This window comes from Humulus lupulus, chromosome 3, assembly GCF_963169125.1.
Source record: "Humulus lupulus chromosome 3, drHumLupu1.1, whole genome shotgun sequence".
Lineage (NCBI taxonomy): Eukaryota > Viridiplantae > Streptophyta > Magnoliopsida > Rosales > Cannabaceae > Humulus > Humulus lupulus.
In genome coordinates, this window is record NC_084795.1 from 64,952,148 (window position 1) to 65,024,236 (window position 72,089).

A 72,089-nucleotide genomic window follows, 5' to 3' on the forward strand; every position below is an offset into this window, starting at 1 on the left:
GTTGTCAAGCTCCTTGAGATGTCGAGCTCCGACCTCTAGCGGACGAAGCTGCTATGCTCCAGGGAATGGAAACCATGACATCAGGCTGAGGTATGCGGCATGGAGCCAGGAGCACATGAAGGCAGGAGCGCTACTGCCTTTGAAGTCTTTCTTCAAGGACTTCACGGACTTTGTTGGGTTGGCTCCATTCCAGCTCAACACCAATTCTTACAGGGTTCTATCTGCCCTGAGGTCGCTATACCACGAGCTAAAGTGGGAAGGACCCTCACCACAAGAGATTCTATACCTCTTCTGTTTGAAAAGCAACCCCTCCCGAGCTCGGGGAGGAGACGGCTTTTACTATCTTTCGAGCTACCCCAAAGAGAAAAAGGTGTTTGAGGATCTTCCTAATCATCCACCTGACTTTAAGAAAGCCTTCTTCTGGACAGATGGCTTGTCCCCGTCTCGATGCTACTCATTCAGACGGATTCGTAAGTACTCCAACTTTATTTATCTCTATGCTTGGGATTTTGTTTATAGGATTGTACTTAGTTGAAATGTGTCTTATTTTCCAGCCAATTTTCACCGTCCTACTCCCGATGACGCAATGAAGGATCATAGAGAGACTCTGCTCCAACTCCCTTACGGCAGGAGGTCTCTCTCATACCTTTTACATGAGAGTAAGCTCCGAGCCTGCGGGCTTTTGGGAGATGGCCAATCCACCTCGGACTGGTCCAATAAAAAGTACGACCGCTGGGAGCATGTGCCTTTACCCACAGGTATTCTCCCTCCAAGGAGAGAGGTGAGGCCCCCGCCTCCAGCTCGCGGAAGAAGCCCGCCATCGGGGAACGAGGCTAACAATGAAGCCTCGAGCTCGGACTCGGATGATCAAGGTAAAGTCCTCCTTAGATCGAAAATTTGGCCCCCCACCTTATTAAAACACAAACCCGATAGGTTAGTTTTATGCCCTGATGATAGAGACCACTTCTATATATGGACTTGGGTAGATGACCGAGTTCATAGGTTTGATAGTTGGCTTGGGAAGTACGACATTATGTACAGTCTGAACGAGGTGTGGGACGGGATAGGCATCCAATATGGGACCAATGACTATAGGGACCTTTCGAGGTTGACGTCCACCTATAGGGATGGTACTCCCCCCGCCTCTTCTGAAGATGGGGGAATTTCGTGGTCTCCGAGCTCAAGCTCGGGGGAGAGTTCCAGTTAGGTCCTCCTTTACTTGGTTTTTATTATTATTATTTTTTTCAAGTTTATTAGAATTATCTTTAACCTCGATTGATACTGTGCAGGCGCTATGGATCCCGACCTTGACGCTGTGCTTTTTAGTGATGAGGGAGCTGGAGCTCAGAAGAGTAAGCGCCCGAGAACCTCACGGAGGTCTGATCGACCATCCAAGGTCCTTAGGCGCTCTGAGAAGACCCCAACGGCTCAGGCTACAGCGAGCACAGCTGACGAGTTGAGTGTCCAGGTTGATGCACCTGTTTCAACCGCGCCCATCTCGCTTCCTCTAGCCGACACTCAAATAACAGTCAGCCGGCCTCCGAAGAAACCCTCCATCTCCAAGGTTTTACTGCCGACGTCCCGACCTCATGTTGAGGATTTCATGCTTGATGGTGCTGCTGGGACCCAAGGGGCTGTGCTTAGCTCGGACGTTCTCTCTCGAGTGGGTCAGAGTTTTTCAGGCTTTGGCGCTGACCACTGGAATCTTTTGCTCAAGGCCTCAGACTGTAATACTCTTTATGATAAGAGTATTGAACATACTGCCGCGGTAATCTTCGCAACTCTCCTTTAATTGCTTATGTCTCGGCTCGTGAGCTAATTCATTCTTTGTATTTCAGGCCCTTGTCGTTTCAGCACAACTTAATTATAAGCTGACCAAAGAGGTGCACAGGAGCATGTCTCTGGCCCGAGAGTCGAGGGATCTCCAACATAAAATGGCTGATGAACTCAATGACTCGAAGACCGAGCTCGAGAAGGTGAAGACTCATCTCGCGGAGCTGGATAAGATAGAGGCCGAGATTGAACAGGCGAAGACTCATCTTGCGGAGCTGGAGAAGGCTAATGCTAAGCTCGAGGAGGATAAAGCTGCCACTTTCGACATCATGGAAAGCGAGAAGGCCCGCCTCCTAGACGAGTTCAAAGAGCAGAAGGAGAAGGCGGTCGACCAGGCCATGTACAAAATTTGGGTTGACAATGCCGACCTTGACACTAGCTTTCTGGGTCCTCTTGAGGCCAAGTATGTAGAGCGGTGGAATGCCCGTCTCGAGGCGAGTGAAGCTGCTCGGGAGGCTGCTCAGAAGGATAGTCATGCTATTCGTCCTGGGGGTTCTAGTGCTGCCGATGCTGAGAAGGCCAAGGAGACTCCTCCTTCTTGAATCTGATCTCAGGGAAATCTTATCTTGGGGCTGCGTCCCCTTATTTTTGTAATTGTTTTAATTTATGCCCATAGGGCTGATACAATTTCTTTTTATATTAATACATATGCTTTACATTTCTTAGCTCAAAATATTTTTCACATTTTATATTAATGAATCGTTTATGTTTATTTATTCATACAAACATAGTTTGGATTTAGGCTCGAAACCCAACGCATTCGTGCATCGTTTGCTCGAATTATCCGCTTCTGATCTCGTTATTTATCAAGGTCGGATATTACTTCAACCATGAACCCGAAAGTACTTGTATGGTATGTAATGCGAATGGTTTAGTTATATCTTATTGCTTAGTTATTTTTTCTTGTCCTTGGTTATTTCTCCGAGGTTATGAGTTCGAAACTATTTTCCTTTAAGATATTCCAGCCTCGATCTCAACTTATCTCGAAGTAGGTTTAGGTTCCCACTTATCGTCGATTAGTTTTAGCTGGTTTGCTCCAAACCTATTAAGTTCGTGTTTGGTTTGTAATCCACACTTACATTTTTAACCTAGATCGCACATTTGGTTATATCCAAACGTTTTTATCTTTTGATAATTTGGTTACATCCAAACTATCTAAGCTCGCGCATCTGGTTATATCCAAACACTTGTATGTTTTTGATAATTCGGTTACGTCCAAACTATCTAAGCTCGCGCATCTGGTTGTATCCAAACACTTGTATGTATTTGATAATTCGGTTACGTCCAAACTATCTAAGCTCGCGCATCTGGTTGTATCCAAACACTTGTATGTATTTCATGTATGTTATTTTATTTTTTAAGCTGATGGTATATATACCAATGATGCCCCCTTAATATTCTATGAGTTTGACCATAGGTTATTAAATTAAGAGAGATTGCAAAAATAAAAAGAGACATAACATATTGAACGAAATAGATCTTTATTTGATGGAATTCAAAAGCAGACAGATTAATACAGATAGAAAAAATCATGGTTACAGGCAACACTTTTCCTATACTATTGGTAGCAAGGTCTAAGGTGTTCGCCATTCCATGCTCGCGGTACCAGGCTCCCATCCAATCTCGCTAGCTTGTAAACACGGGACCGGATGACTGACTCTATCTGGTATGGTCCTTCCCAATTCGGCCCGAGCACACCAGCTGTTGGATCTCGCGTTGCCAAAAATATGTGTCTCAACACCAGATCTCCCACACCGAACTTTCGGTCTCGAACCCTCTTGTTGAAATACCTGGTAGCTTGTTGCTGGTAGGCAGCGTTCCTCAGCTGAGCCTCGTTTCTTTTTTCTTTAATCAAGTCTAAGGTTTCTTCGAGCTGAGTATGGTTCGAGATTTGGTCATAAACGTGAGTTCGAATTGTAGGGATGTCGACCTCGATAGGCAACATAGCCTCACATCCGTATGCTAGAGAGAATGGGGTATGCCCCGTTGACATCCGAGCTATGGTCCTATATCCCCATAGGACTTGGGGCAATTCATCGGGCCAACGTCCCTTTGGTTCCTCCAACTTTTTCTTTAATGAGCTCTTGAGAGTTTTGTTTACAGCCTCGACCTGGCCATTTGCCTGAGGATGAGCTACTGACGAAAAACTCTTTATTATTCCATTCTTTTCACAAAAGTTGGTAAACAAGTCGCTATCGAACTGGGTTCCGTTGTCGGATACAATCTTCCTCGGCACCCCATATCGGCATGCGATGTTTTTTACCACGAAGTCAAGGACCTTTTTGGAAGTTATTGTTGCCAACGGTTCAGCCTCCGTCCACTTTGTGAAATAATCCACAGCGACTACAGCATATTTTACACCGCCCTTGCCTGTTGGGAGAGAGCCTATGAGATTGATTCCCCATACCGCGAATGGCCATGGGGATGTCGACATGGTCAGCTCGGATGGTGGAGCTCGAGGAATCGTGGCGAATCTCTGGGATTTGTCGCATTTCTTTACATATTCGAAAGAATTTGATTTAATGGTGGGCCAAAAATATTCTTGGCGTATGATTTTCTTGGACAGGCTATGCCCCCCGGTATGGTCTCCACAGAACCCTTCATGAATTTCTTCGATGATCTTCTTGGCTTCGGGTGGAGTTACGCACCGTAGTAATGGCATGGAATACCCCCTTCTATATAGTTTTCCGTCCAACATGGTGTATCGGGGAAGCTGATACATTAACTTTCGAGCCTGGTTCCGGTCTTTTGGAAGGACGCCGGTCTCGAGATATTCCACTATCGGGGTCATCCAGGTAGGCTCGGACTCAATCATACACACGTCTTCCTCTTCTGGCTCGTTAATGCTAGGTGCCGAGAGGTGTTCTATGGGTACAACGTTTAGTTCATCATTCTCAGCGGAGGTGGCGAGCCGAGCTAAAGCATCTGCATTTGAGTTCCGCTCTCGGGGAACCTGTTCGGTCGCATAAAACTCGAAACGCTCTAATGCAATTTTTGCCTTCTCTAAATAAGCTGCCATCCTCATGCCACAAGCCTGGTATTCTCCCAAGATTTGATTAACCACGAGCTGGGAGTCACTGTAGCAATGTATAGCTTTAGCTTTGAGCTCTTTGGCTATACGAAGTCCCGCCAGTAAAGCCTCGTATTCGGCCTCATTATTCGACGCTTTGAAGCCAAATCTTAAGGGAGAATGAAATCTGCTCCCAGCGGGGGTAACCAAAATGACTCCTGCCCCCGATCCATTTTCATTGGATGAGCCATCGACGTAAAGTTTCCACAGCTCGTGGGCCGGGGTTATAACTTCATCGTTGGTCATGCCAGTACATTCTACTATAAAGTCTGCTAATTCCTGTGCCCTAATGGTCTTCCTCGGGTGGTAGGTGATCTCGAACTGCCTGAGCTCAACCACCCATTTAAGAAGTCGACCTGAAGCCTTCGGTTTAGATAAGACTTGCCTAAGTGGTTGATCAGTCAACACATGGATGGGATGCGCTTGAAAGTAGGGGCAAAGTTTATGAGATGAATGAATTAAACTGAGAGCCAGCTTCTCCATCAAGGGGTATCTTGACTCTGCCCCCAGTAACCTTTTACTGATGTAATAAACGGGTCTCTGTACCTTTTCTTCTTCTCGAACGAGAACTGCACTTATTGCGTGTTCGGTGGTGGAAAGGTATAGGTACAGTACTTCTCCCGTTTCAGGTTTTGATAAGATGGGGGGTTCAGCGAGGTTCTTTTTAAGCTCCTGGAATGCCAGCTTGCACTCCTCTGTCCATTCAAATTTCTTACCTCCCCTCAAAAGGTTGAAAAACGGGAGACAACGGTCTGTAGATTTTGAAATGAACCTACTTAGGGCCGCCGTCCTGCCGGTCAAACTTTGGACATCCTTGTGTCTTCGAGGTGAGGACATGTCTATCAGGGCCTGGATCTTGTCGGGGTTGGCTTCTATTCCATGAGCGTTCACGATAAAGCCCAATAATTTTTCTGAAGATACCTCGAAAGTGCACTTCTGAGGATTCAGTTTCATGTTATACTTTCGGAGTACGCCAAAGCACTCTTCGAGGTCATCAACATGGTTATTGTTAAGTTGAGACTTGACAAGCATGTCGTCAACATAAACTTCCATGTTGTTGCCTATCTGTTCTGAAAACATCATGTTCACGAGCCGCTGGTATGTGGCCCCAACATTTTTGAGCCCGAACGGCATGACATTATAGCAGTATAGCTCCTTATCCGTTATGAAGCTCGTATGTTCCTGGTTGGGGGCATGCATGGGAATCTGGTTATATCCAGAATAGGCATCCATGAACGACATCAGGCCATGCCCTGCCGTGGCATCCACGAGCTGGTCAATCCTTGGTAGTGGGAAACAGTCATTCTGGCAAGCTTTGTTGAGGTCTGAATAGTCAATACAGGTCCGCCACGTCCCATTAGGCTTTGGGACCAACACCAGATTGGCTACCCAGTCAGGGTAAAAGGCATCCCTAATGAATCGGTTTGCTTTTAACCTGTCAACCTCCTCCTTCAGTGCCTTCTTTCTGTTGTCGTCCAGCTGTCTTCGCTTTTGTTGCTTCGGAGGGAAGATTTTGTCTATATTTAGTGCGTGGCTTGCTATATTCGGGCTTATTCCCACCATGTTTGAATGTGACCATGCGAAGACATCCTGGTTCTTCTTTAAAAAGCAAATTAGTTGCTATTTTGTCTCATCCTGGAGGTGTTTTCCAACCTTCACCTTTTTCGAGGGATCGGTTTCCTCGAGCTGAATTTCTTCGAGTTCTTCTAAGGGTTCGAGGTCAGCTTTCTCCTCAACCCTTGGATCGATCTCTTCATCAATCTCTAAGACCGTCCCGTCTTTTCTTTGAATAACGACGAGTGCTTGTGCGCTCGTCTGTTTCTTTCCTCTTAAGGAAATGTTGTAGCACTCCCTCCCAGCTAACTGATCTCCCTTCAATGTCCCGACGCCGCTAGGGGTTGGGAACTTAAGGGCCAGATGCCTTACTGATGTGACTGCCCCCAGCCCAACCAGGGCGGGTCTCCCGAGCAGCACATTGTAGGCTGAAGGTAGATCCACTACTACGAACTCCATCATCTTGGTTGCTGAGATCGGGTAGTCTCCCAAGGTTATGGGGAGCTCGATGGATCCCATGCAGGCGGTCCCATCTCCTAAAAAGTCGTATAAAGTAGTCGCACACGCTTTCAGGTCGCGAAGGGAGAGTCCCATCTTTTCGAGGGTTGCCCTATAGAGAATATTAACTGAGCTCCCATTGTCTATGAGAACTCGGTGGACCCTTTTATTAGCCAGCTGGAGAGTGATGACCAGCAGATCATGGTGAGGAAACTGAACATGGGACGCGTCTTCCTCGGTGAATGTTATTGGTTGGGATTCAATCCTCTGACTTTTGGGGGCTCTAGGTTCGGGTTCATAGGGAGACCCGTCCCCAGTCTTCAGCTCGTTGACGTATCTCTTTTGGGCATTTCTGCCCGTGCTTGCAGGATGAGGCCCTCCCGAGATGGTTATCACGTCTTCTCCATCTATCGGTGGGGGCCTATCCTCTTCCCTAGCTCGGGAATTATTGTTTTGCGTGGGCTGCGACGCGGCTGCTCTCTGGTTCGCGGTCGCCTGATTAGTACTCTGGTTCTTGACATATTGTCTGAAGTAACCTCTCGAGATCAATCCTTCGATCTCGTCTTTCAGCTGTCGACATTCATCAGTAGTATGCCCGGTGTCTCTATGAAATCGGCAATACTTGCTTGAGTCCCTCTTGGACTTCTGATTTCTCATTGGGTCCGGACGCCTGAAGGGGACCTGGTTTTCATTAGCCAGGTATATGTTCTCCCGAGACTCGTTGAGCTCGGTGTACACTTTGTACACGGAGAAATATCTCTCCCCTTTCTTTTTCTTTCCTCCTTCGGCCTCGGGGTTACTCCCTTCATTCTTTTTTCTCTTGGAAGGGTTTTCCATAGCAGGCTTTGAAGCTACTGGGTCCGCCGAGGTTGAGGCAGAGTTTACGTTTATCGTTGTAGTTTCGGGCTGGGAAGTCACATTAAGTGTCGACCTCGCTTCCTCTACATTGACAAACCTCTGCGCTCGTCTATTAAACTCGGTTAGGGACCTCACCGGTTTTCTCTGCATGTCGTCCCAGAGAGCACTTCCTGGCATTACTCCGGCTTGGACAACCATTAAGTGTCCACTGTCATCCACATTCCGAGCTCGGGCAACTTCCAGATTAAACCTTGTAAGATAACTTTTTAATGTCTCACCTGGCTGTTGCCGAATGTTAGTTAGGGTTGATGCCTCAGGTCTAACCCCCATCATGGCTCTGAACTGCTTCTTGAAGTCTTTAGACAGCTACTCATAAGAAGTTATTAAGTGTCTCTTATATTTTTCGAACCAGCTTTTGGCTGGTCCTGTCAATGATGCTGGAAATAACATGCATCTGAGCTCATAACCCACGTTACTGGCTCTCATTATGGTGTTGAACGTACTCAGATGGCTGTACGGGTCGGTCTTTCCCTCAAACGTTGGGACGTGAGGGATCCAAAATCCTTGGGGAAATGGAGTGTTTGAAATATGGGGAGCAAACGGTTCAAGCTCCCCATTAGAATCTTCATATCAATCCTGTCCTTGCTCATTTTTCAAAAGCCTAAAGGCCTTTTCCAGCTGATCAATTCTTTCCTGGACTGGGTCCGCGAGGGATACTGTCTGGAATCGGTTGTCATCGATCACAATTCCAGGCTCGCGCCTCCGTAAGGGATCTTTACGCCTATTCAAGCGATCCCTCAGGTCCAGGTTTATCAGGTCAACATTACCCCGACTTTGATTCAGGTGTTCTCGCAGGTCGGAGTGATTTCTGCGGCTTCCAGTATTCTTACGACCTCGCTCATGCATGCTGACCGATCTGGTATCTCTAGAATCGTCAGTAGTAAAACTCGTTGCATGGTTATTTCGAGATGGGTCTTTTCCGTGCCGCCTCATTTCTGCTGTGCGAGACCGAGATGTTTGACTTCTCTCTGATAGGGCATCTCTTTGATCTTGGAAAGCTTCCATGTTTCCTTGTCTCCTCCCCGCATGCCTTTCGTCCTGATCTCAAACTGATTAAGCATTCCTGCAAGGGGGTGAAGGATATCTTATAGGTGATGGAGGGAACCGTATGGGTGACGGTGGCTGCCACCCATTTCGTGGCCTAGACGGTCCGGAGTTCGCCCGAGATGGGTTGTTTGCATTCAGTACGCTCCTAGGGACTTGAGTCCGAGCCTCTGCAGGGGCTCGGTTGTTCTCAGTTCCCGCAGGTACTTCCACAGGTGGATTAACCGGGGCCCTAGCCTGAGTACTTCTCTGGGGCCTAGGGGGAGCGGATGGCTCTGCTGGTGCCGGAGGTTGTGCCGGCCTTCTTGTGGCAGCATTCTTTCGTGGACGCCCACGAGGCCTGCGGGGAGGAACATGCACGTCCCTAGGAGGAGGAGCTTGGTTTTCACGCGGAGGCGGGGGCTGAGCCACCTGCACCTCTGCGGCTATCCTCGTTAACTCCTCATTCCACTTGTTGGCCTCTGCCAACTGCTGTTTCAGTTGTCGGTTCTCAAGTTCCACAATGGGAACATATCACTCAAGATTGTAATACATATCCTCATCTTTTGGCGGAGCAGGTGGTCCCTGAGAATCAGAGGATCTACTTCTTTCTTCAACATCTGGGTTTTCCATCAGCTGTTTCCCAGGACGTCTTGGATAATTTTCTTCAGGAACATTCTGATTAGTAGCAGCCATAACTTGTTCAGGGACTGAATGCTTAAGGCTCTCAACGAAAGCACCAAACTATTGACGTCGTTTTTCGTCAACAGTGAAAGAAGAGCACGAAAACAATAATTAGTAATGGCCAATAAAAATGTGATAATACCAACAAGATTTTTTACGTGGTTCAGCAGTTAAATCTGCCTAGTCCACGAGTCTTTGTTATTAAACTTAGACGATCTCTGAAAATTCTTCAAGGATGAATTCTCCAGAGTTTTCTCTCAAGATCACAAAAATTCGGTCCCTTACAATGGTGCATGACCTCTCTATTTATAGAGAAGATTTCATAATACTATCCCACATATTTTGGGAAGTTATTCTGTATATGCAAATAAATTAAATGGCATTAAAAGCCAGCAATCCTATATACAAGGAAACGTCCCCTGAAGATCAAGGGGCGTATAATTGGTTAAATAATATCCCTTGATTATAAGGGATTTATAGTAATCAATGTAGACCGCGTCTCTTATAAATGACTCATTAGGATATTCGAAGTTATTATCCTATATCACCAAGGCCCTATTCACCCAGGTTTCTTATTGACTTTCGAGCTATAGCATCTTCCCGAGGCTACATGACTTCATGCTCATACGCGCGCCAAGCTCGGAGCCCTGATCCGAGGCTATCCCGAGAATAGACGTACCTCGGGGTCTGTCTTTCAAGCTTGTGAGGATCTTCGAGGCTATCATCTTCGAAGTCGTCTCTGCTTCGCCGGCTCGATGCTTAGATTTCGGACATGTTCCAAACTTTACGAGTTCATTTATTACGAATCCATCTTTCGAGGTCACAATCTTTATGGCTCGAAATCTGGGTGTAACAACCCTTATAGGAACACCCAAATTCTAAAAGAAAACTAATAAAAATATGCAAACATGAATGTATAACCAGTTACCCTGATGGGAACATTTAAATCTAGAAAAAAAAAATTATATGAAAATGTAAATATTTAACCAGTTATTCTAGTGGCAACATCCAAATCTGGAAAAAAAAAAAAAAAACTTGAATGAGTAAATAGTAACCCTGATAGAAACATCCAAATTCGGAAAGAAAAAAAAATAGATATGAAAACATGAATGGGTGATCAGTTACCCTGATGGGAACATTCAAATCCGAAGAAAAAAAAATCTGATGAAAATGTGAATGGGTAACCAGTTACCCTAGTGGGGACATCCTAATTTGGAAAAAAAAATATAGATATGAAAACTTGAATGGATAACCAGTAACCATGATATGAATATCCAAATTTGGAAAGAAAAAAATAGATATAAAAAACATGAATGAGTAACTAGTTACCCTGATGTAAACATTCAAATTTGAAAAGAAAAAAAAACTGATATGAAAACGTGAATGAGTACCTGGTTACCCTGTGGAAACATCCAAATTAAAAAAAAATCATATGGTAATTGGTTACCCCTCTTATGGCAGAAGGTTACTTCTCTCAGGGTAATTAGTTACCCATTCTGGTACATATTATTTAACCTAGCTCTAGAATTTTATTTTTACATAACTATCAAAGATCAATTAAGTAACTGATTACCTTACCCAGAATTTGAAAAAAGAAACGTACAATCTAAAAAAAAAAGAAAAAAATGTTTATAATAAATAAAAAAATAATAAACACAATTCATATTACAAAAAAAAAATTGCAAAACAATCAAAGAAAAATTTAATATAAAAATAATATAAAAAAAGCAAATAAGCTAAAAAAAAATAATCAAATCAAATTACAAACATACCATTCCAAATCAATAAAACTTGATTAAGAGTAAAACTATAACATAAACCAACTTTTATACAAAAACATAAAAAAATAAGCTCATAAAAGTGAAAATTCTTAAAAAAAAATCATAGATTAATTTTTTTTAAAAGAAAAAAAAAAGTCATATTTTTGCACACTATTAAAAATCTCATATAAAATGTAATTTCCTTTTAAAAAAAATTAATCATGCTTATATTGCATGGTGAGATGTGGGTTGTGCAGTTTCTGCAGTTGAGTTGATAATTTGCTCACCCTTACTTAACGAAGTGTTCAGCTTAAGGTTTATTATTGTAAAGTTAGGTTTTAACATAATTATTGTTATTGAATAAAAAAAATATCTAAAGTTAATATTTAAAAAGTAAAGTATATACAAGATAAAAAAAATATGAAAAGAAACCTATAAGATGAGACTCTTCTAATACCTTTCTCCATTTCTTTTTTCTAACTTGCTCGTGGACGTGGTGCAGATTTCTGTCTCTATTTCTTCTACTCAACTTTTCTTTCTTACATATTTTTCTCAAATACACCAAGAAAAACTCACGTAGTGGGATCGAGATCTTTTTGAAAGTTATATCAAACAATAAATAAAAAAAAATCAAATAAATATATTGGGATCGAGAATAATATATTTGGAACCTTCCTTATTGATACGTGGCTGGTACATCCTGTGAATGTAATATTTCTTTCTTTCTTTCTTTTTGTTCTTTTAGTATTAAAAGAAGGTTCACTGCAACAAAATTAACATTTAATGACTCTCTATAATGACTTACACCAATGGTGTAAGACATTAAAAGTATTCAGGGATATTTCAAGTCTAAGGGGGCAAGTCATTAAAAGTTATTGTTTATGACTAAGTGGGTAAGTCATTAAAAGTAGTGGGAGACGTTATTTATTATAAATTAAAAAGTCGAAATAAAATAATTAAATCTGACAATGGGAGCCCTCTAACGTCTCCCCTGGGAAGACGTGTACACATCGGACGTCTTCCCAGGGGAGACGTTGGAAGTGTACACATCTTCCCAGGGGAGACGTTGGATGTGTACACGTCTTCCTAGGGAAGATGTTCGAGGCCTCCCCTGTATAAGTTCTCTTCCCCGAGCCATTCACGAACCAGAGGCGATTTCTAGGCGATTTTGGGCGAAATTTCATCCAATTTCCTCCTCCGAAAATTAATTTCAGGTAAGTTTTTAAGTTTAATTCATGTTTAATAGTTAGGATAATGTTTTATTATTTATTTTCTTTAACTATAATGGGTTAATATTGAGATTTTTAGGGTATTTTGTGGGTTGCGGTTTTGGGTATTGTGGGTGATTTTGGGCGAAATTGATACCGATTTTGGCCGATTTTCTCCTCCAAAAACTAATTTCAGGTATGTTTGTTCATTTTAATTAATGTATAATAGTTATAATAATATATTTTTATTTATTTTCTTTAATTATAATGGGTTAATATTGGGATTTTAGGGTATTGTGGGTTGCGGTTTTGGGTAATATTTGCTCAATTTGAAGAAGATTTGAGATATGATTTCATTATTAAAACAATGCATTATAGTTAGAATGATAGAAATAATTATTTTTGTGCATTTTTTTTATGATTTGTGAGTTTACTATAAATATTTTTTTTAAGTTTGAAAAATGATTTTAATGAAGATTTGAGATACACAATTGGGATTTAATAGTTATACCACATTATTTACTATTTTTTATTTTTTTTTACTATTTAATTTGAAAATTGTAGATTTTTTAATTAAATTTTTAGGTTGATTAAGTATATATATATATATGTCTAAAATAAGGAAAATAATTTAATTTTAATTTACATACTAAATTGCATGTAAAGAAATAAGTAATTAAAGTATATAGGTTTATGATTTTTTTTACTTATATTATTATATTATTAAAAAATTATATATATTTGTATTTATATTTTAAATATTTTATTAACATTGAAGTAGGTTGATTATATATATTATGTTTTATTTATTTATTTAGTAATTTCTTATTTATTAATTAATTCAATTTTGTTGGTTGTGAATTTAATAGCAAAATGCATTGCAAAGTGAAGTAAATTTTCTAGCTAGGATTATTAATTGTAAGAGGTACGTACATTATCTTATCTCTCGTTTTAGTATTATTAAATTTTTGTTAAATGAGTTTGAATATCTTAAATATTCATCCATAGTGAAGTAGGTTCTGAGATTAAAATTGTGTGTTGTGGTGATAATAGAAGGTTGAAAACTGTGTGTTTTAGTGAAGTAGGTTCTAGAAAATTTGTTTGTGTGCTGTGGAGCTATAAGGAAGAAACTTATTGTGTGTTGTTTGAATTGTTGTTAACAGATGGTTAGATCACTATTATAGGGGAAATGCTGTCTGATTTTGTCTAGAATTATGTATTCTATTATTATATTTGAATTGTGTTGTGCTTATTTGATTGGATTTGATAAGATTGACTGATGGGTAGGTTACTAATATAGAAGAAATGCTGCCCAATTTTTCATATGCTCGCCCATATGCTTATGTAGTTTTTATTATTTAATTTTTCATAGACATAGGAGAAGATATAGATAGAAAATGGATGTCAGCGAATAGGTTATCCGTGGAATATAAAAACGGGGTCGATTTATTCTTAAGATTTTGTTCGGAAAATGTGAAAGACCTAAAATTTACTCGTTGCCCATGTATTAAGTGTGGAAATGTAAGGAAAATGGATCTTAGTAAGATCAAACAACACTTATTTTTCAATGGAATCGACAAAAGTTACACGGTTTGGTATATGCATGGGGAGAGAATGCATGTCGCACCAACTCAACCAAGTAGACCCAATGAAGTAAGGAGGAATATAGTAGAGGAGAATTGTGATGCATTAGATGATATGATTGATGACACACATTATGGATCCAGAGTAGACCCAGATAAGTTTGAGACACTACTTAGTGATGCTGAGAAACCGATTTACCCCGGTTGTAAAAAATTTACAAAGTTATCCGCACTCCTTAGGTTGTACAATTTGAAAGCTAAACACGATTAGAGTGATAAAGGGATGACTGATCTACTTTGTTTTTTGAATGATTTGTTGTCGGATTGTAATGAAATGCCAACTTCATTTTATGAAGCAAAGAAAACATTATGCTCATTGGGCATGCAATATGAAAAAAGTCATGCATGTCCTAATGATTACATATTATATCAGAATGACTATGCAGATGAAAAAATGTGTCCTACTTGTGGTGAGTCACGATGGCAAAAGAAAATAAATGGTGAGGATGTCAAGGAAGGAGTACCCGCCAAGGTCTTGTGGTACCTTCCTCCTATTCCTCGTTTCATCCGGTTGTTTAGAAATGCCGAACATGCTAAAAATTTATCGTGGCATGCTAATGAGAGAATAAATGATGGTAAATTAAGGCATCCAGTTAACACCCTAGCTTGGAAGAGGGTTGATTTGAAGTGGCCTTGTTTTAGAAATGAATCTCGTAATATTCGTCTAGGTCTTTCGACTGACGGGATTAATCCACACACTTCTCTTAGTAGTAAGTATAGTTGTTGGCCTGTTATGCTTGTCATTTACAATCTACCCCCATGGTTGTGCATGAAGAGAAAATTTACCTTGACATTGTTGATATCGGGACCTAAACAACCTGGTAATGACATCGACGTATATTTGTCGCCTCTTATCGATGATTTGAAAACTTTGTGGGATGAAGGGGTTAAGGTTTATGATGCGTACAGGCAAGAAGAATTTAATCTTAGAGATGTATTGTTGTGGACTATCAATGACTTTCCTGCTTATGGAAATTTATCCGGGTTTAGTGTGAAAGGATATAAGGCTTGTCTCGTTTGTGAAGAAAAAACATGTTCTGAATACTTAAAACACTCCCGAAAAGTATGTTATATGGGTCCTAGGAAGTTCTTGATTAGTACGCATAAATATCGAACTTGGAAAAAAGCATTCAACGGCAAACAATAGTTTGAGGAGGCTCCTCAACCTTTAAATGGGAGTGAAGTACTTGAGAAGATGTCTAAAATCATGTTTAAGTTAGGTAAGCCTAAAGTTCGTACACCTACAAAGCGGAAAGGTCGTGGGAAGGCTAAGGTTGTGGAAGAGCCCAAAAGTTGTTATAAAAAGAAATCTATTTTTTTCAAGCTTGAATATTGGCAATTCTTACTTGTATGCCATAATTTAGATGTTATGCACATAGAGAAAAATGTATGTGATAGTTTGATTGGAACTTTGTTGAATATTCCTGGGAAAACAAAAGACGGAATTAACGCTAGACAATACTTGACTGCAATGGGTATACGTGAAGGATTAACTCCGAAAATAGATAAGAGACGAACATACTTGCCTCCTGCTGCTTACACCCTCACTAAAGATGAAAGGAAGGAAGTTTGTTCCTGTCTATTGAATGTAAAAGTTCCAGATGGCTATTCATCAAATATAAGGTCATTGGTAGACATGAAAAGTTGTACTCTGAGTGGTATGAAATCTCATGATTGTCATATTCTAATGCAACACTTGCTACCAGTGGCAATTCGTTCTATCTTACCTCAAAAAGTTCGAGAGATTAAGATCAAGTGAGAAACTTATGATTGTCCCCTGGAACCATGGGTAAGTTCAAAAATTTGTTACTGCCAAATACTTAGTCCTTATAACATTTGCGTTGGAGACTTATACCAAGTATTGTTTTTCTTGTGCAGTGATCATTGGACGTTTGTTATTGTGATCCGGTGAACTCAGAACTGGAAAACCGTGAAGAAATTGTGGCAGTAATAGTCAATGCTTTCAACCTTTTTCTGACCAGTCTACCAAAACCTCTCGAGATTCCAAATAATATAGAAATTGTGCAACCAAAAGTAAGTAACTACGACTTTAATTATTTTGAAAATTTATACTTGAATTTTACTAATATTTTTTATATTAATTGCTTGATATTTTATTTAAATATTAGTGTCCGCACCAACCAGACAATGTGGCATGTGGATATTATGTGATGAGAATGTTCAAGGATTACATTGAACATTCACGACCTTGACGTTACTTGAAGAAAGAGGTATGTATATAAATTTATACAAAGTTAACAATTTATTTATTATTAAAGTATATATAATCAAATAATGATTAACTAATATATTTTACTTTGTATTTTTTGTAGCTAAACACTACGCCATATACACCAGCACATATTAATGAAATGCGACAACACTGGGCGAACCATATGCTACTGATAATTCAAAGTCATCGTCCCACATATTAGGTTTTTTTTTACTTTTACTTTTCTTTCTTACTATATGTCTAGCTAGCTAGTGTAATATTTGTTAATTTTGTATGTTTAACAACAAATATTACAATTTTGTATATTTAGCTAGCAAAAACATATTAGATACACATTTTGGTTTTATTAATGAAAATTCAAAATTTAAATTTGCATATAATTTAGATTTTTTAATTAATATATTTAATTCTATTTCAAAAAAAATTAATATATTTAATTCTATTAATTAATATATTGAAGATAATTATTTAATTTAAAAAAAAATGCAAAAACCAATGATGACTCGTTATATGAGTCATTGAATGTCTACAAAGTCTTCCCATGGGAGATGTTGTAGGTACCTATGACGTCTCTCATGGGGAGACTTTGTAGACATCCAACGTCTCCCCCTGGATACAACCTATGACGTCTCTCAGGGGGAGACGTTGGATGTCTACAAAGTCTTCCCATGGGAGACGTCATAGGGCCACTTTAGATGGCTCCTACAACAATGTCTCCCCTAGGGGGAGACATTAAATGTCTATAATTTCTCCCCCATATAGCCATTAAATGCCTATTTTATTGTAGTGGTTGAAACATAGAGAAGATTTAGGAACTCCCATGCAATAGCTCGACTATCTGTATCAAAAGGATAGGAGAAGAGAATGAAGAAGATAAACTAAGAAGAAAGACAGTTTATTTATTTATGAGAAATTGGTGAAAATATATTTTTTTAATTATTTTGCATTCTCACCTTTTGATAATCTTTTATTTATTTTGATAGGAGATGGGGGTAAGGAGAGTGAAACCCTTCAGCTCCTTCCTTACGTTGGAGGAGTGGTGTGGACCAGTTGAACTATACTCAACCCCACATAGTGTTTTTTCCTTTTACTCTTTCTTATTATCATTATTATTCATTATCATTTTTATTTTATTGACTAAACTAAATGGTAAAGTCAACCTTAACGTTAGTTTGCAAATAAAATGTAAATGAGTTGGCGAAAAAACTGTTGAGAGAGAGGATTCTTCATCGGCATATATACTCATAATATTATGGTCCCTTGTTAAAATAAACTATTTTTGAAGTCTTTTTGCATTTTGGTCTAGTTTTGATAATTTTTTGCAAAATGACATCTGACGCTACAGACAGTTGGTTGAAATTTTTCAGACAGCTAGTAAAAAAATTCAGACAGCTAATCGAAATTTTTAGACAGCTGATCGAAATTTTAGACAATGATTATTTTGCAAAAAAATATCACAATTAGGCCAGTATACAAAATGACTTAAAAAAAAGGTCATTTTTACCAATTACTCTTATATTATATATGTGTCTATGATCAACGTAATAAGTACATTGGTTTAGAATAATAATCGATGTAATTTAATTTTTCTTTGAAAGAAAAAAATCTGAAAACAGGTGAGTTTGTAGTAATTAATGTTAGACTTTTATTTGGGCTTAGATTATTTATTTTAATGTTTTATAAAATATGGGTTGATAAATAGTTATTTGATGATCTAGCCTATTTAATTTTAGTGATCTCTTGTTTATGGGCTTAGTATCTATAGTAGTCTAGTTAAGACAGAAGTGTGGACTTTCTAGTTAACTGAAGCCTTTGATGAGGAGGCCCAGTCCAACCAGGTTAATATAAACTAAGTCCCCTCCCTAACTCTATATATATGAATAGTCTCATTGCTATTGCGTAGTCTGATAATCTGCTTCAGAAATAGAGGTCCTAGGGAGGAAGACTTAGTTGGTTAATATTGCACTAACAATTCACGTTTTCTCCACGACTGAATCAAATATGTTTACTATATTCTTTAATTGTTTATTGTGTTTTAAGTTGTATGCAAAAGTATTGATAAGATGTTGTATGAATATCTAACATGTGGTATCCGATTGCCAATTGTATACGATTTAGGACCTATAATTTTTTGTTTAACCTAAATTGAGATTAATCATTGATAAACCCTAAGTAATTTTCGTTATTATTTATGTCAAAAATTTTATAGTTTGATCCTAAAATATTATGACTTTTGTTTATCTCGAAATTACCTTTTTGTTCATATAGTATATGACTAATTTTGTTACATATTGATGAAGAATTTTGTATTTGAAATTTTAGGGTTTTTTCATAAATTTCAAAATTGCAAAATTGATATATCTCAATTTAATGGTTATTTTTCCGAATTCAATTATTGTCTGTATTCATTATTGCTTGTGGAAGATATACCGTGCTTTAATTTTGTATAGATTCGGCCATTACATATACTTTTACCCAAATTTTTCATGCATTTTTTCTCATATAATCTCTTAGATCTACACTTAGTTTCTTGTGTTTACTCCATATAAATCCCATAAATAAATTGCTCTTGATCCTCCGATGAAAACTCCTCTTTAAACGCTCAAAAAACACCATTTTTCTAGTTGGAATTCCGTCGAACCCGACCGGGTCACATGACCCATTTCACAGGAGTTGGAGGTTGAAGACAACCTCTTCCAACAACGCCCATTCGCAGCAGGCGGCGCGTGGGGCATCTTCCGACGTTGTTTTTCGATGTTTTTTTTCCAACATTTATAGAATTTAATTTCTGAATTTTCTGTGATTTTTATTTAATTTTTAAAAATATTAAAATAATTATTATGGAATTAATCTCATTTCCGCTGTCATGAAACATTAATAAATAATTTATAATATTTTTTCAAAAATTTTGAATCACAAAAAATTATTTACATATTTGTTCGTTCCTTTGAACATACTCACTCTCTGGAACAACCGATTTTTTTGTATATACTCTCTACTCCAACAATAGGACATGATTTTCATAAAAAAATATATATATATTCTATATTCTTTGTTGTTTTAAAGTGACCAACTGGATTATTTGATGACTAAATAATGTGTTATGGTGGGACACATTGTTTTGATCATTCATTCATTTAATGAGCATTTTTTTTTACTTTTTGGGAATTTGGTTGAAAATATTATAATTATTATCATCAAAGTGATTTAATTATATTAATTTTCAATAATTGTTTTATCGTCAAATTTCATTAGTTTATAAAAAATATTTTCTTTGGATAATTGATATGTATAATTACTTACCCAAATGAGGTAATTATATATATATATATTAATTAATGTTTCATGAAGTGTGTTGATTATAATGCATGTTTAAAATTATTTGCCCAATGGTAATAATTTGTTATGTGTATTTTGTTTGATTTGAATTAATATATATGCTTTGAGAATTTATTTGGCCAAAGGTAATAAATTTTTAATTTATATATATTTTTTCTATTTCACTTCTTGAAAATAGATCATATGTGTATTATATTCTCACCCCAAAGGGGAGTTTGTGATGACCATCTTGACTCTATTTATATATTTTCTTGATATGCTCATAGTTTAATCAAGTTTTGTCATAATCCTTTTATCTTGTTATTTCTTTTTCTGTGAACAACAACAATGCTTCAATTCAAACTCTGACAGGATCCAACTACAAAAAGTGGAAATGAGATGTGGATTTTAGTCTGGGAATCATGGACTTGGACCTATGCATGCGTGAAGACCAACCTGCTACTCCAACTGATGCGAGCACTACTGCCCAGAGAACTCTCCATGCATAATGGGAAAAGTCAAATCGTCTCAGTCTAATAGCTATGAAAAATCGATTCTTGAACATTTTTTGAGTGGTCTGTCTGAGAAAACTAATGCCAAAGAGTTTTTAACTAATGTGGGAAAATTGTATGACACTGGTGAGAATGCTGAAACTGGATCTCTTATGGATGAGATTCAAACCATCAAGTGTGATGAAACTAAAGGAGTGAGGAACTTCATTCTGAAAATTGTCAATGTTCAGTCAAAGCTAAGAGATCGTAAGATTCCTCTACTTGGTTCCTATATTATTCATCATGATCTCAATGCTCTTCCTGCATCTTTCAGTCTCATTAAGACAACCTACAACACTTATAATCAAACATGGAGCATAAATGCCTTAATTTTGAAGTGTGTTGTTGAGGAAAACAAACTGAAAAAGGAGAAGAATGAGTCAGCTCATTATGTTTCTCAACTCAAGCCAAATAAAGGAAAAGGGATATTCAAAAATCAGAGGAACAACACTCCTAAGAACACTGATAATAAAAAGGAGCATAACAATGGACAGAAAAAGGAGAATGCTCAATCGAAGTATGCTAATGTTAAGTGTTCCTTCTGTGATAAAATGGGCCATAGAAGAACTGATTGTCACAAATTTAAGATTTGGCTAGAAAAGAAGAAAAAACAACTAGGTACTCCTTTAGCTTGTGTTTGTTTTGAATCTAATCTAGTTGATGTTCCTATTGATTCTTGGTGGTTGGATAGTGGTGCCACAACTCATGTTACTACTACCTTGCAGGGGCTAAGGGATCTCAAGAAACCAAATTAGAGGGAGTCAAAACTTAAAGTAGGAAGCGATGTTGGCGTTGAAGTTTGCTATGTTGGTACCTTTATTCTTGAATTACAAACCAATTTTAAGCTTGTTTTGAACAATACTTTTTATGTTCCTACTTTTAAGAAAAATTTAGTTTCAGTTCCGCTTTTAGATAAACAAGGATTTTCGTTTCTTTTTGCAAATTCTAAAGTTGACATTATGTTTGACTCCAAAGTTATTGGAAATTATTTTTATTCTGGTGGTCTTTACAAATTATCTTTGGCTCATTTGGTTTCCTCTTTTAATGTTGAGAATACTGTGGCTAAGACATCTCGTATCGAGGAACATTCTTTACTCTTGTGGCATAAACGGTTAGGTCATATTTCCAAAGAACGTGTTGATAGATTGATTAAATATGATATTCTTCCTCCTCTTGATGATTCTAATTTGGAAAATTGTGTTGATTGTGCTCGAGGGAAGTTAATCAAAACTCGTAAGAAAAGTGCCACTTGCAGTCAAAATCTATTAGATATTATACACACTGATATCAGTGGGCCTTATTCTTCTACTCTTTGTAAGAAGAAATATTTTTATCACTTTTATTGATGACTTTTCTCAATATGGTTTTACTTATTTTATTAAAGAAAAATCGGATGCTCTTGATAAATTCAAAGTATTTCAGACTACGGTTGAGAAACAATTAGGAAAAGTTATCAAGATTGTGCGTTCGGATCGTGGAGGTGAATATTATGGCCAGTACACTAAGACTGGAAAAAATATGGGGCATTTTGCTAAGTACTTACAAGACAGTGGTATAATTGCAAAATACATTATGCCTGGTACTCCTGAACAAAATGGAGTTGCTGAAAAACAAAATCGTACTCTTATGGATATGACTAGAAGTATGTGATGGACCCAAAGCGGATATGTTTTAAAAATTTATACTCGCAAGTGCACGAATCGTATATGAAATATAGTGTTCGTGTAAGCACGAGATCGAACCCAAAGGAGTTGTCTAAAATAAAAAAGAAAACTATTTTAAACCAAAATTAATAAATTATAACCTAGCTCCAAAGACTGATGAGTTTTAATGTTATGAACATAAAATAAAAGATTGAAAATAAAACTATTTAAGAGAATAAAAATAAACCAATAATGATTTGAAAATAAGTGTTAAAAGAAAAGATTATTAAGATGCTAGAATTCACAAAATGTAAGTTTAATAATACTTATTAGTATATTGATTCCCAAGTTTTAGTGATAGTTAAAATAAGTCAAACTATCATTTTCAAAATAGATTTATAATTTTAAGCACAAATTACTTCTAAAAAGATAGGATTTTTCTTGACCTTTCAAAAAGTATAATTTCAAAGTATTTAATGTGAATCAACCTAATGAAACAACAAAAAAATCAAATAACATTATTTATAAGGCAAAACATAATATTTTTGTTCAAAGCATTGAATGCGTACAATTTAATGACACATCTTACACAAAGGATATTATGTTTTGCAAAATGAAGAACAAAGTGCATATTATCTAACAATCCAAAATATGAGATATTAAAGATGAAAGACATATATGAAGAAGAAAAATCCATATACTTTGTTGCATTACAAGGGAAATCAACATACAACATAAATATTATCTAGTTACAAGTTGCTTCATCTTGATCTTAATAATCTTATGAAAAAGATTAGAAGCACATAACTAGAATAGAAATTACAAAATAAACAAGATACACACTTGAAAATGTTCTTGAAAAACCCAAAATGGAAGAGAAAATTGTAACAAAAAATTAAGCACGCCAAAATGGTCTTGAAATTCCATATTTATAGCAAAAATGAGATTATTAAAATAATCAATTTAAATTAATTAAATTGATTAGATTAATTACATTAGTACTAATATGGCAAGTAGGGGTAAATTGTAGGAGTGATGATGATTTTGGGTAAAATGTTGTAGAAAATTGGGTAAAAATTGGCATTTTTGGACAAAGTAACAAGGGGACAATTTATGGGCTCAAGGGAAATTGTACACATTTTATGGGCTGGCAGCAAGGCTGCAGGCGACTGCTGGGTTGGCAGGGTGGTTGGGCTTGGCGTGGGCTTCTGGAGGCAGAGAGGAGATGCTAGGCTCGGTTGGGCCTTGCTGAGGCTGGTGGCGTGATGGGCTGGAGGGGTTCGGGCCTGGGAGGCTGGCAATTGGAAGGCTGAAGAGGTTGGGCCTGGGTGAGTTAGGCTTGTGGCCCGCCTGGCTGGGAGCAGCTGCTGGAGGGTGGTGCTTCGGTGGGCCTGGCGTGTGGGCCTGGCTGGGCAGGAAGGATGATTGCGGGCCTTGAGCTGGGCAAAGGTCAATTTCCTTTGTTTTTTCACAAAAATGCCACTTTTTTTCATCATTCTTCTTGCTTTTCAAGAGTAAATAAAATACAACAAATTCCCTATAAAACAAACATAAATTAAATTAAAATTAAATATTTTCAATAATAAAATATACAACCAAAAGTTCCTTAAAAATATTAATTAAAACTTAATTTACTTAAATATTTAAGCTCAAAATTGCATCTTTTTACTCATAACTTAACAATATTAATTTTAAATAATTATACTATAATATTTTACAATAATATAACTATAAAAATACACAAAAATCTATAAAATTACAATAAGACTAATAAATTCAAAATTACTTAAAAACTTAATATGTTACTTAAAAACTCAAAGACTAAGCAACAATTAGAATAAAAAATGTGGTAAAATAACTCTATTTTGTAGAATTATCACACCCCCAAACTTAAAGTTTTTCTAGTCCTCAAGCAAAAGAAAACTAAAACACACATTTTTTTTATTGGTGATATAAAAAAGATTTTCTCAAAAATTGCACAATGAAAATAATTCTAAAAAATTATTATGAATAAAAGTTAAGCTTATGTAATTAATTAAATTATTAATTTTGCTTTTTTTTAAGATGGTTTCAAAAATTATTTTTCATGTAAACTTATAGAAAGTAAAAAAATGTTATTGTTATGAAAAACGTAATTTTGGTTATAAGCAAAATTGACTTCATATTTTTAAGATAATTAAATTCAAACTCAATCAAGATTTTTATCATTGAAAATGAAAAATATCACCAAATTTTTTTTTAACAACATAACATGACAACAATATATGTATGTATAAAACAAACTTAACACAATTCTGCCTTCATATTCAACATAATGAATGGTGAACAACCATTAAACTCACTACTCCCAAACTTAATTTAAGCATTGTCCTCAATGTGTTAAAATATAAATTAAAATTTACAAGAGGTTAGAGTTTAGAATGGTCGTACCTCATCATGGTGCATTGTCAAGAGAGCAGGTAACACTTTAACAAAAAGTATAACACACAAAAGTAAACATGAAAACAAGCACACAAAAATAAACACACAAAACACATAAACACAAGTTACCAAGAATAATTTCAAGCAATCAAATAACTTGGTAAATGGGATCCTCAAGGAGGATTTCATCAACTTCATCGTTTTTTAATTCTAAAAATGGTTTTAATTTTTGTCCATTAACTTTAAAAATATCACCATTGTTAGGATTTTCAATTTCGATAGCTCCATGTGGAAAAACAACTCGAACAATATAAGGACCAGTCCACCTAGAGCGTAATTTTCCCGGGAATAAATGCAAACGAGAGTTGTATAAAATGACTTTCTGACCTGGAGAAAAATCTTTTTGTCATGGTAAAATTTCATACGATCCTTATATTTTTTTGAATAGTCATATGCATTATTCCTAATTTCTTCTAGGTCATTTAATTGAAGTTTTCTTTTCTCACCTGCCTTGTATAAAGAAAAGTTTAACTGCTTAATTGCCCAAAAGGCTCTATTATCTAACTCAACAGGTAAGTGGCACGCCTTCCCATACACAAGTCTGTAGGGTGACATACCAATGGGCGTTTTGTACGCGGTACAACACGCCCATAATGCATTAGTGAGTCTTAAGGACCAATCTTTCCTAGTTGGATTCACAGTTTTTTCTAAAATGTGCTTAACTTCCCTATTAGACACTTCAACTTGACCACTAGTTTGTGGGTGATATGGTGTTGAGACTTTATGTGTAATGTCATATTGTTTCATCAAATGTTCAAATGGCTCATTACAAAAGTGTGTATTGTTATCACTAATGATAGCACGTGGTGAACCAAAATGGGAAAATATATTTTCTTTCAAAAACCGAAGCACAACTTTATGATCATTAGTGTGGCATGCAATAGCTTCAACCCATTTAGAAACATAATCAACTCCAACAAGAATATAAAGATTACCAAAAGAGTTAGGAAATTATCCCATAAAATCAATGCCCCAAACATCAAATATGTCAATAATAAGAATAGGATTTAAAGGCATCGTGTTTCTTTTAGTTAAACTTCCTAACTTTTGGCAACGTTCACAAGCTTTACAATAAACATATGTATCATGAAAGATAGTAGGCCAATAAAAACCACATTGTAAAACTTTAGCAGCTGTTTTCTTACCACTAAAATGTCCTCCACATGCATGATCGTGACAAAAAGATATGATTTTAGATTGGTCACAATTTGGAATGCATCTTCTAATTATTTGATCAGGGCAGTACTTAAACAAGTAAGGATCATCCCAAATAAAAAAATTTACCTCAGAATAAAATTTAAATTTATCATGCTTAGACCAATGAGATGGTATTTCTTTAGTGACCAAATAATTAACAATATCAGCATACCAAGGCAAGGAAGAAACATGCATCAATTGTTCATTAGGAAAAGTTTCAGTGATAGGAGTGGAATCATGTATAGTTTCAACAACTAGTCCAGATAAATGATCATCAACAACATTTTCAGATCCCTTTTTATCATGTATTTCTAAGTCACATTCTTGTAAAAGCAGGATCCAACGAATTAAACGAGATTTAGCATCTTTTTTCGACAAAAGATATTTTAATGCAGCATGGTCAGAATAGGCAATAATTTTAGACCTTAACAAATAAGATCTAAATTTCTCCAATGAAAAAACAACAGCAAGAAATTCTTTCTCGGTTGTGGAATAATTTAATTGAGCATCATTTAAAGTTTTGCTAGCATAGTAAATTACATGAGGTATTTTTTCAAGTCTTTGTCCTAAGACAGTACCTATAGTATAATCAGAAGCATCACACTTATTTCAAAATGTATTTTCCAATTAGGGGGTCGAATAATGGGTGCAGTAGTCAATTTTTTTTTTTTTAGTTTTTCAAAGGTAACATGGCAATTATTATCAAAGACAAAAGCATTTTCTTTTCCAAGTAAATGGCAAAGGCCGAGAAATTTTGCTAAAGTCTTTTATAAATCTTCTATAGAAACCGGCATGGCCTAATAATGATCTAATTTTTTCACAGTTTTAGGTGGGGGGAAGTTTTGAAATGAGATCAACTTTAGCTTTATCAATTTCTATTCCTTCAGATGAGAGTACATGACCTAAAACAATTCCTTTTTTAACCATAAAATGACATTTTTCCCAGTTAAGCACAAGATTTTTCTCTTTACAACGAATCAAAACAAGTGAAAGATGGTGCAAACATTCATCAAAGGAGGAACCAAACACAGAAAAATCATCCATAAACACTTCAAGAAATCTTTGAAAAATCATCCATGTCAGAAAAAATTGAAACCATACACCTTTGAAAAGTCGCAGGTGCATTGCATAATCCAAAGGGCATGCGACGATAGGCAAAAGTTCCGAAAGGGCATGTAAAAGTAGTCTTTTCTTGATCTTCTGGGGCAATGGGGATTTGGTTATATCCCAAATACCCATCAAGAAAGCAATAATATGCATGGCCAGCTAAACGTTCAAGCAATTGATCAATAAAGGGTAATGGAAAATGATCTTTTCTAGTAACATTATTCAACTTTCTATAGTCTATGCACACTTTCCACCTTGTTTGTACTCTAGTAAGGATTAATTCATTTTTCTCGTTTTCAACAACTGTGATCCCAGACTTCTTAGGTACAACTTGAACTGGACTAACCCATTGACTTTCATATTTGGATTTAACCTTCTTTGACATTCCCGAGAGGTTTTAGCATTCTCTTCTAGATGGATTCTATGCATACATATGGATGGGCTAATTCCTTTAATGTCTCCAATGGTCCAACCTATGGCTTCTTTATGTTTTCTAAGGACATCTAACAATTTATCTTCTTGTTCTTTATCTAAAGCGGATGCTATGCTAACAGGTAAGGTTTCAGACTCTCCTAGAAAATCATATTTTAAATTTTCTGGCAAAGGTTTAAGGTCTAATTTTGGAGACTCGGAAATTGATTGAACGTGATCTAAGGATGAAAAAGGTTCAACTTTGGTTTCATTTAAGGGTATAGACTCTAGCAAAGAATTCACATCATCATTAGATTCATCAACATGCAAGTTCATACCAAAGTATTTTTCACAAAAATCAAGTAAGTCATTTCCATCATCTTCACAATTACTATCTATCATGTTAACTTCATGCACTTCCTCACACTCAACAGATTTAACAACATTAAATACATTCAATTCAACAGTCATATTTCCAAAAGATAATTTCAAAAAACCATTACGACAATTTATGATTGCATTAGATGTAACTAAGAATGGTCTACCTAAAATGATAGGAAATTGAGCATGCATATTTTCCACAGGTTGAGTATCAAGAACAATGAAGTCAACAGGAAAGTAAAATTTATCAACTTTTATCAAAACATCCTCGATAATGCCTCTAGGAATTTTTACAGAACGATCGACTAATTGAAGAGTTATAGAGGTAGGTTTTAGTTCACCAAGACTAAGTTTCTTATAAACAGAATAAGGCAATAAATTCACACTAGCACCCAAATCAAGTAAAGCCTTGTTAATAAAATTATCACCAATAATGCATGAAATTGTGGGACACCCAGGATCTTTATATTTAACAATACTCTTATATTGAATAATGGAACTAGCTTGTTCAATTAAAAATGCCTTTTTAAGAACATTAGTGTTTCTTTTAACAGTACAAAAATCCTTTAAAAATTTAGAGTAGACAGGAATTTTTTTAATGGCATCTAAGAAAGGGATATTGATACTAACTTGTTTAAAAACTTCTACGATGTCATTATATTGGCGGCCTTTTTTAATTGGAAGTAATCTTTGTGGGAATGAGGCTCTTGGAATGAAGGGATGGATTGGAGTTTCCTTGTTTGAAGAGTCATTGGCATTAGAACTAGAAGGCTGACTCTTTTCTTTTTCTTTTTCAACCTCGGGTATGTAATTGGGTTTGACAATGTTCTTTCCGCACCTAAGAGTTGAAATTGATTTGACTTCTCCATTATGACTAGACTTTCCTAACTCATATTGACCTTTTGGATTAGGGATAGGTAGACTAGGGAATGTTCCTTTTTCTCTATCAGCTAAAGCAGTAGCGAGTTGTCCTACTTGTGTCTCGAGTTTGGTAATTGATTGAGACTGGTTTTGTAGGATTTGTTGAGTGGGTTGCATAAATTGTTGTAAAGTATCTTCTAAGGAAGGTTTCCTTTGTTGAGGATATGGTTGATTTTGTGGGGTATGAGTTTGGTTTTGCGTGTTGTATCGGTGCCCTTGATTCATTTAAGGTTGGTTTTGTATCCAAGAAAAGTTTGGATGGTTTCTACAATTTGGATTATAAGTGGATGAAAATGGGCTATCGTTTGGTTTCCCATAAGCATGAAGAGCATTGGCCTCCTCAGAAAAGGCTTCTTGATAGGAAGGACATGATTGAGCATTATGGCAAGGACTAGAACATATAGAACAAACATCTTTTCTTGGTTGTATTGGAGAATTTATAGTTTGGCTTATGGCTAAAGCTTCTACTTTTCTCGCTAATTTGTCTAAGGATGTTCTTAAGTCTAACTCATCTTTTACTTTATACCTTCCTCCTCTTTTTGGTGAATTAGTTAACCTAGACCTAGGATCAAAATAATTTCATTGTTGTGAATTGACAGATAAATCTTCAAGGGCGTACCAAGACTCTTGTCCTTGAAATTTTAAAAAATTTCCGGTATGCATAGAATGAATCATTTAACAATTAGAGGGAGTCAAACCATCATAAAAATATTTTACAAGTCTCCATTTTCAAAACCATGATGAGGAAATTTTAATAATAAATCTTTAAATCTTTCCCAACATTCATAAAACTCTTCATTATCTTTTTGAAAAAACTCAGAAATTTCTCTCCTTAGACTATCAGTTTTAGACATAGGAAAAAAATTCAGCAAGAATTTATTATAAAGTTGATCCCAAGTAGTTATAAACCTCGTGGGAAGGGAATTTAACCAAGCTTTTGATTTGTCTTTTAATGAAAAAGAGAACAATCTTAGTTTGACCGACTCATCAGAAAATTTTTGAAATTTAAATGTTGAGCAAATTTCTAAGAAATCTTTGACATGCATGTAAGGATCCTCTCTATCTAACCCATAAAAAGATGGCAACAATTGAATGATTGATGGTTTAAGCTCAAAATGGGTAGCAGAAGTGGTTGGAAGAACAATACATGAAGGAGCATTAGATGAAATAGGTGCAACATATTCAAGCAAAGTTTTTTCAGGCACAACATTTTCATCAACGGGATTAGCAATTGGCTCCATGATGCTCAAATTTTTACTAAAAATTTCAATTTCAAACAAAGATAAATGTCTTTTTACTAATCAATTTTTAGAGTTACGTTCCCAATGATGCATACAATTTTCACAAAGCAACAGAGATAATCTCAAACAAACAATTTTCCGATGTGGAAGATTAGTAAAAACCGCAACCACAAAGCATACTTAGAATTTTTAGAGATTTCACAACAATATAATTCTTATGGTTTACTTGTCCCCAGGCATATTTGATTCCACTTACTCACACACTACTAACAACTCCCCAAGGTTAATTAGTAGAGGCAGATCGGGAATTTTGTTCAAATTTCCTTTAAACAAAAATTGCTTATGGTGAAAGGACAAGATTTAGGTTTCTTTTTTTTTTCAAGTATTTTTTCACAATTACACTAAAATATGATAAAAGACAAATAAAAATAAGGTAAAATTAAATAAGACTATCGAAAATTAAGCAAGAGTAGGGAGGCATAGCATGCCATCAACCATAACAAAAATAAATTAAAAATTAGAAGGCAAAATTGCCATCAACTAGCTAGGAGGCAAAATTTCCATCAACTAGTAACTTGCAAAAATAAAATAAAATAAAAACTATAACAAGATAAATAAATAAAGTTACAACAAAAGTTAGAAGACACAAGTGTCGTCAACTAACAAAGAAATACAAGGAATAAAAACTATAACAAAATTAGGAGGCACAAGTACCATCAACTATAAAAATTGAAAAGATAGATTGATAGGAGGCACAAGTACCGTAAACTAAAAAAAACAATAAATATAAATATATAAGTAAGTTTTTTTTTTATGGGTGGTAGAACTGTCCCAAATTTTCTTTTTATCTTTTTTTTTTTAGTTTTATATAAATATATATATATTTTTTATATTTTTGTATATATAGTTTTTTTTTCTTTTTTTTTCTAAGTGCAAAAATTAAAATAACTAGTAGAAGAATTTACTAACTTTGAGATAAGTTTCGTTTCTTTTCTTGTAACTCCCCGGCAACAGCACCAAAAACTTGATGGACCCAAAACGGGTGTGTTTTAAAAATTTATACTCGCAAGTGCACGAATCGTATATGAAATATAGTGTTCGTGTAAGCACGAGATCGAACCCAAAGGAGTTGTCTAAAATAAAAAAGAAAACTATTTTAAACCAAAATTAATAAATTCTAACCTAGCTCCAAAGATTGATGAGTTTTAATATTATGAACATAAAATAAAAGATTGAAAATAAAACTATTTAAGAGAATAAAAATAAACCAATAATGATTTGAAAATAAGTGTTAAAAGAAAAGATTATTAAGATACTAGAATCCACAAAATGTAAGTTTAATAATACTTATTAGTATATTGATTTCTAAGTTTTAGTGATAGTTAAAATATGTCAAACTATAATTTTCCAAATAGATTTATAATTTTAAGCACAAATTACTTCTAAAAAGATAGGATTTTTCTTGACTTTTCAAAAAGTATAATTTCAAAGTATTTAATGTGAATCAACCTAATGAAACAACAACAAAATCAAATAACATTATTTATAAGGCAAAACATAATATTTTTGTTCTAAGCATTGGATGTGTACAATTTAATGACACATCTTACACAAAGGATATTATCTTTTGCAAAATGAAGAACAAAGTGCATATTATCTAACAATCCAAAATGTGAGATATTAAAGATGAAAGACATATATGAAGAAGAAAAATCCATAAACTTTGTTGCATTACAAGGGAAATCAACATACAACATAAATATTATCTAGTTACAAGTTGCTTCATCATGATCTTAATAATCTTATGAAAAAGATTAGAAGCACATAACTAGAATAGAAATTACAAAATAGACAAGATACATACTTCAAAATGCTCTTGAAAAACCCAAAATGGAAGAGAGAATGGTAGAGAGAAAATGGTAGATAGAATATGGTAACCAAAAATTAAGCACCCCAAAATGGTCTTGAAATTCTATATTTATAGCCAAAATGAGATTATTAAAATAATCAATTTAAATTGATTAGATTAATTAAATTAATACTAATATGGCAAGTAGGGGTAAATTATAGGAGTGATAATGATTTTGGGTAAAATGTTGTAGAAAAATTGGGTAAAAATTGGCATTTTTGGACAAAGTAACAAGGGGACAATTTATGGGCTCAAGGGAAATTGTACACATTTTCTGGGCTGGCAACAAGGCTGCAGGCAGCTGCTGGGTTGGCAGGGTGGTTGGGCTTGGCGTGGGCTTCTGGAGGTAGGGAGGAGATGCTGGGCTCGGTTGGGCCTTGCTGAGGTTGGTGGGGTGATGGGCTGAAGGGGTTCGGGCCTGGGAGGCTGACAGCTGGAAGGCTGAAGAGGTTGGGCCTGGGTGAGTTCGGCTTGTGGCCCGCCTGGCTGGGAGCAGTTGCTGGAAGGGTGGTGCTTCGGTGGGCCTGGGTGGGCAGGAGGGATGGTTGTGGGCCTTCAACTGGGCAAAGGTCAATTTCTTTTGTTTTTTTTCACAAAAATGCCACTTTTTTCATCATTTTTCTTGCTTTTCAAGAGCAAATAAAATACAAAAAATTCCCTATAAAACAAAAATAAATTAAATTAAAACTAAATGTTTTCAATAATAAAATATACAACCAAAAATTCCATGAAAATATTAATTAAAACTTAATTTACTTAAACATTTAAGCTAAAAATTGCATATTTTACTCCTAACTTAACAATATTAATTTTAAATAATTAAACTATAACATTTTACAATAATATAACTATAAAAATACACAAAAATCTATAAAATTACAATAAGACTAATAAATTCAAAATTACTTAAAAACTTAATAAGTTACTTAAAAACTCAAAGACTACGCAACAATTAGAATAAAAAATGTGATAAAATAACTCTATTTTGTAGAGTTATCAGTATGATGAGTAGATCTAATATGCCAGAGTTCTTATGGGGTGAAGCTATTTTCACTACCCAAAACTCCTTTTGAGTTATGGACTGGTAGAATGCCTAGTTTGAACCATTTTCGTGTATGGGGTTGTCCAGCTGAAGTGAAGATTTATGATCCTAACTTGAAAAAGTTAGACCCCAAAACAGTTCACTGTTTTTTCATTGGTTATCTAGATCATTCAAAAGGTTATATATTTTACTGTCCTAATCACGGTACTAGAATTGTTGAATCTCAGACTGCCAAATTTTTAGAATTTGATATTGCTGAGAAAGTTTCTACTCCATCTCTTGAAACAGGGGAGTCATTTGGTGGAATTTTCATTCATTTATCTCTTTCAAGAGATGATATAATACAAACAGATGATACTCATAATGATCCTATCCCTAATCTTGTTGTTGATGCTCCTATTACTGATGAGCATTTTCCTCCCATTATGGATGAGGCTCCTGTCTTTGAAGAAGCTCTAGCTGCTAAAGACGTCATTCAAGATGGCGTTCAACAACAAGCATGAATTCCAGAAATAATTCCTCTAAGAAGATCTCAGAGGGCAAAGAAGTCAGCAATTTCTAATGATTTTTTGGTTTATCTTGGAGAATGAGAATATGATATTGGTCATGTTGTTGATCTTGTGACTTATAGTGAAGCTCTTAAAAGTGAACATTCTTCTAAATGGATGGAAGTCATGAAAGATGAAATTGAATCCATGAAGAATAATGATGTGTGGGAATTGGTCGAGTTACCTGTTGGTTTTAAACCAATAGGATGTAAATGGATTTTCAAAACCAAAAAGGATAATAAGGGTAAAATTGAAAGATACAAAGCACGTCTAGTGGCAAAGGGCTTTACTCAAAGAGAAGGTATTGATTACACTGAAACCTTCTCACCTGTTTCTACAAAAGATTCGTTTAGGATTATTATGGCCATAGTTGCACATTTTGATTTAGAGTTACATCAAATGGATGTAAAGATTGCTTTTCTGAGTGGGGAGTTGAATGAGCAGGTCTATATGTCTCAGCCTGAAGGTTTCAAGGAAAGTGGAAGGGAGAACTTGGTCTGCAAATTGAAAAGGTCTATTTACGGTCTCAAACAAGCATCTCGTCAATGGTACTTGAAGTTTGATAAAGTTTTTGACATCGTTTGGTTTCATAGAGAACACGTTTGATCAATGCATTTATATGAAGTTTAGAGGGAGTCGTTATATTTTTCTTGTTCTTTATGTGGACGATATTTTACTAGCGAGTAGTGATTTAGGACTACTAAATGAGACCAAACTTTTCATGTCTACACATTTTGATATGAAGGATCTTGGAGAAGCATCTTTTGTTTTGGGGATTAAGATCCATCGTGACAGGAAACGAAAAGTTCTTGGTTTATCAAAAGAAGCTTATATCCCTCGTGTGCTAAAAAGGTTTAACATGGATCTATGTAAACCTGGTTCTATCCCTATTCTGAAAGGGGACAAATTTAGTAAGCAACAATGTCCTAAGAACAACTTAGAGAGAGAAGAAATGTCAAACGTCCCTTATGAAAGTGTGGTAGGGAGTTTGATGTGTGCTCAGGTTTGCACTAGACCTGATATTTCTTTTGTGGTAAATGTTCTTGGACGATATTTGTTTGATCTTGGGCGTGATCATTGGGTTGCTACAAAGAAAGTTTTGAGATATTTATTGTAATATCCCAAATTTCCTAATGTGGCTTAATGCCTGGATTAGGGGGCCAGGAGGGTCATAATTGATTTAATATGTGATTATATGCATAATTATGTGAGTTATATTATTATATGATGATAATTGCATGCATGTGGGCTCACTTCTTATAAGAAGGGCATTTTCGTAATTTTGGCCCATTGAGGGCATATTTGTATATTTATGTGCATGTATGTGATATATGGGTGAGACCACATTATTATGTGGATATGTTTGAGCTATTCGACATGAGACGATCCTAGGAAGCAAGTTAGCAGTTTAGTCATAACGGGGTTAATTACTGGGCTTGGGGCGAGCCTAGGGTTAATTTGATGCTTAGTACATTACCGGGAATGAGCGGGTAAAGGGATATGATTTATTAATTAATTGAGGATATTGAGAGTAACTAGAAATGGAGGACGTTAAGTATGATTAACGGGATAGGTGGGGAATGACCATTATGCCCTTGGATGGCTTTGAAAGATTAGATTAGTTCTAGGGGAAATTTGGTCATTTGGGTTATTATATAGGCTTAAGTAGGATGGTTGTAGAAGGTTTAAGGCAAAAATAGAGTTGTGTTCTTTCTCTCGCTCGATTACTCCTTTATCTCTCTCGGTTGGGATTTTGAAGCAAGCTAGAGAATTGAAGCTTAAGGATTTGAGGATTGAGGGTTTAGGATCGTGATCAACAACTGAAAGTATTAATTCAGGGATTGGGGTAAGGATTCTAAGTTTTAATTTTGAGTTATACTCAGTTTTTAAGGCTATTTATAAGCTTGATATTTGATCTTAGGTTTGGGTGTTTGAAGGTGTTTTTGAATGTTACAAAGCTTGGGTTTTGCTGTTAAACTCGTGATAATGTTGTGGTGATGATTAATTGTGATATTGGGATTGGTTTGATGAAGATTTGGCTGAGTTTAGATTGAAAAAAATGCAGGGGATCTGGGTTCGCGAGGTCAAGTCGCGACTGAGTTCATGCAAGTCGCGACTTGAATGTATCCCAGAGCCTCCCCTGGGTTTTGTCTGGCAGGCGCGCTGCAACCCTCAGGGTCGAGTCGCGGCCTGCCCCTGGCACCCAAATAGGGGGGTTTCCTGTCTTGGGGGCGCGCCGCGACCCTTGGGGGCAAGCCGCGGCCCGCCTGTCTTCCTTGTGCCAAGTTGGGTTTTAATGAATTTTAGGCGCGGGTTTTCGATTCTCAAGGCTCGGGATCGAATCTACTAACTGTTTTAGTAGGATTCGAGGTCCCAAGAGCTAGGTTTTAGTTCATGAACCTTTTATTACTTATTTTATTGATGGGATTTCGTATTTGATTATGATTAGGTGACCGCTAAGGGCCTAAGGACAGGATCATTCTCAAGGTCATTCTTTATTTATTTTACGCTCAAACTTGAGGTAAAAAAATTGCACCCAGTATGTGACATACATGATTGATGAGACATGTTGAGTTCTCTACATATGGACATTGGTTGCATTGTGAATCCCTGGTAGGGTTGCTTATTTGTGAATGGCACTGACTTATTAGTCAGAAACGACAATGTTGTTTAGTACTTGTTGGAAAGTTCTGACATTAACAGTCATGATCGGCAATAGCATTGAGCGTTGGTCATATAGTATTGACTTATGAGTCAAGAGTGGCATTAGCGTTCTGACTGCAAGCCGAAATGATTGAATATAATCAACATGAGCATTAAATGCTTGACCGACCTATTGGTCGAATTAAACTAAAGTGCTTGGCTAGTCTAAGGCTAGTTACTCAGAGCCAAGGCCAAAAGGTTCAGGTGACTTGATAGTCACATTGCTTAGGGCGTAGGACCCCAAAGAGACTTATTAGTCAAATATTCAGGGTGCAAGACCCCAGAAAGACTTATTAGTCATTTATTCAGGGCACAGGTGTTATATTATTTTATAATAAAATGTTTTAGATTAAATAAATGTGGCAAAGAGTGTCACATATTGTAACATATAATAGAGAGTTACAATATTGAGATATGTGTGAATATCCAAGTATGTAACATATTTGGTGTTACAAATTCATCACAAATTTGTAACTTCCAAATTTGCCCATTATTGTGTAGATTTGATGTTACACAATATCGAGATGAATTTCTTAAAGCCATATGTGAAATGGTTGTTAGAGATATGATTTTAACCCCAATAATGTATTTTGGAGGTTACAAAATCAATTGGGAGTGGATTGGAACCGTTTGGAAAAACAGCACATTTTTGTGTGCTGAAATTGGTTAGTGGGCGCGGCCACAGGTGCTTAACTGACCAACTTTTTTTTTCAGTTTTTTCCAACCTTTTCGAACGGCTCCAAAAACCCAAATAACTCCCAAATATCATTTTTAATTCCATAAACATCCAATTAATCATTGGTAACATCCATGGGGGTTAGTAGAATTTAAAATTCAAAGGGTATCTCTAAACTTTATAAATAGGAGTCTATTGCTCACTTGTAAGACACAACTTTTCTATCCATTAGAGCACAAGGCTAGAAAACACCTAGAGACTTGATTATTCCAGAAAGCATTTCCAAAATCTGTGAGAGATCCCTTAGTGCTTGAGTTAGGGGGAAATAAGCTTTTGGACAAAGGTTTCAAACCTTATTCAAGTTGGTGATCCCCAACACTCTTCACTTTGGTTGTGTGAGGGAGAGTTTCTTGTTATTTGTTCTTGTTCTTATATTTTTCTTCTATTGCTTTTCTTCTCATTATTCTTGTTCTATTTACTTGTATTTTTGTTTAGAGTTGTAACCCTTTTATTTCTTTAGTTTCAAACACTTTTACTTTATTTGTATTTTTTTGCTTAGAGTTGTATTGCTTCATTCTCTTCTTCTAATTATTCTATTGTTTATTTGTATTTTCAGTCATAGAGTTGTAATACTATTTAATCAATAATTATTTATTTGTAATATTTTGTCTAGAGTTGTAATTTTCTTACCAATTTCCATTGAGGCAAATTACATTTTCCTAACATTCAAAAGCTTATTTTTTTGTTTGTTTCAATGGAAGGTGGGACTATCAAAATTATGAATTAAGACCTAGTAAGGTTGGATAGGTTTGATGGGTCCAATTTCACTATTTGGCAAGACAAGGTGAGATTCCTTTTGACCACTCTCAAGATCACCTATATTCTAGAGTCCACTCTAGAACCTCTCCCAACGCCATCCGACAAGGACACTCCCGAGGAGGTGGAGAAAAGAAGAGGGAGGAGGACATTCTCCTTTGTAGGGGTCATATCCTCAACGCCCTTTTTCGATAGGCTCTATGGCCTCTGCACCGAGACCAAATTGGCAAAGGAGATATGGGATGCACTTGAGACAAAATTCAAGGCGGAAGAGGAAGGTACCAAATTTTTTTTGATATCTCAATATTTTGATTTCAAGTATTTTGGTGATAAACCTATTCTTTCTCAAATACATGAATTACAAATAATTGTTAACAAATTGAAAGTTTTGAAGATTGAGCATCTTGAGGCCTTTCAATTTGGTGCTATAATGGCTAAATTACCACCAACTTGGAGGAACTATAGGAAAATAATCCTTCATAAAAATGAGGATTACTCTTTGGAGGAAATCCAAAAGCATATTCGAATCAAGGAGGAATCGATATGTAGAGATAAACTTGTAGAGGGGTCTAATGGAGAGACTTCCAAAGCAAATGCGGTGTCACAACCAAAACACCCCAAAAACAAAAGGAAAGGCAAGAAGGGTAACGAGACATCCTTGGGTCCAAGAACCAACCCAAACAAGTTTAAGGGCAAGAAACGTCCTTGCATTGTGTGTGGGAAAAATTGTCACTATGCTAGAGAATGTAGGAATAGAAAAGACAAACAAGGACCTAAGGTAAACGCAACTCAAGAGGAGAATATAGTTGCTACCCTTAGTGAGGAGAATGTGGACCAAGGCAAGGTGAAAGGGTGGTGGTATGATACATGTGTCGCCGTCCATGAAGCCTATGACAAATCATTGTTCAAGACCTTTGAAGAGTCAAAGGGCAACCATGAGATTCAAATGGGCAATGAGGGAAAATCCAAGGTACTTGGCAAAGGTACCATTGAAGTCTTTTTCACCTCTGGCAAGAAAGTAACATTAGTGAATGTACTTTATGTTCCTGAAATGAGTAAAAACTTGGTAAGTGGTGATTTGCTTGGCAAGCCCAGCATTAAAGCCGTTTTTGAGTCCGGTAAATTTATTCTTACCAAATCCAATGTATTTTTGGGAAAGGGGTACTCTTGTGAGGGTATGGTTAAGTTGTGCACCAATGATGTAACTTTCATTGTTATCAATAAAAATGTTAATTCCGCCTATACTGTTGAGTATGATTATTTATTTTTGTGGCATCTTAGACTATCTCATATAGGTTTTTCAACCATGAAAAGAGTAGTAAAATGTGGTATGATTGCATGCAATATTAAAAACTATGGTAAATGTGAAACATGTGTTAAGGAAAAAATGATTAAGAAACAATTTCATAGTGTAGAAAGATCAGCTAATTTACTAGATTTAATCCATAGTGATCTTTGTGAATTAAATGTTATTTTAACTAGAGGTGGTAAAAGGTATTTTCTTACTTTTATAGATGATTTTAGTAGATATACCTATGTGTTTCTTTTAAAGCATAAAGATGAAACTTTTGATGCTTTTAAAGTATATAAATTAGAAGTTGAAAATCAACTTAATAAAAAGATTAAGGTGCTAAGAAGTGATAGAGGAGGAGGGTACTTCTCTAATGAATTCAATACATTTTGTGAAGAAAATGGTATAATTCATGAGTGCACCGCACCTTATACGCCACAGCACAATGGTGTTGCCGAAATGAAAAATAGGACTTATCTAGAGATAATAAATTCTATGTTGGTGTTTTCTAAGTTGAACTTCAACTTATAGGGTGAAGTGTTGTTAACCGCTTGTCACATTCTTAATTAAATACCGATGAAGAAAAATGAGATATCTCCATATGATTTATGGAAAGGAAGAATACCCAACATAGGGTACTTCAAAGTGTGGGGGTGTCTTGCATATTGCAAGAAAAATGAACAATAGAACAAAGTTAGGTTCAAGAGCCATAAAGTGTGCTTTTGTTGGTTATGCCAACAATAGTAAAGTTTATAGGCTATTAGACTTAGAGTCTAATATTGTGATTGAATCTAGAGAAGGTGAATTTTTTGAGAACATGTTATGTGACAACAATCCTCAAGCTTCAACATCTCTAATGGATAATTTGTTATATGAGAACAATTCTCAAGCATCTACATCCAAAAATGATTCTCAAGAGGAGAATTCTCAAAGGAATGTAAAACAACCTATTGAACTTAGAAGAAGTCAAAGACCTAGAAAGGAGAAAAGTCTAGTATTGGATGAGATAGATTCTCAACGAATTTCTTTCTACATGGTAGAAGGAAATAGAGAGGAAGTCATTAGGAAAATTCCTATTGTACTTCTCGTTGAGGATGATCCTCAAACTTATAGAGAAGTCATGCAATCAAGAGTTATTGCATTTTGGAAAGAAGTCATCAATGATGAGATGGATTCCATTCTTTCAAACAACACTTGAGAATTGGTAGACCTCCCACTGGGGTCTAAGCCAATTGGGTGTTAGTGGGTAATTGGAGAAAATACCATACTGACGGCACTATCCAAACCTTTAAAGTTAGATTAGTAGCTAAAGGATTTTGGCAAAAAGAGGGTTGATGGACCCAAAATGTGTATGTTTTAAATATTTATATCGCAAGCGCAAGAATCATTCATATAAAATAGTGATCGTGTAAGCAAGGATATCGAACCCAAAGGAGTTGTCTAAAATCAAAAAGAAAACTATTTTAAACCAAAATTAATAAATTCTAACCTAGCTCCAAAGATTGATGAGATTTAATATAATGAACATAAAATAAAAGATTTAAAATAAAGCTATTTAAGAGAATAAAAATAAATCAATTATGATTTGAAAATAAGTTATAAAAGAAAGATTATTAATATACTATAATACACAAAATGTAAGTTTAATAATACTTGTTAGTATATTGATTCCCAAGTTTTAGTGTTAGTTAAAATAAGTCAAACTATCATTTTCCAAATAGATTTATAATTTTAAGCACAAATTATTTCTAAAAAAATATGATTTTTCTTCACTTTTCAAACCAATATAATTTCAAAGAATTTAATGTGAATCAACCTAATGAAACAACAAAAAATCAAATAACATTATTTATAAGGCAAAACATAATATTTTTGTTCTAAGCATTGGATGTGTACAATTTAATGACACATCTTACACAAAGAATATTATGTTTTGCAAAATGAAGAACAAAGCAATATTATCTAACAATCCAAAATATAAGATATTAAAGATGAAAGACATATATGAAGAAGAAAAATCCATAAATTTTGATGCATTACAAGGGAAATCAACACACAACATAAATATTATCTAGTTACAAGTTGCTTCATCATGATCTTAATAGTCTTATGAAAAAGATTAGAAGCACATAACTAGAATAGAAATTACAAAATAAATACAATACATACTTGAAAATGCTATTGAAAAATACTAAAATGGAAGAGAGAATGGTAGAAAAGATGATGGTTCCCCCAAAAATTAAACACACCAAAATGGTCTTGAAATTCCATATTTATAGCCAAAATGAGAGCAATAATATACTCATCTTAAATTAATTAAATTGATTAGATTAATTAAATAAAGTAAATATGGTAAGTAGGGGTAAGTTTTAGGGTGTCATGATGAATTTTGTAGTGAAAATGTGTAGATAAGTTGGGTAAAAAAATGACATTTCTAGACACAAGAGACAAAGGTACATTGTTGGCCTCAGGACACCATTCTTCTTTTGTTTGCTTGGGCTGGCATATGGTTTAGGAGGCCACTAGTGCTGGCAGGTGGCGCAGGTCCAAAGGTTGCAGGCGACTGGGCTTCGGCGAGCCTGGAGGAAGCTTAGGGAGGCCCAGACGGGCTGGGTTATGCAACTGGCTTCAGGCCTTGGGTTGGGCTTGACGCGGGCCCAGGTAGCTGGGGGGGGGGGGGGGCAAGGAGCAGCAGTTGGGTCGTTTGGAGCAGGTGGGCCCACGGTGGCTGGAGGGAAGCTGGGCTGGTTTAGGCAGCTTCTTTTTCATCAAAAATACCATATTTTGCTTCACTTTTCTTGCTTTTCAATAGCCCAAAAATACAACAAATTTCCTATAAAAATAAACGTAAATTAAATTAAAACTAAATATTTTCAATAATAAAATATACAACTTTAGTTCCATGAAAATATTAATTAAAACTTAATTTACTTAAACATTTAATCTCAAAAGTGCATATTTTTACTTCTAACTTAACAATACTAATTTCAAATAATTAACCTACAACATATTATAATACAATATCTATAAAAACATATAAAAATCTAAAAAAAATACAATAAGACTAAAAAATTCAAAATTACTTAAAAACTTAATAAGTTACTTAAAAACTTAAAGACTAACCAACAATTAGCGTAAAAAATGTAGTAAAATAACTTTATTTTGTATAGTTATCAAGGGTATCGATTATTTCGATACCTATGCGCTTGTTGCAAGAACAACTTCTATAAGAATTTTGTTCGCTTTGACTTCTATACACAACTTGTATGTTCATCAAATGGATGTCAAAACGGCATTCCTTAATAGTGACCTCAATGAGGAGGTCTATATGGAACAACCCAAAAGGTTTGCCCTACCAAAATATGAACATAAAGTATGTAGACTTGTAAAATCCTTATACAGATTGAAACAAGCTCCTAAGAAATGGCATGAGAAATTCGATCAAGTCATCATGTCTAATGAGTTTGGGCATAACAATGGAGACAAGTGTTTGTATTCCAAAACTTGTAAGGGATATGTGATCATTGTTTGCTTATATGTGGATGACATACTTATTCTAAGTGATAGCATGAAAGGGATAGAAGAAACGAAGAGGTTTCTATCCTCAACCTTCAAGATGAAAGATCTTGGAGAAGTTGACACCATACTTGGTATCAAAGTGAAGAAACATAGTGGGGGTTTTGCGTTAGGGAAAGCCCACTATGTTGAGAAAGTATTGAACAAATTTAACCATCTCAAGGTTAAAGATGTTGATACTCCATTCTATCACAGTGTAAGACTAGAGAAGAATGAAGGAAGAGTGGTGGCTCAATTGGAGTACGCTAGTGCTATAGGGAGTCTTATGTATGCTGCCCAATGTACTAAACCTGATATAGCATTTGTAGTAAGTAAACTTTGTAGGTTTACAAGTAATCGAAGTGTGGATCATTGAAAGGCTATTAGAAGAGTCCTAGGTTATCTCAAGAAAACCAAAGGACTAAGCCTTCACTACTCCAAATTTCCTTCATTCTTAGAAGGATATACAGATGCAAGCTGGATATCCAATCTTGGGGAAACTTCTCCACAACTAGTTGGGTATTTACACTTGGTGGGGTGCAATTTCTTGGGGTTCCAAGAAACAAACATGTATATCTCATTCCACTATGGAGGCAGAGTTTATAGCTCTAGCTGCTACCGGCAAAGAGGTCGAATGGTTAAGGGATCTATTGATAGAGATACCCCTAATAAAAGAGAATGTATCCATTATATTGATACATTGTGATAGCCAAGCGACATTGGTTAGAGCATACAACGGAGTGTATAATGGGACGTCTAGACACATTAGTCTAAGACATGGATATGTAAGAGAATTGATTCAAAGAGGAGTCATCTCAATATCTTATGTGAGAACAAGTTAAAACCTGGCGGCTCCTTTCACTAAGCCACTAACAAGGGATTTAGTGGCTACATTATCTCGAGGGAAGGGACTTAAACTCCCTCAAGAGATTCACGATTGATTGTAACCTAATTATTTAACTATTGTTAGGTTCAATAGGTAACAACAAGTCAGTCAAGTGAATATTAGTTGTACTCAAAACAAGTCCCATCTGAGATGTTGAGTACTTGTGAGTTACCACGTTGAGGGTTAAAACCGAGAGGTTTTTTAATAGAATTCAGTCTTTTGAAGACAAGTATTTTTTGGTAACAAAATACTGTAAGAGTTCTACCTATATGGACCTAAGAGTGGTGCCGCCTCTCATGAGAATTGGGAGTATTCTCAAGAACGTCCATGAATGGAAAGTGCACATGGCCATCAACGGTGCAAAGCGAGACATAGAGGTCTCAAGTGAACATGGAAAATGCGTGTGTGTTATCATCGATTTGTTATCATGGAAAAATGGTTCAATGCCTAGTGCAACCAAATTTTCGACAAATTTTGTGATAATTACACTATAGTAAAGTTCAAGTTGAAAAACACTTTACTTTATGAACCAATGCAATGACTCCTATAAAAGAAAGTTATTATTTAATCAAGTGGGGGGTATGCTATATTTGAAAAATATAATGTTGATTGATTAAATAAGTGTTACAATAGATAACTATTTAATTTAGTGGGGGAATGTTATATTATTTTATAATATAATGTTTTAGATTAAATAAATGTGACAAAGAGTATCACATATTGTAACATATAATATAGAGTTACAATTTTTAGATATGTGTGAATATCCAAATATATAATATATTTGGTGTTACAAATTCAATCACAAATTTGTAACTTCCAAATATTGCTCATTATTGTGTAGATTTGATGTTACACAATATTGAGATGAATTTCTTAAAGGCATATGTGAAATAGCTGTTAGAGGTATGATTTTCACCTCAATAATGTGTTTTGGGGGTTACAAAATCAATTGGCAGTGGATTGGAACTGTTTGGAAAAACAGCACATTTTTGTGTGCTGAAATTGGTCAGTGGCCTCAGCCACAAGATGTTGGTGGCCACGACCTAGGGAACAGAGACCAGTGGCCACGACCACATGTGCTTAACTGACCAACTTTATTCAGTTTTTTCCAACATTTTTGAACGGCTCCAAAAACCCAAATAACTCCCAAATCTCATTTTTAATTCCATAAACATCCAATTAATCATTGGTAACAGCCATGGGGGTTGGTGGAATTTAAAATTCAAAGGGTGTCTCTAAACTCTATATATAGGAGCCTATTGCTCACTTGTAAGACAGAACTTTTCTATCCATTAGAGCACAAGGCTAGAAAACACCTAGAGACTTGATTATTCCAGAAAGCATTTCCAAAATCTGTGAGAGATCCCTTAGTGCTTGAGTTAGGGGGAAATAAGCTTTTGGACAAAGGTTTCAAACCTTATTTAAGTTGGTGATCCCCAACACTCTTCACTTTGGTTGTGTGAGGGAGAGTTTCTTGTTATTTGTTCTTGTTCTTATATTTTTCTTCTATTGCTTTTCTTCTCATTATTCTTGTTCTATTTACTTGTATTTTTGTTTAGAGTTGTAATCCTTTTATTTCTTTAGTTTCAAACACTTTTACTTTATTTGTATTTTTTTGCTTAGAGTTGTATTGCTTCATTCTCTTCTTCTAATTCTTCTATTGTTTATTTGTATTTTCAGTCATAGAGTTGTAATACTATTTAATCAATAATTATTTATTTGTAATATTTTGTCTAGAGTTGTAATTTTCTTACCAATTTCCATTGAGGCAAATTACATTTTCCTAACAGCGGTGATTGGTGGTGAAAAATACACATTTATTGATTTTAATAGTCAAAATAAATTAATTTTTAATTAATATTTTTATGGAATTAATATGATTTACTTTTATAAATGAAAATATTTGATTATGATTTAATTTATTGTTAATTTTTAGGAAATAAATTGCATTTGAACACTATCAAAAAGAGAAGAGAAAGAATGAGTTAAAACTGAAAAAAGAAAGGAAGAAAATGATATTTTGTTGAAGAAATGAAGCTCAGGCCCGTTTGGCCCAAGAACCAATTGCCCAGGCCCGCCAGCTTACTCTTCTCCAAGCCGCCAGCTGTCCGCGTCCCAGTGCGCCACGCATCCGAGCTCCCTGCTGCACCACCTGTCAGCTACCCAGCAACCAAGCTCCCTTCAACTTCCTTCAGCAACTCTCCAACGGCCCAAAGCAAAGCTCCTCCTTCAATGTGGTTGAAGCTCCCCCAACAGGCCCAACGATCCCAGCAAGCCCATTTTCCTCCTTCAGCCCAATCCGAAGCCCAGCACTTCAACATTTGAAGCTCCCCCAATAGCCCAACGCAAGCCCAACGCCAACCAGCCATTTTCCTCTCCCAACCACTGCCACATGGCACGTTTTCATTGGCTAGAAATGGGTCAAAACCCACATCTGCCACCAGCCACCTTCAACCCATATTTTGTGGGTATTGGGCCTTGCAAAATTGCAATTTTGAGCTTTAAAGTTCATCTTTTTTGGTGTTTTAGAAAAATGGCATTTTGACCATACACCAAAATAACTAGGTTAATATTTATAATAAGATTTGATTTTTCAAAATCATATTTTATTATTAATATTTCATATTTATTTTGTAAACTCTAAATTGTTGTTTAATTTCTTTTTAGTCCTTTTCTCCCTCTATAAATAGGGACTCTTCCTTCACAATTTATATGTAATTTTTAGGTAGCAAAACTCTACCAAATTTTAGTCTCATTTCTCATATTTTATCTCTAGAATTTCATGAGAATGTCTAGCATTAGGCTAACCTTCTTAGGAAGGTTAGGATGATCCTATATGCACTATGACTTTGTTTGGTATTTTTGATTCACCATGTGCTTAAAGTTTATATATTTTAGTGATTTACTTTCTTTCATCTCTACTTCTTCATCTTGTTATCTATATTTATGTTTACTAATAGTATATAGATTTTGTCATGCACTTTCTATGTATTATCAAATTAGTAAAAATAATATAGATAATATCTTTATCATTTTATCCATATCATTCATATATATTTACTTTTGCTAAAATCTATATAGAATTATTCATGCTCTTTCTATGTATTTTATAAATTGTAAAAGTAATATTTGTGTTAGGTTTTATGTCCAATCTTTTATTGCATTATTGCAAATGGTATAATGTCATTTTTAGATTTCTCATAAGATTTATCACATCTTTCCATGGTGAAGAATAATAATCACTTGAATACATTTTTGTAAAACATATTTGTGCTTCAATGTTAAATCTTCCAAATGAATAGTTGGGATGTGAACTTCTCATTTGTGTAACTTTTGTGAATCAAAGATCAAAATAAATAAGTATGCATATTGGTGACTCTTGATCCTTCCTACTTGTTACCTATTGTTACATCACAGTTTATTCGATCTTTATTCCTAATCTTTAAATTTCAAAAATAACAAAAATATCACTTGTTTTATTTTCCTCACATTATTTATCTCTAACATTTATTTATTGATTAACTTGTTTCTTTACCTCCTTGTGGAATCGACCGCCCATCTATACTACGACTACCGCTAAGTGGAAGTCACTTTTGGGCGTTAAACAAGCAGGCCCCCAGAGAGACTTATTAGTCATCTATTCAGGGCACAGGTCCCCAGAGAGACTTATTTGTCATCTATTCACCATCTGATTAGGGCTGCAAGCCCCAGAACGATTTATTTATATTGAATACATGCAGTAATAAGTTTTCTTGCTGAGCCTCGGCTCACGGGTGCTATGTGGTGTACGTGTACATATACGGCCGCTTGACCACCACGGCCAAGGTGTTTCTCAGGGGAACTAGGGTTTAACCCTATTTTTGCCGCTTAGGTCGGCGGATTGTAACTTTTGAATTGTAATGACCATTTTGGATTGTAAATAACTTTTTAAACACTTTTATGGGATCCCATGTACAATTTAATGTTTTAAATAAAATATATCCATTCATTTTGACCGAGATTTTCACCCTGGCCCATTAAGAACACTTAGATGCACGTTTATGACCTAATGACTCGTTTAGCGAGTTAAGCACTATTTAAAGTACACATTGTGATGGTCTGGGTTATCCAGGGCGTTACATTTATAGAGAACCAAGAATTTTATACTTGTTTATAAGCAAGTTGAGAATCTCCAACTTGTTGGTTATTCAAATTCTGATTTTGGTGGTTCTGTAGATGATTTAAAGTCAAATTCTGGATTTATTTTCACTTTGGTCTGCGCTACTATTTCTTGGAGAAGTGTAAAACATACTTTGATTACTTCATCTACTATGTATGCTGAGTTTGTAGCTTGTTATGGGGCATCCTTACAAGGTGTGTGGCTAAAGAATCTTATTACAGAGATACGAGTAGTTGATTCCATTGTCTTACCTATGTTGATATATTGTGATAATAGTGCTGTCATTTTCTTTGCCAAGAATAATAAGATCAGTGGTGCTTCGAAGCATATGGAGATCAAGTATCTTACTGTCAGAGACCTAGTCAAAAAATGAGATATTATTATAGAGAATTGCAAGACAGAATTGATGTTGGCAGATCCTCTAACCAAAGGATCAAGTGCGTCATTGTTTAATAAACATGTTGTTGATATAAGCATTTTAGAATCCTTTAATCTTTTTGGTTAGTGGGAGTTTTCTTTTCTATTTTCTTTTATCCACCAGGAATTATGATTATTTGTAATTTCTTTATTGAACTTATGAACTACAAAGTTTGTTTTTTGGTTTCTTTTGATCAATGAATAGTTATGCTTTCATTTATGTTTTGTTATATTCTCAAGAATGTTGAGTTGACGCATATAGTTCATAATATTGTTGTTATCGTCATTTAAGTTTATTTGTTTTATGGCGTGAATATCATATTGTTTTATGCACAGTTAATAATATAACACTGACTTATTTATTAAGCATTGTTTTAGTTATTTCACTGGCTTAGTTATTAGGCATCACGGTATCAGTGAAATGAGGACCGATAAAGAGATTATGTTATATAACTGATCATATGTTGGACATATTCTCTTACCACACTACTAGACTTATTGTCCATGTCGATTTAATACTTTAATATTTGTATTATGAAAGTTTTTTGTTGATTGGAAAGCAAAGTGATAATCATAGTTCAATATCAAGGATTAAATTGGACCAGTTATTTTAGATACTATCAAAGAACCATTGTTTTTAAAAGTGACCACAATATTTTTCTTGTTACTCAACCCATAAGTCGTTTTTAAATAAAATTATTTTAATATATATATGTATTACAAAATTAATGTAGCCCAAGTGGGAGAATGTTAGACTTTTATTTGGGCTTACATTATTTATTTTAATGTTTTATAAAATATGTGTTGATAAATAGTTCTTTGCTAAACTAGCACATTTAATTTTAGTGATCTCTTGTTTATGGACTTAATATCAATAGTAGTTTAGTTAAGGCAGAAGTGTGAGCTTTCTAGTTAACTAAAGTCTTTTATGAGGAGGTTCAGTCCAACTAGGTTAATATAAACTAAGACCCCTCCCTAACTCTATATATACGAATAGTCTTCATATTTTCTTGATTACTGAATCATGTATGTTTACTATATTATTATGTTCTAAGTTAGATGCAAAATTATTGATAAGATGTTGTAAATACATGGCGTGAAAGCACTGCTGTAATAAAAAAAATTTAAATTATAGAAAAATCTGTGTTATGTTTAAAAAATTTCCCAAATGCCCCAACTCTTAATAATGAAATCATGAACACGCAACATTATATATTTAAAAAAAAAAAACTGATCGATTAAACTCCTCGTAATTATTCTTCAACATCATCAGTTGGTGAAGCTAGGAATAATGGCATGAGACTCCCCCGCCTTGGCAGCGGGAGATGGCTCCACGTCAGGAGACGGCGCTACGGGGGACTTTCCGACGAGCTCCGTCGGCAAATCAGGAATGCCCTTGAGGTAAAACGTGTAGAAAATCTTGAAGGGATACACCAGCTGCCGGAGCTTGACCTGTCCGTACGCCCCCTCAAACACCCCGGAGCCGCCGGTGACGGCCAAGTAAGAGTCCTCGTACGACAAGTAGGGTCCCTGTACGGACAGATGACCGTAGTCGCCGAAGTAGAAGCTGTAGATGGCCTCGTACCTGTCCCCGTGTTTGTCGGGCACGTGTTGGATGAGGATGCAGATACCGGAGGTTATACCCAGACGCTTCTCCAAGTCGCCGGAGTAGATCTTGTTGGTGAACGGTACCAAGTCGCCGAGCGAGTTGGCCGATTTTTGAGCCAGCTTAAGAAGGACCGGGCTTCCCCTGTCTCGCTCGTTGATCTCGTACACGTGTAACTCTTGAACTTTTGCTGTGAATCAAAGGTAGAATAAGAATGTAATCTTCTTTTAATGTATATATGTATAGCTATGTAAACAATTAATTAATAAATGTGAAGGTCAGAAAATCTTTACTTACTGGGTCTAGAAGAGTTGGATGATGAGGTTTTCTCCTTTTGGAAGAAAAAAGCTTTGGTGGTGAAGTTGGTTGAGTTATTTTTTGGCGTTGATGATGATGATGATGAGAGTTTAAGAATGGGAAAGGAGTTTGAGATGTTAAAACCCAATTGTGCTTGAGTTTGTTGGGAAGGGGAACGACAGCTTATTTGGCTTGAAACTCTGAGTGGTGATGTTGTTATGAAAGAGCTTGTGGATGCCATAGGTCACAGGTGGAAGTAGCAGCTAGTAATGGGGATATTAATGATGAAAAACAGGTGCAAGCAAAGGGGGAGTTATATAACAAAGGCTTGCTATAATAACTTGCATATAATATATTTAGTGGGGTTTTGGTCTTGGACACATGGGTTTTGTTTATTAGGGGTGTGTACACATTGGTCTCGGATGGTATTCTTCGTGTCCATTTCTTTCTTGTACGGCTTGGATATTCTAAGTTCTAAATGTTGACTAAAAATCATTTCTAATTAAATCCATGCAAGGACTTATTTGAATTGGGATTCACTGATTCCGTAGATCAAATCTCATTTGTGTCTCTTTTTTTCCATAACCACTCAAAATTTAACTTCTTGTTTGTTTAATTAAATTTGTGCAATAATGAACTAAAATAAATACGAAACCTTCAAAATTCGAGACATAAATTTTGTTTAAGGTGCATCAAATTTCACAGGGACCCCAAAAATTGATGCACCACACCAAGAACCTGCCTCCACTCAGGTATGGATATAGGGGCACACCACCCTTTTTGTTTTTTGTTTTTTGGTTATTATTCTTTTGAGATTTACTCGTTAATTTATTCGTGATTTATTTTAATGATAAAAAGATTTTAATTTTTGCAGCTAACTACTTTGGACCAAGATAATATTTGAATAATTGTCATTTTGCCTCCCGAAGTTATGACACTACCAAATTATGCCATCTAAAATATATTAAATGTTAAAATTTCTTCCCGAACTATATTATTTACAGAAACATAGTACTTCTGTTAGCTTCTGTTCTAGTTTGTTGTTTAAATACTAATATAGCATAAATTAATTAGCATTTTTGCCCCCAAACATTAGTCATTGCCAAATTGTGCCCATTTTCTTAAAAAAAAAAGAAATAATTAATTTACAAATTTTAAAAATCTATTTTTCTATTAATTCTTAAAAAAATAGTTTATATTTAAAAAAAATTAAAGAAAAATTATTAAAAATTCTTTTAAATTAACTAAACTAAAAAAAATCAAATTTAGTTAAACAAACTCATATTCAAGCTTGTTTATATTCATAAATTCAGATTTACTATCAATTCATTAATTCATCCAAATTAAATATTTAGTCAATATAATCCATTAATTCATCAATTAGTATATAATCCAGTTCACTTAAAATATAAATGTGCAAATTTTTCATCTAAACTCGACAATATAATCTATTAATTCATCAATTCACAAACAGATTTAATTTTAATATTTAGATTTTCTTTTAAAATTAGTACATTTTAAATTTATAATATTTATATTTTTTTAATTTTTAAATTAAATTTTTAATAATTGATGATTTCTTAATTAATTATGAAATTTAGTATTTTTTTTATTTTCTTAATCCTTCATGATTTTTATTTTTAATTTGTAAGGTTTGAATTAATATTTTTAAGGGGTATAATTTGGTTATGGTCAAAATTTGGGGGTAAAAATACTAATTTTTTTTATGCCAAATCATTTTTAAACGACAAAGTAGGATGGGAGCTATTAAAATGACTCTGTTACTGTAAATGTAATAGTTTTGGAAGAAATTTTAACAACCTATATATTTTAGGAGCCACGATTTAATAATTTAATAGTGTCAAAATAATGGGGGAAAATGTTAATTATGCTATTTGAAACATAGAGTGTAGTACGTGGCTGACAATTAGCTAAAATAATATTTACTTTTGTGTACATTAACAACCTTAACCCGATATTAAAATTTTGTTCGGATGGAAGCAAATGCCCTTAATGACATGGTTAGTACTTTACTAAGAATTTGTTACAATATTAGGGATTCAAGGATATTAATAGTCCAGGATTTCTGTTATATAACTTGCAAAGTATAACATAGAAATTTGTTCGCCTTTTGCAACAAAGTCAACTTTAGAGGAATAAAAAAAATCTTGGTGTGTCATTTGGACAGCTTGGGTTTTGTTCTTTTAGTTTGACTTGTGGTAGGAAAGGGAGATATATAATTTTAAAATAATAAAACGGGAACTCAAGATATACACTCAAATATCATATATAATGTGTTATAATAATTTAACTTAACAAATCACATTTATTAAAATTAAGACTTACTATTTTTAAAAATAATAATACATCTGTATTATAATATTTAGGTGCTTATTTCGTTACTCATAATTTTATATCATCAGTTGAACTACACTAACACAAACAATGAAATTTTAACACGTTAACATGTTAGACTTAGACCATTGACTAGGTTGGGTATTCGTCGAATCAAATGTAAAGATTCATATTAGACAATTTAGTATTCGATTGTTTCGATAAAGGGAAATAAGTATCAAAATGATGTGTATATTAATAAATATACTTTGCTGGTCAAAATTACGAATAGGTGGTGGAAAGGAAGGTTCACCATACACACGAGCCCACCAACCCCATCACCATCCACTTATTTATTTTCTGGATACTAACACACTACTGCCAAAAAGTTTTCGGCTTCCGTTCAAAACTTAAACAAATTAAAAATGACTAAAAAATAAGCAGTCAAACATTATTTTACTAACACGTTTAATTCTGGGTTACTTCCAAGTATTTATTACTAACCAAAACATATTCATTTGTGCTTTCAAGAGAACCATGTGAACAGAAAAATATGATAACAAAAAAAAACTGATATACTAAATTTTTATAGTCTATAAACCAATAAACAAATCTGGTCTACATGTCTGAAAAACGACCTAAAGCAAAATCTAGGTCTAAATTGAATTGCTTGGTTTCTATGACTAAAAATGCTTATACAGAACTAACCATAAGCCAAAAATGCTCCTCAATGAACTTTTCATTTTAATGAAGTATAATACATCATTTTTTGGTTTTGTAAATACATTCCTACTCTGTTTCCAAGTCTGCCCTTCTTGCAGATTTTCACTAAGCAAGATGAGCATTGTTTCAATAACATTCACTTCTAAGAACTTTTGACAAATGTTCAAATTAAAATGTACCATTAAAAAAAATGGCTTTCCTCATTCTATATACATGCATAAATATATTTACCTTTTCAATATTTTGTTAAAATTTCAGCTCCAGTTCGTGTGATCAAAATGGTATGCTCAAACTGGGCAGCAGGGCTACCATCAGCAGTCACTGTTGTCCAGTTGTCCGGCCATGTAACACACTCGGTACTTCCCATTGTAAGGATTGGTTCTGCAGTAAAGAAGATGGCAATTTGTAGAATCAGGGCACGTAGAAAAACCTACTACATATACAATTTCATCAAGTTTTATAGAAACATAAGCTTACTCTTTTTTCTAATTTTGTGATATTAAAAGCAATTACAGAGTACCAAATTTGACAAATCTGAATAGAGATGGACAAGCTTATAATATCTAACACCTACGACCTATTCTCTAGTCAAATTAAGGTCATGCACTCACCAATGGTAAATGTTTGACCTTCAACCATACAGCCAGTGCCCTCGTTTCCTGCCAAATATTAATAATCATACTTAGTATAATCCAACCGCAATAAACAAATTAACTAAATATAAGTTAACCATCCATGAGAGCAGGCCTTGAGAATGTTAATATTTTCTTTGTTTTTGACAACAGGATACAGCAGTTGGTATAAATTTAACATTTTTCTACTATGCATTTTTCAAGATATTGCTATATGAACTATCAACCTCACATTTTTTTGGAAATAGATCTACTGAGACGACTAATGATAAATTTAGGAAGGGACTTGAGTAATAAGCAAGAGTTGTTATATCTTCACACTTAAATTCAGTTGTAGTCAGGATAATAGCTTCAGTGCTCCCTAAACTCTTTAGTGCCATCTCTAAGAAAATAACAGCTAGATCCTCAATTTGTTTTGGAATTAATTAAGCGAACTCTCAAATTTTAACAAATTAAATATTAGATGACATAACAAAATTCTGAAACTCTGAGGTATTGATATCCCCATTAGCATATTTGCCTTCTGTTGACCTTTTCCCATATGAAGGCCATAGCATCTTCAGAAATGCCACTTGTTTATAGAACCAACTACAAGAAAGTACGATGTTAGCAGGAACATTAAACAAAATGAGGTACTTACGGTTATGCATTATAAGTGGTTCGGAATGAAACACAGTTCCTACGCCGTGCCCAACAAAACGTTCAACCACACCATAACCATATTTTTCAGCATGCTCACTAACAATGAAAAAAATGATGTCAAAAACTTTAACAGGTGAGGAGAGAATGAGAGACAGGGTAAGAACAAGTGAACCCATTTATGCTAACAGTATTTACAAAGCATGTCGCGAGATGAAATAATATGTAAGTACGAACCATGTGCTAGCATGGGTTATCAGTGGTAAGCCATTATGAATAACTTATCTCTTGAAGTTACTTTCTCGACTTCAATGGATTAGAGAACACTTTTTCTCACTGAAATTTGAACTTAAACGCAAACCACATTCACATATGTACTCATAAACAATAGCTAAATCTTGATTTCCATCTCTAGAATCTAGATTAAACATAAAAAAATAATAAATAAATAAAAACCAATACCTAATTCGCTTTCCAATTTTCTTATAGGTAGCACCATCCTTGCAAACAGCTATCCCTTTCTCCAAGCATTCTTCAGTTACCTGAGATCAAACAAAGATGCTACACATTAAGCATAAACAAAAGCTCCTTCTATATTTAGTAAATGATGTGAATGACATAAGAGTCTCACATATATGGGATTAGATTAACTAACATAATAATTGCCAAAACTATTGTATAAAAAATTTACCTGCACTAGGCGTTTAACAGGATCACTGACATCCCCACAAAAAAATGTCTTTGATGTGTCTCCATGATATCCCTAACCCAATTTTTTAATAAATATATACACACTATGTTAGAAAGAATAAAATATGATTGACAAAGGATATACATAAATAGAAACAAAATTGCTGAGACTTTGCTCTTCAGTACAAACATAAACGGGTCAAGAACTGTAAACAAGAAAGAGAAAATGATTGTATAGTTAATTATCTAAAGAGAAAAATGAATAATAAGCATAAGAACTATGATCCAAAAACTAAAATATAACTTAGATGCTTACATTTAGGTAAACCGTGACATCAATATTTATTATATCTCCATTCTGCAGAGAGGTGATTGCTAGTGAGTTACTGATTATGTATGTCACCCAAGAATCAAAAGGAAATAATAAGAAGTAAACCTGCAACTGCCGAGAATCAGGTATTCCATGACACATACACTCATTGACCGATGTACAAACACTCTTAGGGAATCCCCCATAACCAAGAGGTGAAGGATAAGCACCAGCCTCAATAATCATTTGGTGCACTGCTTTGTCAATTTCATTTGTTGTTACTGATGGCTTAAAAAGAAGAACAAAGAACCCCAATTACATATCATGTATCAACATTAAAATAGCATAATGACAATACACGTACATTTGGAAATAGTATCACGAATTCACGATCACATTAAAACAATCAATTTTACCGTTAGAACTGTACTCTGTCTGGACAAAGTTTTGACAAACATTTACAACTACCAAATGCAACGATTATTTCAAGGTAGGAAGAATCCCCATATCAGTGAGAATTGTGTACACTTTTCAAATTTAGACAACGATTTGCAAAGTTATGGACTTATTTTAGTTAAACTTCCATTCCTTAAAAAGTAAGATAATTCTCACAACATCATGAAACGGATACTAACTAGAACTCAAATTCCAAGGTTATAGACATTAAGAAACTAAAAAGAAAAGAATCCCATATACAAATGGAAGCTCGAAAGCTCAATTACCTTGACCAAAGTCCCGGCATAGTCCAAGACCCGAGCAGCAAGTTCGCCGGCGGCTCTCATGCGCGCAATGCCTTCAGCGTCATGAATTTGATGCTCCTTAGCAATCTCCGGCAACAGAGACGAACCCACGTAAGGAGGCTTGGGAATATGGTCCGGTACCGGGAGACGAGGCGAGACTCGTCCGCGTCTCAACGGAGGCATCCTCTTCACCTTTATCGGACCCCGAAGCTCTTTTTCTCTGCGCATTAAAATTCCAATGTTGGGTAACCAAAGTGATAATACTAAATGTAACCAAATTTGAAGTGAGATGGATAAGAAGTAGTTGAAACCTCGTGATTCTCATGGCTTCCTCCAACCCAGATATTCTCTTGGAAGAAATAACAAGTCTCTTGCAGGAGCGAGTGAGAGATGGGTGAGTACAGTGGAGCAACGACATGCCTGAGCAGACATTAGAGGAGAAGGGGAAGCCAAGGAAGGGAGATGAAAGTTCTCCATGGACGTTAGGGGAGAGTTGCAGAGATACGGCATGAGGCAGCGCGCCACTGAATCCCATCTCTCTCTTCTTGGGGTGAAGTACCACACCGGAGAGTAGCAGAGTTACAGAGAAGTAGAGAGGATAACGAGAAGAGAAGTAAGAGAGGTTTTAGAATGGCACGCTCATGGACTAGAGTGGGCTGGGCTCATCTTGTGGCCTAAAGATGGAGTTTTCTTAACTTTGCTTTAATAATTGGGTGATTTTTGTAAAATTTAGAACAATGCTTGTATTTTTCAAATAATATTCATTACATGAGTTATTAAATTAGATATATGGTTATGAGTGATTATTAGTAATGATATGTACGCACCAATATTTTATACACAATGACATGGCATGTTTTTTTTGACATAGTAGATCTCATCATAAATAAATGTGATTAGTTATAAAAATATATCATGTTATTGATTTCAGTAGAAAATAAAATTATTTGATTGGTTACAAGGACAAAGTATGATAAAAAAAAAAGTTCATTTGAGCAATTACAAATATGATAAAAAGATGACTCAAATAAGCAACTCCCTCATCACATAGTCATAAACACGGAGAACCATCAAAATATGAAAGTGGTAAACACTATTATTAAACACATAGATTAAGCAACACTAAAACACAAGATGGAAACACTGAAATTAACACATAACAAGTAAAACAAGTTAAGCCCTAGAAGCAGCTCTCGCCACCATTAGCGAACAAATCTCAAGCCCACCTCTCATGCTACACACTAAAGAGAAATTAAAGTAAATGACTCAAAACAATGCCATCAAGAAACTAATGTCATTATTTATTAAATTGTAGATAAACAACTATTTTACATTATTAATTACCTAAATTGTCATTTTCTATAAATTTTATTTATTTATTTAGGAGCGTATGACTTTAATATAGTGGTATATGTATATTAGTTTATATTTTAAAGTTATATTGATTTTTTAAGTTTTTATAGGTTGTTAGTATATTATTTTCTAACTAGTACATATATTTTTTGTAGTATGATATATATATATATATATATTTTAATGATATTTAGTTTCTATCTTATTAAAAATAATGGTAGTATATAATTTTGTATCACGGTATATACATTTTAATAGTAGTATATAATTTTGTTGGCATAATATATACATATTTTAGTAATGATTTTGTAAGTTTTGTTGGTATATTATTTTTCAACTCAATATATGTATTTAGTGGTATGGTATATTATTCAACAACCCATAAAAAAACGAAAAAATTAAAATAACTTTAAAATAAAAACTAATATACATATACCATAATATTAAAATATTTAGAATAAAATAGTAAGTTGCTAAAGGGAATATTTGACAATATGTAATATTAAAAAAGTGGTTAGGCTATTTTACTAAAAAATTAAAAACATTGACATTTACTTACCTTCACACACCATTAAAAGTCATTTTGCACCATGCCCTTACACTAAACGTCACCACCATGACCCACAAGAACCAACACCACTAAGCCATCAAAATTGAGAGGTCTCTTGGCCAAAACCTAGCTAACATACAAGTATACACACCCTCGGCAATCTTGGTGAGAGAAAAGATGAAAAATTCTTATGAGTGTTTAAAATTTTGATACAATTTATGTATATGTATATATTATTGGCCAATTTTCAGATACACCCCCCAAAAAGGAGTGCCCCGGTGTACCCCTTCTGTGTTTCCGGATCTTGATAATTTTTTGTACAATTTATTTTATGATTATGTATATTGTAGTTATTTAAAGCATTCTGCAAATTTTTAGGAAATTCTGAATAATTTATAGTATCAAGAGTCGAAATTTGTTGCACACGTGATTGTATTATTATGTACGTGAAAAGTAACATTTTTTACTTTGGTTTTCGACACAGTAAATTATTCAAAATTTCTTAAAAATTTGCAGATGCTCTAACTGTCTACAATATATACAGTCATAAAAAAATTGCACTGAAAATCATCTAGGTATAAAAAACATAAAGGGGTACACCAATGCACCCCTTATTGAGGGTGTACTCGAGAAACCCTTATATTATTATTCTTATTTTAAAAACTTATCATAATCATTGATAATTTATCATAAAATAATTGTTAAATATATGTAACTAGCCAAAGAATTTGTGGAAACTATTGATAGGTTATAAAATTGGTTTGTTTCACCCAAAAACTAACTTGATGATGTGGCAAGGAATCCGAACACGTGGCGATTCAAACGATGGCCTAGTCAGCAAGAGTCTCATCGACCCTCGACCAAGAAACAAGAAAAGATTCAAGGAGTCGTTTTTTCACTGATTCAGACTCACTCGAATGCTCTTCAAATAATTGTTCACTAGGTGCATACACGACTAGGGCTGGTAAGATAATACACAAATAATGCTTAGAGTTAGTCAAAACTAGATATTTTTAAATCTTGTATTATTTTATCAATATTTATCATGTAAATCGTGTAAGGCCCACAACCCATTTATGTACATTCCTAAGCCTATAAATAGAGGTCTTCGTGAATCATTGTTTTTTACGATATAATTCTTTAATCTCTAAAGAATTTACTATTAACGTGCTTTTATACACAGAACCTTGTATTCACTCAAACTCACGAAACTCATTTGATCTTATTCATCTGATCGAGGGTTTGGGTTTTCTGTAAATTAAAGTATCGAAGTGGATGTAAGTTATTACCATTATGGGGTTGAACCACTATAAAAACTTTGGTGTCATTTATTATTCTAGTTTAGTTCTTACTTTTAACGTCATTTATTTGATTTAGTGTCGCTAGCCAAATAATTGTTCACTAGGTGCATACACGACTAGGGCTGGTCAGATAATACACAAATAATGCTTAGAGTTAGTCAAAACTAGATATTTATTAGATATTTTCAAATCTTGTATTATTTTATCAATATTTATCATGTAAATCGTGTAAGGCCCACAACCCATTTATGTACATTCCTAAGCCTATAAATAGAGGTCTTCGTGAATCATTGTTTTTTACGATATAATTCTTTAATCTCTAAAGAATTTACTATTAACGTGCTTTTATACACAGAACCTTGTATTCACTCAAACTCACGAAACTCATTTGATCTTATTCATCTGATCGAGGGTTTGGGTTTTCTGTAAATTAAAGTATCGAAGTGGATGTAAGTTATTACCATTATGGGGTTGAACCACTATAAAAACTTTGGTGTCATTTATTATTCTAGTTTAGTTCTTACTTTTAACGTCATTTATTTGATTTAGTGTCGCTAGCCAAATCTGTGGTCAACATTTTGGTGTTTTCATTGAGAGTTGAACTCAAGAACACTGACAGATAGTTACTAATCATCAACCATGCCTCCTAAGAAGTCTCAAAGCCAACTGGCAGGCCAAACGTCTAAGGGTCCGCAGGACCTACCTCCACCTCCTCCCCTAGGAGTTAGAAGTTATTGAAGAAGAACCTCAGGTGAAGCTAGAAGAAGAAAGCGAGGAGATGGATGTTGAAACCGTGTGAGAAGCATTGGGAATGTTGCAAGATTAGTTAGCCACTTTGAATGCTAACCAGGAGAATGTAGCTGAGACAATTATCATGCAGCAAATGGAGATTGACAGGCAACAGCGAGAGCTAAATGATAGGCAGGCTGAAATGGACTGTCGATAGAGGGATGCCACTGTTGCCCTTAAAGCTGATATACAGCTGGCTCAGGTATTTCGACCTGTGCAGAATCTCCAACATCTTGAGCCACCTCAAAATCCCCCACCACCTCAAAATCCGCAGCGCCCGAAACAACATCGAGTTTCTCAAAATGAAAACCAACCACAAAAATCTGGTAGACAAAATGAGCAGCATCCACCCCAACGTCCTGGTTGACATAGTGAGCAGCTACCAAGGAAAAACAGGGATGAGCAACATCCCCAAAGCCCAAGACGTCTGGGAGGTGATGCATCACTAGTCTTATAAAACCCTACACATGTGACGCATCGCCTGCATAGTGGCGATGCTTCGCCTGGGTGCAGGCGACACGTCGCCTGGGCCGTCCATACGTGTCCGTACAGTGATGTATTTTTGGCTCCAAAATTTAAAGCGAATGCTTTAATCTCATTGGTTGAGCCTCATGAGGGTTCCTATACTATTTAAAGGGGTCACTTGAGTCTTTGGAGAATTGATCACTTACTTCTCTCTCTCTCTCTAGCTCTCAAGATTACTAGTCTTCTCCAAGATCTTTATCAAGAAAGCTTGACTTGTATGAAGATTCAAGCCTTGTGAATCCCAATCTCATTCCAAGGTAGTAGCTTCAAGAAATCTCAAGGAGGAGGCCGGGAATAGAGATTTTTTGACAACAAATCTTTATTTGTGTTAAGCCTTGGTTCCATTTTGTTTTTCACATGAAATCACAGAATTGTGATTTTATGTATCAAGATTCTTCAACACCAAAGGTCAATTCTATCACTTGTTTATTTGTGTTATTCCCACATTAGATTATAGATTATTCTCGTTTATTCTCTTGAGTTGTAATATACAAAACTTGGTTTATATAGCCTAGGCCCCAACAATCAAAAATATCTAACCCCAAATCTAAGTTTTGTATCAAAGATTGTCTCTCTATAAGGTTTATCCACTAGCCAAGACTATGGAAGAAAGCTCATCAATCTCAGCCCTCAAGTTCATGTCTCAAGATCTAGTGAGACTAGATCGATTCGATGGCTCAAACTTTGTCTGATGGCAAGACAAGATCAAGTTCCTCCTCACAACATTGAAGGTTCACTACATCCTTGACAAAGATGACTTTGGATGCTCCAAAGGATGATGATACTCAAGAAGTGGTCAAGGAAAGGAATAAAATGGAAGAAGATGAGCTTATTTGTAGATGCCATTGTTGGGAATTCCTTATACAATATCTTATTTATTTTCATGTAAATCATATGTTAAACAAATTAATATAAGAAAACCTAGAACATGTTTCTATAATTGAATTTAAATATAGATAATGATAAGAACACTTACATTATATACAGCGGAATGAATAAGTCATTCCTTTAGTTTCTCTAACATTTGTATCCTTTCTATCGTAGGGAATCACTAAGAAACTGAACCGATCTTCAAATTTCTTCACAGCCTTCCACAGTATCCTTAGAATCACCTAGACTAGAGTCGAAAAATCTCAACATATGAGATAGATACAAAAATAAGAAGAAAATAGAATATTGAGGCTTAGAAAATGACTTATGTTGTAGAGAGAGTCTAAAACCATAAAGTATCAAAACTAGATCTTCTGATCATTTGTTCATCTAATCATCTGTTTTCAACTCTCACTTAGCATTCATTTTATAGGCTCAATTAGGTCACATATTTAATTAAAAAATAATAAAATAATATATAATATCAGCCATTAGGTCGAAAGCCCATGAAATTTCCCATATAATTATAAGTCTGTTGGACTTAAAATAAATGCCAGTATTATTTTCTATTGATTAAATAATTATTTAAATCATTTATAAAATTAGTTATTTGGGATTTGAACCTTTATTTAAACTTATTTATTAATTTAGACTCCAATTTGTCTTAATTAACAAATCTGCCCTAAAATCTCTTTTCTTCTCTAAATTGCATAACTCTGTGAAACTATCTAAAATTGACCTGGTCAACTTTGATAATTCTAATTGAAAATTAAATCAATTAATTGAGACTATCTAGATGATTTTATCCAAGGTACTGTGGGGACAATGGGTCTATGAAATCAAGCTCCAATAAGTTATCATAAATTTAACAAATAAATTTACTAACTTATTAATTCCTCGTGACTTCACTAAAGACTGAGAATTGCACTCTTAAATTCATAGAACACTATGTTGACCCTTGTTTTGGTCAACTGACACAGAGTCAAAAAGCTTGATGTGGATAGATGTGTTGGAATGAATATAATGACAAAAACAGTAAAGGACACAAGAAATTATAGTGGTTCGGCCCCAAGAACTAGTAATAACCTACGTCCACTTAAGTTATTATTGATGTGAGATCTCAAAGGGGTGATCAAAGAACTAGGGTTCTCCTAGTTTCACAAACCTGAGAGAGATAAATAGTACAATCGTAATACAATAGCTCTGATTCTCTCGTAAATATGTAACTTTAATTAAGCAAAAGCCAAAAGTCCCTCCCTTGAGCTATCTTTCTCTATTTATAGGCTCAAGGAGGATTACATGAATTTGTTACAGATATTCTCTCCTAATTACTCGGATAATCAGGAATCATTGGAGATAATCTCATAATTGATTATGATCTCTACAAGATTATCTTGAAATATCTGGAATGTATGACCATGCTGGTCGTGATAAAAACTCAGCTGCCGCGCTTGTAATGTCTTACTGGTCGATACTCTAACAGAACTCTTCCAGGCGTTAACCACGTGTTCAAAAATCGCCTACCACGTCATCCGTGCCTGTTTTTTGGATAACACACTCTATAAGCAATATAGATACATTATTAATTATCCATTGTTACAACCATAATTATCACTCAATCCTCTATAGACGGTCTACAATGAGATGGGACTAAAATACTGTTTTACCCCTCATTGTATTTTATCCTTAAAACAATTAGTTCCTTGTAAATGATATTTCAGTAAACTAATATTAATTACTGAAATGATATCTCTATCATTTACCACCTCGAACAAAATTAAAAGGAAACCATCGTTTTACTTCTTCCTCAGAAGCTATAGATGTTCATATCTATAATTAACACTCCCACTCAATTATACTATCGAGTTCCCAAGATGTAAGTATGGGCTAGTCCGTAGGGTAAGCTGGTAACGAACAAGTCAAAGAACTCAAATAATACAATCGGTCAGAATACTAACCACTCAGAATTGAGATTGAATTGACCTATGGTCAACTATATGATATGACTAGAATAGATAATAACGGTATGTTTACTTATCCTATCTACTGTCAATATCGGTCCAGTCCGATGTTACAAATACATTTGATCTTATCTACTTTGCTAATGTTCTGGATAGAACATAACACTACAATGTGTAAGTAGATTATATCATAGATTGGCAAGTCAGTGTAAATCCTGTGAACTTACTAATCTTAGGACTAACTTATTTTTTAACATATAATAATATTTATATTCCACTGTGATTACGTCACTATAAATATGATTAGCTATATGCTCGGGATTTAATAGAAGTTTATATTAAATAAATAATAATGAAAATGAAACATGTGATCAAAGTGATTGACCAAGTCAAAAATGATTTCTATTCTTTTATTGATAATAAAATGAGATTACAAAGAAATTTGGTTTTAATTGGGGCATAAAACCCTTACAAACTCTCACTTGCACTAATTGAAACTAATGCCATAATTCTACTAATCTCATTTCCTTGATATGCTTATCAAATGTAGCTTCTGGTAGTGTCTTTGTAAACGAATCCGCAAGATTGTCTTCAGATGCAATCTTCATAACCATCACATCTCCCCTGGCCACATATTCTCGAATTATGTGATACTTTCTTTCTATATGCTTACTCCTCTTGTGACTTTGAGGTTCTTCTGAGTTGGCTATCGCTCTTGCGTTGTCACAAAACAACACAAGTGGTTTATCCATATCTAGAATAACACCAAGATCTGAATAAAACTTCTTTAGCCAGACTATTCCTTAGCTTCTTCAGGCGCATCTATGTACTCAACCTCCATGGTGGAATCTGAGATCACAAACTGCTTTACGCTTCTCCATATCATAGCTCCACCCCTAAGAGTAAACACCATTCAGAAGTAGACTTCCTATCATTGACACCAGTCTGAAAATCTGAATCGGTGTAGCCTACAGGGTTCATAACACCACCCTTGTAGACTAACATATAATCCCTAGTCTGCCTTAAATACTTCAGAATATGCTTAAGTGCTATCCAATGTTCCATTCCTAGGTTTGACCGATACCTGCTCACTACTCATACTGCATAGCAGATATCTAGTCTAGTACACAACATAGCATACATCAGACTTCCAACTGCAGATGCGTAAGGAACTTTTCTCATTTCATCTTCCTCTTCAGGAGTTTGGGGAGACTGCTTCTTTGAAAGATGAATTCCATGGCTGGACGGTAGACGTCCTTTCTTGGAATTTGTCATTAAAAAACGTTCAAGTACTTTATCAATGTAAGTTGCTTGAGATAGAGCTAAGAGTTTTTTGATCCCTAATGATCTGGATACCTAGAACATAGCTTGCTTCACCCAAATCCTTCATTTGGAATTGAGCGCTCAACCAATTCTTCACATCTGATAATTTCTTAACATTGTTTCCAATGAGTAAGATATCATCTACATAAAGAACTAAGAATACCACTATTTGATTTGCCTTCAGTTTATAAACACAAAGCTCATCAATATTTTGTTCAAAGCCATAGGTTTTGATTATTTCATCAAACCTAAGGTTCCAGGAACGAGAAGCTTGCTTAAGTCCATAAATGGACCTATTCAACTTGCAAACTTTTCATTCTTGCCCATCTACTTTAAATCCTTATGGTTGATCCATTTAAATGACTTCGTCAGGCTTCCCGTTAAGAAAAGTTGTTTTGACATCCATTTCCCAGATCTCATAGTCGAGAGCAGCTGCTATGGATAAGGGGATGTGAATGGACTTGAGCATGGCTACCAGACTAAAAGTTTCCTCATAGTCCACGCATTCTCTTTGGGTACACTCCTTTGCCACTAAACGAGCTTTATAAGTTTCGATCCTTCCATCAACACCTCATTTCTTCTTCTAGATTCACTTGTACCCAATGACCCTAAAGTCACTAGGAGCTTCCACAAGATCCCAGACAGAATTTGAGTACATGGGCTCCATTTTCTGTTTCATGGCGTCGAGCCATAGTTCCTTTTCAGGGCTAGCCATTGCCTGTTTGAAAGACAATGGATCATCGTCACTAGTGTCACCAACAACCATATCAGTTTCACCATCCAAATCATAGCTAACTGGGTTCATAGAAACCCTCCCACTATGACAAGGCTCCGTGACTATATTTTTAGGAACAATGGTACTTTCTTCATTAAAATCAACTTGCGTCGGTTGGACATGAAGAGTGGGAATTTCATCATCAACTTTCGTTAATGATGATGGAACATTGGTTGAAGTCAATTCTTCAACCATCTCCTCTAAAACTATTTTGCTGCGTGGTTTGAAGTTTTGGACATAGTCATTTTCCATAAAAGTAGCATTCGTAGAAGTAAACACTTTCTTTTCTGAATGACTATAGAAAATTCCACCTCGAATGCTTTTAGGATAGCCAACAAACATGCAAAATTTCATTCATGGTTCTAGCTTTCCTTATTTTTTCCTCAGGACGTGGGTGGGACACCCCCAAATTATATAATGATGTAAACTAGGTTCACAACCATTCCAGTGTTTTAAAGGTGTTTTGGGGATTGGTTTGGATGGTACGACATTTAGAATGTCGTTCGTAGTTTCAATTGCATGTCTCCATAATGAAGTTGGCAGAGTTGAGTAATAAAGCATGCATCTAACTATTTCCAATAAAGTTTTGTTCCAGCGTTACACTACACCATTTTGTTGCAGAGTACCCGGGGTAATAAGTTGTGATAAAATCTCAAGTTCAGTTAAATGATCTTGGAACTGCATATCCAAATATTCTCCAACCCTATCAGATCACAAGATCTTTAATGTTTTACCTAATTGGTTCTAAGCCATAGCTAGGAATTCCATAAACTTTGGAAATGTTTCTGATTTCCTATGCATTAGGTAAAGACATGAGTATCTAAAGTAATCGTCAATGAAAGTGACGAAATACTCAAAAACACCCTTGGCTTGTACATTCAAAGGTCCATAAACATCTGAATGAACAAGTCCAAGTGGTTATTTGGTTCTATCACCCTTTGCAGAGAATGGAAGCTTGGCCAGTTTGCCTTCCTAGACAAGATTCATAAACAAGTAATTCACCTAAGGTGAGTTCCCTCAAAGGCATGTCCTTTGTAAGTTTTTGAATTCTATCATAGTCAATGTGACCTAGTCTCAAGTGCCATAAATACGTCATGTCATCGTTACCAGTCTTTTAATGTTTATTGGTCCTAGGTTTAGCTACTTTGAATAAATCATTATTAAGCACGAAGGGCTCGCTAGGTCCCAGAATATAAAGCTCGTTTTCCAAACATGCAATACACACTTGTGATCCATTGAAAGAAATAAATATATTAGAACTTGTAAAAGTCATAACAAATCGTTATAATTGCAACATGGAAACTGAAATTAAATTTCTAATAAAATCATAAATAAAAAATATATCTTTCAAAATTAAATATTTATCTCTGAACTTCAAGTGAGCTCTTCTTCTAGCTTGGACCGCAACAAACGCTCTGTTCCCTAACTCTAAGCTTTAAGCTGCCTTCGTCCACTTCCTCCCATGATTCAAGAAGCTGTAAAGAGTTACAAACATGGTTAGTAGATCCAGAATCAATAATCCAAACAGATTTATCATTCTCTAAAACACACGTTTCTAAGATAAATGAACTATAATCAATACCTTTGTTTTTCGCTACTAGAAACTTGGGGCAATCCTGATTCCAATGCCCCTTCTCATTACAGTGACAACATTTTCCTTTACTTTTCTTGTTTTTCTTTTTCTTCTCCTTAGGTGTCTGTGCACTCGTCTTTGTAGCCTTTGCAGGCCCGGGGTTGGTGTTTTGTCCACTTTTTCTCTTGTTTCCAGCTTTCGAAGATGAAGTTAGGTTAGTTTCAACATTAGCTGGATCAGCAGAAGCACCAGTAGTCTTCTTTTCTCCTCCGTTACTTGGTCCACCCATGATTGAATTGAAAGTCTGAAGCTCGTTCATGAGCTGCGTCAGACCATATTTGAGTTTGTTCATTACATCGTTGGTGGTGAACGCCAGGAAAGCTGGAGAGAGACTGTTGAGGGTTAAGCCAACTTGAGTCTCCTCATCTATTATTGCTCCGTGGAGTTTAGCTTCCTGAAAGTAGTTGGCCATCTTGATTAGGTGATCACGAATGTGCTGAGACGGTGCCATCCAAACATTGGCATATTTCTTGGTGGCCTCAAAACGAGTCTGCACAGAATTTGCCCCGAACATGTCTTGGAGTTGATCCATGATTTTGTAGGTCGTCTCAATATTCTCCATCTTTTTCTTGAGAGTGTCGACCATACTAGTCAACATGTAGTACCATGTCTTTTTATTTGCTGCCTGCCAATGCTCATATTTGTCTCTTACAGACTTGGTGGCTCCTCTAGTTGGAACTTCTAGGGATTCTTCAGCCATGACGAACTTGGAGTTGCCACCAATCAACACTATGTTGATGTTCTGCTTCCACTTAAGGAAGTTTTCTCTAGTGAGTTTCTCCATTGAAAGTTGAGAAAGGATGGGAGTAGACACAATCATAATAATACTACGTATTATTAATAAAATAGAAATCAATCACATTTGCTCAATGAAACTTATATTCACTCTAATTTCAAGAAATATCACAACATATACCATAAATATGTAAGAAATGGAAAAAATACAAAAATAAGCATATATCTATTTCTTTAGGTTTTTAACTATTCTATGATATTGTTATCCTGGTTGGCGATAGTCAAAAAAATATAATTAGTTAAATAGAGTTGTAAACTCATTTAATAATGGACACCGTTATCAACAACCTATTATTCGATCAAAATAAGAAAACAAAATTTCTTATTTTATGAGCTAGGCCCACGATTTCAATAATCATAGATTTACTTCTAGCAGTTACCGTAGGGGTGAGTCTATTAGAATTTGACCAATAATTATCTATCTTTCACAATCTAACCGTGTCAAAATAATTAATTAAAACCTTCCGTAGGGGACGAATCGAAGCGTCTCGAGGCCCCATTAGGCTATTGACCTTGTTAAACTAACGGTGGAGATCGAATATAATTCTTAAAATAAGCTCATTATTTAATTTAAAATAGTATTTTTTATTATTAATTTTTGAAAAATTAATGAGTATGGTTCTCCAATTTTTTTTTTTTAAACCAAAGGCTTATACTTTTCTATTAATTCTAAAGTGTAACATTGAAACAAATTCAATTAAATTAGAATTAATTTGTTGCTAATCAATATTTAGGTTTAACTATTATAATGAACCTATACAATTAAGTCAAACTCAGGAAAATAGGCCGTAACAATTGGGCTTATATGGAGGAAGGCTGGGTTCATTATGTCGTTCCCACTACTAGGGCTCCCAAACTTCCATACAAGGTCCAAAAGACAAGAATTTAAACCTTCATTTTATTAATTGTTATTAAGATTAGGCCAACTATAGTCATGCAAATGCAAAACAAATGAGTCTTAACAAGTAGAATCACTCACAAGAGAGGAATTTAAATTTTGCATTTTTTATGGGCCCAAATAATACCTATCATTTTATGAATGTTTTATTTAGCAAAATACCATATATTATGCAAACATATGATCCACTATATGCATCTAAGTCCAATTGTAAAAATACAACATATAATGTAAATAGACATGTTATAATTGGATGGTCTTAATCATGTTACTATATGAGCAAGTCTATGAATTTATGCATTAATACTACAATTTATTTTATTTGCAAAAATACCATAATTAATTTTATAGAATTTATCCAAAATTTGAATTAATTAAATTTTTGAAAAAAATAAATAAGTCAATTTAAATGAAATTTATCAACAATTAACAAAAGTTAGTTTAAATTTCATTTATCAACAATCAACTTAGTTTGGGTCATTTTGAAAAAATATTAATTTGATTTAAATAAGATTTATCAACAATTAACAAAAATTAATTTAAATCATATTTATTAAAAAAATATTTTAGTAATTGGTTTGTAAAACGTGATATTTTTAAAAATTTAACTAGTTTAAAATTTTTAAAACGAATATCATTAGGTGTTTTTCAAAAAATATCTTAAACAGTCAAACAAATTCAAATATCCATAAAAATATATAGTCAACAAATTTTCAAATTTCAAATAATTTGATTATTAAAATCCATAGAATAATTAGATATTAATATTTTCAAATAAAAGATTTAAAAAATATCAAGTATTTAAAAAAAATATCTTTAATATCCGATAACTTAATTATAATATTTTAATATATTAAAAGATTTAAAATAAATTACTTCACCTATTTTTAAATTTGAATTTGAATCTTTGTAGAAAATATCTAATTTTTAAATATCAAACAACAAAAATATCATATTTTTAAATAAATATTTTTAAATGATAAAATAAATCTGATATTTTTTATTAACCCATTGAAAATTATATTCAAAATTCAAAATTTAAGAAAAATTATATTGTTGGCCGCGACCACATGACTGTTCTGGGTGATCTACGCGCTCTGGCCGCTGCCAGGAGTTTATGGTGGCCGCAGCCACTAGTAGCTCACTCCCAGGCCGCAGCCAGTGATACCTGGTGGCCGCGGCCACAACCCAAAATACTATTTCAAAAAAAAATTGTGTAATTTTTCAACCCAAAAACATTTTCTAAATAAATTTTACAATGTTTTACACCAAATAAATTATTTACAAAAATTAATTGTATAGAAAACACAACAAAATAACCCAAATTTGCTAATAATCACATAAAAATCAATATGCTTCATAAAAAACATGAAATCCATCCAATTACTCAACACATCAAATAATTCAATTTTTACCATGTTCATGCATGAAAATAAAGATTACCAAAGACTCTAAGGCCAGTTGTTGGGAATTACTTATGCATGATCTTATTTATTTTCATGTAAATCATATATTAAACAAATTAATATAAGGAAACCTAGAACATGTTTCTATAAATTAATTTAAACAGAGATAGTGATAAGAACACTTATATTACACGCAGCAGAATGAATAAGTCATTCCTTCATTTTCTCTAACCCTTGTATCATTTCTGTCCCAGGGTAGCACCAAGAAACTAAACCGATCTTCAAATTTATTCACAACCTTCCACAATATCCTTAGAATCACCTAGACTAGAGTGGGCAATTCTCAACACATGAGATAGATACAAAGAGAAGAAGAAAAGAGAATATTGAGGCTTAGAAAAAGACTTGTGTTGTAGAGAGAGTCTAAAACCCTAAAGCATCAAAACTAGATCTTCTGATCATCTGTTTTCAACTCTCACTTAGCATTCCTTTTATAGGCTCAATTAGCTCACTTATTTAATTAAAAAACAATAAAATAATAGATAATATCAGCAATTAGGTTGAAACTATCATGGGCTTTAGGCCCATAAAATTTCTCATTTCATTATAAGCTCGTTGGACTTAAAATCAAGGCTCAAATTTTTTTCTATTGATTAATTAATGAAAGAATTATTTAAATCATTTATCAAATTAATTATTTATAAATTGAACCTTGATTTAAACTTATTTACTTATCTAGACACCAATTTGTCTTAATTAACAAATCTGACATAATCTATTTTCTTCTCTAAATTGCATAACTCTTTGAAACTATCCAAAATTGACCTGGTCAACTTTGATAATTCTAATTGATAATTAAATCAATTCATTGATACTATCTAGATGATTTTATCCAAGGTACCGTGGGGACAATGGGTCTATGAAATCAAGCTCCAATAAGTTATCATAAATTTACTAACTTATTAATTCCTCATGACTTCACTAAAGACTCAGAATTGCACTCTTGAATTCATAGAATGCTCTATAAACAATATAGATACATTATTAATTATCCATTGTTACAACCATAATTATCACTTAATTTTCTATAGATGGTCTACAATGAGATGAGACTAAAATACCATTTTACCCCTCATTATATTTTATCCTTAAAACACTTAGTTCCTTGTAAATGATATTTTAGTAAAATAATATTAATTATTGAAATGAGATCTCTATCATTTAGCACCCAAACTAAAAGGAAACCATCATTTTACTTCTTCCTCAGAATCTATAGATGTTCATATCTATGATTAACACTCACACTCAATTATACTACCGAGTTCCCAAGATGTAAGTATGGGCTACTCCGTAGGGTAAGCTGGTAACGAACAAGTCAAAGAACTGAAATAATACAATCAGTTAGAATACTAACCACTCATAATTGAGATTGAATTGACCTATGGTCAACTATATGATATGACTAGAATAGATAATAACGGTATGTTTACGTATCTTATCAACTGTCAACATCGGTCCTGTCCGATGTAACAAATACATCCGATCTTATCTACTTTGCTAATGTTCTGGAAGGAACATAACACTATAATGTGTAAGTATATTATATCATAGATTGACAAGTCAGTGTAAATCATATGCACTCACTAATCTTAGGACTAACTTATTTTTGAACATATAATCATATTTATATTCCATTGTGATTACGTCACTAAAAATATGATTAGCTATATGCTTGGGATTTAATAGAATTTTATATTAAACAAATAATCATAAAAATAAAACATGTGAGCAAAGTGATTGACTAAGTCAAAAATGATTTCTATTCTTTTATTAATAATAAAATGAGATTACAAAGAAATTGAGTTTTAATTAGGGCATAAAACCCAACAAACACATTCTCAATTCTCTATTGCATCGTCTGTATGATCTATATACCAATACAACATCGACAAATGAGATATATATGGGATATTCTTGAGTAGAAGTACAAAATCGAAGAAGAAAGTATCAAGAAATTCCTCATAACTCAATACATGGAATTCAAATTCTTTGGCGGAAAACCATTACTCCCCAAAGTACATGTGCTACAAGTTATTGTGAATATGTTATATTCCGTAAAGAAGACATTTTTGGAGTCCTTCATTCTTAGAGGCTATAGAAAGAAGATTATCCATAAGAATGAGGAGATATCTTTAGAGAAAATTCTAAAGCACCTAAGGATTGAAGAAGAGTCTCGTTTTAGAGAGAAGTGTATGGATG

At 34.6% G+C, this 72,089-nt stretch overlaps 2 protein-coding genes and 1 non-coding gene across 3 annotated transcripts; 1 reads left to right on the plus strand and 2 right to left on the minus strand.

Moving 5' to 3' along the window:
• The first annotated feature begins 29,166 nt into the window (after window positions 1-29,166).
• LOC133827881 (small nucleolar RNA R71) lies at window positions 29,167-29,273 on the plus strand. The gene has a single exon (XR_009890531.1). It is a non-coding gene; the product is annotated as a small nucleolar RNA R71 (small nucleolar RNA).
• Window positions 29,274-48,789: 19,516 nt separating this feature from the next.
• On the minus strand, window positions 48,790-50,269 carry LOC133822764 (allene oxide cyclase, chloroplastic-like). The gene is made up of 2 exons (XM_062255202.1): window positions 49,584-50,269; window positions 48,790-49,476 (listed from the first exon to the last, which is right to left on the minus strand). The coding sequence occupies exons 1-2, from the start codon at window positions 49,822-49,824 to the stop codon at window positions 48,950-48,952; spliced, it is 768 nt and encodes a 255-aa protein (XP_062111186.1). The 5' UTR covers window positions 49,825-50,269; the 3' UTR covers window positions 48,790-48,949.
• Window positions 50,270-52,638: 2,369 nt separating this feature from the next.
• Window positions 52,639-56,280, minus strand: LOC133822765 (methionine aminopeptidase 1B, chloroplastic). The gene is made up of 9 exons (XM_062255204.1): window positions 55,963-56,280; window positions 55,634-55,871; window positions 55,038-55,199; window positions 54,918-54,959; window positions 54,603-54,674; window positions 54,374-54,453; window positions 53,913-54,010; window positions 53,252-53,299; window positions 52,639-53,021 (listed from the first exon to the last, which is right to left on the minus strand). The coding sequence occupies exons 1-9, from the start codon at window positions 56,184-56,186 to the stop codon at window positions 52,876-52,878; spliced, it is 1,110 nt and encodes a 369-aa protein (XP_062111188.1). The 5' UTR covers window positions 56,187-56,280; the 3' UTR covers window positions 52,639-52,875.
• Between the last annotated feature and the right edge of the window lie 15,809 nt (window positions 56,281-72,089).

Coding starts and splice junctions, on each gene's coding strand:
- LOC133822765 (XM_062255204.1), bottom strand. CDS start 56,186: ATGGGATTCAGTGGCGCGCTGCCTCATGCCGTATCTCTGCAACTCTCC. Junction 54,675..54,917: donor ATGTCACGGTTTACCTAAAT/GTAAGCATCTAA, acceptor AAATTGGGTTAG/GGATATCATGGAGACACATC. Junction 53,300..53,912: donor ACCACTTATAATGCATAACC/GTAAGTACCTCA, acceptor AATATTTGGCAG/GAAACGAGGGCACTGGCTGT.
- LOC133822764 (XM_062255202.1), bottom strand. CDS start 49,824: ATGGCATCCACAAGCTCTTTCATAACAACATCACCACTCAGAGTTTCA. Junction 49,477..49,583: donor ATCCAACTCTTCTAGACCCA/GTAAGTAAAGAT, acceptor TTTGATTCACAG/CAAAAGTTCAAGAGTTACAC.